This window comes from Helianthus annuus, chromosome 12, assembly GCF_002127325.2.
Source record: "Helianthus annuus cultivar XRQ/B chromosome 12, HanXRQr2.0-SUNRISE, whole genome shotgun sequence".
Taxonomy (NCBI): Eukaryota; Viridiplantae; Streptophyta; class Magnoliopsida; order Asterales; family Asteraceae; genus Helianthus; species Helianthus annuus.
Genome location: NC_035444.2, coordinates 134,634,360 through 134,706,448, shown reverse-complemented (window position 1 = coordinate 134,706,448; position 72,089 = coordinate 134,634,360). Strand labels below are relative to the sequence as shown.

General features: G+C 38.9%; 4 protein-coding genes and 1 long non-coding RNA gene across 7 annotated transcripts in view; 1 reads left to right on the top strand and 4 right to left on the bottom strand.

The window, feature by feature from the left end:
• LOC110893494 overlaps positions 1 to 2,243 on the bottom strand; it is a 4,419-nt gene extending 2,176 nt beyond the window's left edge. Inside the window, exons 1-3 of the mRNA XM_022140601.1 lie at positions 1,884 to 2,243; positions 915 to 1,617; positions 710 to 803 (exon numbers count right to left, since the gene is read on the bottom strand). Coding sequence (XP_021996293.1) covers positions 710 to 803; positions 915 to 1,617; positions 1,884 to 2,243 — 1,157 coding nt within the window. The remainder of the gene's footprint in view (positions 1 to 709; positions 804 to 914; positions 1,618 to 1,883) is intronic.
• Positions 2,244 to 27,375: 25,132 nt separating this feature from the next.
• LOC110895868 (50S ribosomal protein L18) lies at positions 27,376 to 36,440 on the bottom strand. The gene is made up of 2 exons (XM_022143237.1): positions 36,160 to 36,440; positions 27,376 to 27,914 (listed from the first exon to the last, which is right to left on the bottom strand). Exons 1-2 carry the CDS (start codon positions 36,256 to 36,258, stop codon positions 27,462 to 27,464), a joined length of 552 nt encoding a protein of 183 aa, XP_021998929.1. The 5' UTR covers positions 36,259 to 36,440; the 3' UTR covers positions 27,376 to 27,461.
• A 4,674-nt stretch (positions 36,441 to 41,114) lies between these two features.
• On the bottom strand, positions 41,115 to 47,762 carry LOC110895867 (potassium transporter 10). Of its 3 annotated transcripts, none has more exons than XM_022143236.2 (8): positions 47,216 to 47,762; positions 46,045 to 46,270; positions 44,895 to 45,140; positions 44,118 to 44,168; positions 43,751 to 44,011; positions 42,929 to 43,096; positions 42,221 to 42,475; positions 41,115 to 42,134 (listed from the first exon to the last, which is right to left on the bottom strand). In XM_022143236.2, exons 1-8 carry the CDS (start codon positions 47,327 to 47,329, stop codon positions 41,170 to 41,172), a joined length of 2,286 nt encoding a protein of 761 aa, XP_021998928.1. In that variant the 5' UTR covers positions 47,330 to 47,762; the 3' UTR covers positions 41,115 to 41,169. The 3 variants fall into 3 exon arrangements, with proteins under 3 accessions (XP_021998928.1, XP_035836899.1, XP_035836900.1); XM_035981006.1 differs by having other exon boundaries at positions 46,045 to 46,307; positions 47,216 to 47,347; XM_035981007.1 differs by lacking the exon at positions 47,216 to 47,762 and adding an exon at positions 45,370 to 45,427 and having other exon boundaries at positions 46,045 to 46,182.
• Positions 47,763 to 52,177: 4,415 nt separating this feature from the next.
• LOC118484897 lies at positions 52,178 to 53,403 on the top strand. Its single transcript, XR_004874948.1, has 2 exons — positions 52,178 to 52,260; positions 53,206 to 53,403. It is a non-coding gene; the product is annotated as an uncharacterized LOC118484897 (long non-coding RNA).
• Positions 53,404 to 62,323: 8,920 nt separating this feature from the next.
• On the bottom strand, positions 62,324 to 63,319 carry LOC110893495. Its single transcript, XM_022140602.1, has 2 exons — positions 62,857 to 63,319; positions 62,324 to 62,550 (listed from the first exon to the last, which is right to left on the bottom strand). The coding sequence occupies exons 1-2, from the start codon at positions 63,317 to 63,319 to the stop codon at positions 62,324 to 62,326; spliced, it is 690 nt and encodes a 229-aa protein (XP_021996294.1).
• Between the last annotated feature and the right edge of the window lie 8,770 nt (positions 63,320 to 72,089).

Sequence of the window (72,089 nt, the reverse complement as noted above, 5' to 3'; positions counted from 1 at the left end):
GAACGAGCATATTTTTATCTACTTTTTAACCTAAGTTTCATTAAAAACGGAGTAAGGTAAATAAAATAATATATGTAATTATTAATATTAACGGTCTCCTATATTAGCCAAGGTTTGTCAAGATATTTCACCTTTCACACAATCATCTTACTCGTTTAACAATATATGAAATATAAATTACATATTTCATACGTTTATAACCAGCACATTAAGATTCGGAGTATTACATTGGTCCTATGCGTCCATAGGATATTTGGGAGTTCATCGGCCTAGTCATGCCTGGCTGTTCCCAACCGTGCCTTTATGCATTCAACTAAACTTTTATTAATGCTCTCTACTTGGTCGTTCCCTTGCGGATGCGCCACTGAAGAGAAGACGTGTTCAATCTTTAGTTCTTTCAACCAGTTTTGGAAGTCATCGGCAGCGAAGTTGGTGCCGTTATCGGTTACGATGCACATTGGTAGACCGAAACGACAGATGATGTGTTCCCAGACAAAATTTCTTGTTATCATAGCGGTGGTATAGGCTAGCGGTTTTGCTTCTACCCATTTGGTGATGCAGTCTACGGCCACTATGATAAATTTCACCGCACCTGGTGCGTCTGGAAAGGGTCCCACCACGTCGATTGCCCATTTTTTGAAAGGCCACGCAGTGGTTATAGGGATCAGGTTGTTCTTTGGGCGCAATGTTTTCGGTGCATGTTGCTGACAATTGAAACACTTGCGCAATCTTGATCGCGTCCAGGTGCATGCCATGCCAGTAATACCCAATGTTCATGATTTTAGCCACTACCATGTGCGGGCCTGCATGTATGCCACATATTCCTTCATATATCTCTCTGAGAAGGTATGTGGCATCTTAGGGGTCAACGCATCGTAAGAGTGGTCCCAGGTATGATTTGCGGTATAAGATACCATCCCCCATTTGATAGTGACACACCTTGTACTGCAGTTTGCGTGCCTCTGCTTTATTCTCGGGGGTAATACCTGTTTGTAGGTATCTTATAATTGGCTTCATCCAAGACGTTGTACCGTATTGGATGACATTGACTTGGCGCAGGGGTACTGAAGGATTTTGCAGGATCTCAATACGTATTTCCTTTGCCAGGTGTTGGAAGCTGGTGGATGCGAGTTTTGAAAGTGCATCTGCGGGTTTGTTCTCACTCCTGTTGATATGGCCAATGTTGAAGGAGGTGAACTGTGATGTCAGTTGCTTTGCTTGTTCGAGATAGAGGATTATGATATCCCTTTTTACGGCGTAGTCTCCGCGGACTTGCCCCGCAACTAGTAATGAGTCGACGTGCGCTTCCAAATGTTGCATGCCGAGCTTGACTGCCAAGCAAAGCCCTACGAGTAAAGCCTCGTATTCTGCCTCGTTATTTGTACTTTTGAAATCGAGGCGGATGGCGTAAGTAAGCTCTTTGCCATTAGGGCTAACGAGTCGTAGACCTGCACCTGCGTCGTCCTCGTTGGACGCACCATCAGTATATAGTGCCCAGATGTTTGATGGGGACGGTGGAGGTGTAGGACTTTGTTCGTCTTCGCATTCTTGGATGCGATTCACTGGTACTTCCGCAGCGAAGTCAGCTAAAACTTGGCCTTTGATTGCCGGGCGCGACTTATAAATCAAGGTGTGTGCGCCGAGTTCAATGACCCATTGGCAAGTCTTCCAGAGATTTTAGGCTTGGAGAGGATTTGCCCGATCCTGTAGTTGGTTAACACGGTGATGACATGATCTGTAAAGTAACGGCGTAGCCGTCTAGATGCATGTACCAGTGCGAGTACCAACTTCTCCATGATGGAGTATCTCGTCTCTTGATCGTTGAGCATTTTGCTGACATAATAGATTGGTGTTTAGACCCCTTCTCTCTCCACTATGAGTACCGCGCCCACCGCGTTGTCCGCGGCGGACAGGTATAGGATGAGTGGTTCTTTTTTGCGTGGTGCGGTGAGAGTTGGTAGTTGAAGCAAACACTCTTTCATCTCCCGGAAAGCGCTCTCTGCCTCAGCAGTCCATTGAAACAGCTCCTTCTTTAGGCAGTTGCCCAAGGTACTGATAAAGGGATAAGATTTAGCCGCGTGGTTGGCTAAGAATCTGTTTAACGCGGCTAGCCGGTCGGCTAGTCGTTGCTTCTCCTTTTTTGTGGAAGGCGATGGCATGCGCTCGATCGCCTGGACCTTTTCCGGGTTGAACTTGAATCCATCTTTTGTGACGATGAATCCAAGAAACTTTCCTTCTTCCATTCCAAACGAGCATTTCCCTGGATTAAGCTTCATGTTAACGCTTCGCAGAGTTTGGAATGTTCTTTCAATATCTTGGAGCATGGTATCCTCCTCCATGCTCATCACGACTAGGTTATCCATGTAAATCTCGACACTCTTGCTGATGTGATCGCCAAAAGTGTCATTCATCAGTTTTTGATAGGTTGCACCCGCGTTGCGTAACCCAAACGGCATTTTTGTGTAGCAGTAATTTCAGGTAGGCATGCGGAATGCCGTTTTATCTTCATCCTCGATTGCCATCTGTACCTGGTGATAGCCTTTGTAACAATCGAGGAAACACTTCCATCAGAATGGCGCGAGATTGTCGACCTTTTCGTCGATCTCCGAAAGTGAGTAACAATCTTTGGGGCAGGCTTTGTTAAGGTCTTTGTAATCGACGCACATGCGCCAGCCCCCGGTTACTTTTTCTACCATGACTGGGTTGGACAACCAAGTCTGGTATTTGAATTCCCGCACGATGCCTGCGGAGAGCAGTTCTTTGACCTGCTCGTTCATCGCCTCGTTCTTTGCGAATCCAAGGTGGCGTTGGCCCTGGATCACGGGCTTGATACTCGGTAGGGTATTCAAGAAATGTTGCGCGACTTCACGTGGGACACCTGTCATATCGCTCTGGTGCTATTAGACAAGGTGTGACCCAATGTTACCGTCTATTCAGGGTACCTTGCATTAAGTAACCATTTCTCTGGTGCGGTGTTGGGGGTCAGCCTTGCCGTTTTGGCCGGACGTAGTTCGTCCGCCGACATTACCTCTCTGCGGGCGTAGATTATCGCGATCCCCGTCTCGATTGGAAAACCGATAGCAGAGTGGGGAACGAATGTTATCATGTTGAAATCGCCCTGCGATTCTCTTCCGAGAAGCACATCGTATCGGGAGGTATGGGGTAAAACCATGATGTTTACCTCCTCTACCCGCGTGTGTTTACCGTTGGTAAGGCGCACGGGGAATGTGGTTTGCCCCAGAGGGAAAACTGTTTCCCCCGCGAACTGGGCCAATGGGTAGTCCACCGGCTGCAATCGATCTTTATCTTCTTGATCGAATTGGTTGAAGCATTGCTCATAGATGATATCAGAGGTACTGCCCGAGTCGATAAATAGACGCTCGGTGCAGTAATGACCTAAGTAGCCGGTGATGACAACGGCGCGCCTGTCGCGCGGTCCGCCTTGGACTTTGAGGAAAACGACTTGTTCGTCATGCAAATCATCGTCCCATCTTCTTGCCGCTTTGCGCGGCTTTCCAGGGCCCCCATTGATCATATGGGTGGTTGCCACATACATGGTTTTTTTGCCAGTGGAGGTGCCCTCGTCGTTGGGGGTGATGCGCTTAGTTTGTTTTGGCGCGGCTAACAACAGGTGTTGTAGCTTCCCTTATTTTAGGGCTTGCTCAATCTCCAATCGGAGACTGATGCAATTATTGATAGACTAGCCCGAGTCTTTATGGTATTCACAGTAAAGGGTCAAATCTTGCCCCTTCTTAGACTTCATCGGTTGGGCCGGTCGCAAGAACTGCACGTCCGTGAGAAGGACGTCTCTTGGCGACTTTGTGAGCTCGGTACAATTGCGGTCCCGAGACTCCTTCTTGGATGCCCGCTAATCTCGCTAGGCATTAATGGTTGCCCGGGCGTTGGGCTGATACCCGCGCAGGGTGTTTGGTTTGGAATTATTGCCTCGATTCCATGTATCCCGGTTGCGCTTATTATTGTTGCGCTTGGGGTCTGGACGGGAGGATTGACTTTCCGTCTGGGGGTGAGCTTTGCCAGTGTGCGGTTTGAGAGACCGCGTGGTCTGGGCGTACGTCTTGACTGCCGCCATGACGTTGTCCCATTTTTCTGGCAAGCGCTCCTTACCCGAGATGGTCATAATCCTTTCGTCATGGTTGACCGCTCAGAGGAAATGATTGCGGGCCATCTGGTCCGCTACCCCGCCAATTTCGAGGCATTCTTTGTTGTAGCGGATGACGAAAGATTCCAAACTTTCGTTCCCTCCATGCCAGATGTTCATGACGTCCAATGAATCACGCTTGTGACGTCGTTGCTGGACAAAATGAGCAAGAAATTTTTCTTGCAATTGTTCGAATGAGGCCAGCGATCCTACTAGCAAAGAAGCAAACCAGGCCCTCGCTAATCCGGTGAGGGTATGGGGGAAAAATGGCACTAGCTGGCCTCGTCCCAACGACCGATGCATCCAGCCCCGGTAAAGACATTCATATGGTCATCAGGATCTGACGAACCATTGTATTTCCCAACCGTGAGCAGAAGTTTGCTCGTGGTGAGTGGGGCCAAGGCGATCTCCTGTATGAATTTGGAGTTTTCGGCGGCGGATCTTGGCCTGTACGGTTGGGCTGGATTGCGCTTTGCAGCGCGATCGTATATGGTGCGGGGTTGAGCAGGGGGATTCTAATTGTAATCCCCCGATCGGGTGTAACCCGACTGAGAGTCCCCGCAATAGGTGTGGTCGTCTGGGTCGGTTTCATCGTACCCCTCGTTATGGGGGTGCGGCCCCAGACGGCTATGTATACCGGACCCTCGGCGGGTAGTTAGGTGTCGCCGATATTCGCCATGTGGGCCCAGGTGGTCATGTACTGGTCCCCTAGCCCAGGACCCATATGTGGAGTCGTCCTCTTGTAGCGTATGGACGGTACAGTAGGAGGATCCACATGTATCGCGCCTATCCCGAGAAACAGGGTTTGTGGGTGCCCTGCCCTCGTATTGCAAGATACGAGCCGCAGGTGTGTATGGTGCGGGCGTGGGTCCTCCAGGTGTTTGTGCATCTGCGCAAGCTTTGTTGTAGGCTGCAGTGTGACATCTGGGCCTCCACGGCCATCAAACAAATACCAAATCAATGAAATATTGTGTTTCAATCTTGGGATTTGTATAAATATGTGTATCCTTTGCACATATCAATTCTTGTTCGATTTCGAGCTTTAAACCGCTTTTTGGAAAGTTATACGCGAACTGAGGCGTAAACGTAATCAATTTTACGCGAAAAACACTCCGTAATAGTTACATAGGCTTAACATACCTTAAATAACCTTTACATAACTTAGAAATAAGTTTTGGAGGGTTTGGTGTGTCGAAATCAAGTTTATTCGCTTATAGGGACTAATTTCGACAAACTGCGAAAGTCTGTTGATTCGTACCGTAACGAACCTTCCGGAATATGATCATAAGTTAAACATGCCCTAAATATCCTTTACATAGCATAGAAATAGGCTTTGAGGTGCTTTGATGCGCAAAAATAAACTTATTGATCAATAGGGACTAAAAGCGTCAAAAAGTGCATTAGTTTGCATTTTCACGCATATCTTACGTTCTGAATATATCCAGACATCCAAAAATTTATGTAATCATTAAAATATATTATCTTAGTGATTGGCATGATTAAATTCCATTCGTCGCTTAATTTGGATCGTTTTTGCGTTCGTTACGACTTCCGTCGTAATTAACCGAACAACGCAACCGTACGACCAAACGAACAGACATCCGAGATATTTTTGAGCACATTTCAAGTTCCCTATACTTTAACTTCATTTTAGAGCCTTGAAATAGGGTTAACGGGGCTTAAAAGTGCCAAAAAATCAAGTTTTACAAGTGTAGGGACCATTTTTGAAATTTCTGGCAGATACATTGAACTTGGTCCATTTTTGAGGTTTTGATGGTTTTACCCCAAGGTTTTTGTTAGTGCATATGTCTGTCGACTTTGTCTTGTATCGAGTCATGTAACTAGAACAGCAGGACATGTTGTACGAGAGAAACGGGAAACAGATCTGAACCAGTCACCCTTCACGAAGTGGCTGACCAAGTTCATGCTTTCTGGCCAGTTCGTGCGACCTGGGCTAGCTCGTGAGTTCTGGTTCATGGGGTCTGGCATTCCTATAAATAGGTGACTCTAGGTCTTCATTTGTAACTTTGTGATTCCGGAGACGAAGTGCTGCCGAAGTGTCGAACGATCTGTAAACACTATCAAATCAATACAATCGACAGTTAAAGTGATTCTACATGCAAATCTAGCCGCTATAACATCAATACGTCTGATTTCGCCTTTCGTATTGATCGAGAACTCTTCTGAACGACTCGTTTGATCGAATCTCGATCCTACAAGTGGTATCAGATCTCAGGAGGAAGAGTTCTAACCATTTCAGCTTGTTTTCACGGATAAAAACATCTTTCTACTCATTTTTCGACCATTTTTCATCAAATTTACCGAGATTCCACGGTTAAAATGACCTGATTTCGTGTTATAACTCGTAAAACATCATTTTAAACAATCCGTGAACAAAGCATGACCAAATTCAACCTAAAACTTGATAAAAATTGACAAAATCATGGCTTTTGGACTTACAATTCTCAAACGAGGTGGATATTCATCCAAACCGTTTAAATTTTGAACCAAATTGTTTGATTTCTGTCCAAACCGTTCGAAAATATTCAAGTCGCTTGAAAATATGTCCAGGTCGTTTGAAGTTTGATCCAGGTCGTTTAAAGTTTGATCCAGGTCGTTTGAAGTGATCAGGTCGTTTGAAGTTATACCCAGCTCGCACGGGTTGAATTTCAGGTCGTTTGGATTTTTACCAGGTCGTTTGAAAAGTTTCCAGCTCGTTTGAAATTGTCAAATGGTGTGATCCAGAACGCTTAAAAGTATCCAGCTCGTTTGGAGTGATTTCAGTTTGTACGGTTTGAGGATTTCCAGCTCGCGTGACATTCTAGACTGTTTGGAATCAATAGTTTATGAAATGTTTCGTACCACAACATGGACAACGAATTTTATAATGCATTTGCTACTGCCCCGGTTACTCCAGTTACAATTGTTGAAACTGTCGGTATCGAGAATGAAACGGGAACTTTCCAAAAGCCTCCAAAAGCTTATGTACATTGAGGACTTTAAAGGGTGGAAAGACCGTTTTGAAAACTGGGTGCAAGCGAACAATTTTGATGCATGGGTTTCTTTAGGGAAAGATTATACTCTACCGAAAGATGAACTTGGAAATGAAAAACAATTAAGTCAATTTTTACCAGATGAAAAATTAAAATACACAAGTGAAAAAATGATGATTAGCATTCTCCAACAAGCGGTAAAAGAAGATATTTTTGTTTTGCTTCAACATGAGGGAACTGCTAGATCAATTTGGAGAGCGTTGATTAAAAAGTTTAAGGGTAGTGCCGATATGATCAAAAATAAACGAGCATTACTAAAGAAATCGTTTGATATGTTTACAGCTTTTGAAGGTGAGACGACTAGAAAGATTATCGAGAGATATTGTCATCTAGTCATGGAGATGAAAAGATTGGACATCAAGAAAGAAGATGATGAATGGGTTGATAAATTAGCCGATGCGCTACCACATAAGGAATGGGGAACATATCTGTTGATTTTAAAGCATAACCGACAATTTGAAGATATGAATTTAAGTCGGTTTATCCAGAAGTTGAAAGAACATGAGTTATCAATTCGAAAAACTGCTACAATGAGAAGTCCGAGTGCTCAACAGGATGTTAGTCTGTACTACAAAGAAAACAAGATTGAGACTACTCCTAGTCCGAAGATTCAAACTGCATTCGGTGCTGAAAATTCTTCTGGAACAAATGCAAGCAATACAAATCAGAGTAGTGGATATTCTTCGTCTTATTCAAGTTTTGAACCAAATTTCTCGACACCGAGTTTTCAACAACAAAGTTCAACAAATTTTACCGGTCAAGTATTGCAATGCAATGTTGCATTACATATTCAAAATGGTCAAAATTTTTCTCCAGATATTGTGAAGCAACACATGGCATCTCTTGTCACTGTGTTAGAGTCGTATGAAAGCTTAGTTGCTGGACGAATTGGAAATCCGATGCTTACTAAAGAGGATTATGATCAGATTGATTCTGAAGAACTTGAGTTGATGGACATCAAGTGGTGTTTAGCTAGCGTTTTGAGAAGAGCAGAAAAGTTCAAACAGATCATCGGAAGAGATGATCTTCATGAAGCTGCAACATCTCAGCTAGGTTTTGACAAATCGAAGGTTACTTGTTTTCGTTGCCGAGAAAAAGGGCATTTTAAACGAGAGTGTACAAACAGAGAAGCAACCGGAAGACAAGATCCTTTCGGAAACAACGATTATCATAGAAAAGCAATTTATCATCAGGTTGTTCAACAACCACATCAACAACAATCTTCACACTCACGTACTATTCCGATTGAAGAATCAAAGGGTAAAGCTTTTTTTTGGTATGGTAGACCGAGAAGATGAAAGGATTCCGAAAGAATTCAATTGGGATGATTATGATCCTTCTAGACCTTCAGTTTCTAAAGCATTTGTTGCTCGAATCTTTGAAGATTCAACCTCGGAAGAAGAATCAATCAAATCTAAGAACAGTCCTAGAAGACAACCGATTTTTAAGTCTTCAGGAAGTAATGAAGACACTGATGATGAGGAAGAGTATATTAATAAAGCTAGAAAACAATTGGATCCTTATAGTTTTGATTTTTTTTTTTTTTTTGCAGATAAAATAGAGATATTGAAAGAGAAAAGAGCTGCTAGACTGAAGAGAGAAATGGAAGCAAGAAGGGTTGCTGAAGAAAAGACTGAAGTTAAGATAGAAGCTGATAAGGCAAAAATTGAAGAAAAACCGACAGAGAAGGTTGAGGTTGAAGAGAGTGAAGTGAAGATAGAATTTGAGAAAGAACCGATTGTAATTGAAAACGTGGTGGAGAAAATAGTTGAAAAAATTGTCGAAGTTGAAAAAATAGTTGAAGTTGAAAAAATTGTTGAAGTTAAAAAGATTGTAGAGGTTGAAAAACCTTGTGCAAAGTGTGTAGTACCTTGCAAAAATTGTGCTGAAAAAGATACAAAGTATGCTGAATTGGAGAAGCTCAAAGAGAACTTATTGCATAATGTGAGAAGCATAAAGGAATCATATGATCTCCTAAGCAGCAAAGTGAACTTGTAAAAAGGAGCTAGTGATGAGGATATCCAGATGAAGAATCTTCTAAAAGCAACAGTTCTTCAAAAGCAAACTGCAATCAACAAATATATCGAGATTATTGCTGGGCTGAAACAAGAATTGGGAGCGATGACGATTGGAACAGAAAGAGTGAATACTTTACTTCGAAGTTATCAAAGTTCAGAGTATGTTATTGATCGCATCTATTGTGACAACCGGTAATTAACGACTTATAATTACGCGATTAACAAACGTTTAAGGCAATAATAAGAAGTATTTAAGGCACAGATTAACTTAACTAGGCTTTTGAGATGACTAGGAACGCCCATCTAACTTTACAGTGCGCCTATGAGGATCTACGGGGAATCTGCTGAGCGTTAAACGATAACGAACTGATGCCGTACAAAATACTGCCAACGCCGACAAATACGAATTTATACGTATAATTTAAACCTATGGATTTTGTTTTGTGAAAACATCATGCTTTCGAACGACACAAAGCGTAAACGTCAACGAAAACGCGACTGCAGGAACGCACCGAAGAACGAACGTTGGTGATTGTATGAAACTGAAAATTTTAAATTTGAATATTCTATTTTGTTTATTTATATGATTATATTGGTATATATCAAATGGTTATAGATCAATTCCATCATATATTTTATCTATGAAGAGATTTAAGATGATAAACGAGTAGACTTATATATGTATTATTACACAACATTTGTGCGTAGATAAAATTTTATATATTTTGATTTGGCTTAATCAAAATTACGAGAGTTTTTCTTTACATCCGAGAAACAACAGTTCATAGAGCTATTTATATCTTAAATCCTTTACAGCGAATTCTATATAAATCTAAATACCATTTTGTTTGTATTAATTAAACACAAAAATTGTACCAGCCTTTGACTTTTACCAATACACCATACTTGCAAGAACTCTCTTAGAAATTGAATTGTATAGTCCAGTGGAAAAATATTGTTTTGTTTAAGTGATAACTTGCAACAGTAGATATTTAATTGTTTATTACTAAACAGAATACTAATTCCCATTTTTTTTATTTTTTTATTTTTTTTTTTTGCTTCTTAATTTTCGGCTACAAGCAACCCCAACCGAAAGTTTGTATTCAAACTTCAAACACTCACATGTTTTAATGCTAGATGTTTTATATTTTAATCCATAAGATTTTCCATGTACTTGGCCAACATGGAACCCTTATTTGCTCTCTGTCGGTAGTGACCAACAACAAAAGTGAAAAAATAAGTTAGCAACACTAGTAATTATTTTATCTACTTTTTCACTCCATCAACCATATCTTCTACTTGATAGTTATGTGCTCAACTCTTGTATCTTCCTACCAACTTTCAACACTCCCTTAACTTTTTGTCCTATTTCTTTGATCAACGAATGGGAGTAAGGAACAAAAGTCAAGCCACCATCTTTTAATTATTAAATCTATAATAACACACAACCTAAAGCTACATGTCTTTTAACTTCATAATATTGAGCACCATCATTTTATGACCTAAATGGGATCCCCATAACTAACAACCCATTCCCACCATACTTTACTTTTGACTTTGGAAATAAAACCACCATGTTCTAAATTCAAAAAAATAAATAAATAAATCAGGACCTAGACATCAAATAACTTTCACAAATTCAAAAACATCCCACCACCCCATACATACATCCCTCTCCTTCACTTCCTGTGGTAACTCCAAATCTTAAAACTTCAAGTGTAGAGTTTAACTCCAAGTGATTTCTCGTGCTTCAAGCTTTGGGTTTTAATAGTTCTTATCTTATTCCTTCTCCTTGCTTGCTTCTTGTAAGTAAAATTTAAAGAAACATTTTATTTTCATAGAATATGATGCTCAAGTCCACCCAAGTCTAGACTGTTGTGGTTACTCTTAAAAATATTATGTTTGATAAAAGCTAGTAAATAAAGATTAAATTTTGTCTAACATACTTTCAAAAAGTAAACATACACATGCATGAATTTTTTTTAAACGTTGTGTTGATTTCAAGTAATTATCATATTATGGTTTTTTTTAAATATTTTTTTTTATAACTTATAGTTCAAGATCTTGTGAAAGGATATGGTTTTAAGGATTAAAATATATGTATATACATAATAATATATACATACCTACTGATTTTTAGAGTGAGAAATACAAGGATTTTTCAAAAAGACATTTTGGTGAAACTTAAATATCACGAACTTTTGAGTATGGTCACATTTCAAGCTTATGGACCTAAATTACGACGTATAATTTTATAAACATATATATTAGGTTTGGAAAACAAGATTCATTACATTAGTGTGTTCATTTTGAATAAATATGATTAGGAGACAATTACTAAGCTTGATGGTTCGAATCATTGATTCTGTCAAACTATTTTATACAAGATTATGAGTAAACTAATAGAATAAATTATTTGGATTATTCATGATTAATCAACGAGATTTTGTCATGCATTATAAGTATATATTTATCAAGTATAGAAATATATATTTTGTCACCACATATCACTAATGGTTTGTCAAGTCAAACTATTTGGGATACATCAAGTATTCTGATGGAGAGTGTAAAACCCGAGCTTTAAAGTGTTTATCTTACGTATGTTATTCGGTTTTAAGTAGTTATATGTGTTGAATAAGTTAACTACGAGTATTGGTAATTTTACAGGATTATCGCTTAATTTGGTGAAGTTAGGGAGTTTAAAGAAATGCATACTGGGCCGACAACAAGAGTTTGATGAATGAATTTTCATAAAAAAAAAAGAATAAAACTCATCATCATCTAATATCACGTGGACTACTTAGGAGTTTTGGTGGCACCATTATTTTTGAAGCACAACAAAAGTCAACAACATTAATTAGGACATCACATGAATTAGAAGAGGTGGGCTTCATCAGTATATTGGCAGATCTTGGTGGGTGACAATATTGGAGAAACAAAGGCAGCCGACAATTGTTTTGGGGGCCCACGATTTAGAAGACACGCATACTTTTGGATTGGGCCGCCACACAAAAGGCAGGCATAATGTGGAGTACATGAATGATATTTTTGGTCTTTTTGGGATTCACGTGAGAGGCCAACATCCATGAAAGTGAGTGGATTTTTGGGGACTAATTAATACATATAAAAAATACAAGGGTGTGAAAAATATAATATTATGATGGCAACAACATTAAGGAGTCAGAGAACATCACGTGGAGACATAAGGAGAAAAAAAGGATTGTTATTAAAAAGAGAAAAAGAAAGTAAATTATTCTCATCGAATTGGGGGGACGGTTACGGGCATCGCATAAGAAACTGACGGTTACGAGAGGAGCGCCCGGGGGCTGTTCGGAACGCAATTCAAAGAGGAGAGCACAAGATTTTTTGATTGGTATTATTGCGAGACCTCATGAACATACGCGGCTAATCTCCTAAGGGTTTCACCCCGGTGTAGACTTTGTAAGAATTCTAGGGTTTCAATATTTTGTTTATGATTTAATTTGTGACTAGTTGTATTTAACCATTTGAAACTTATATCAATTGTCTTGCATTTGTATTGGATTCATGAATTGTCGAATGAGTTATTAAATTTGACTTTGTGAAATGAATATGTGCAATTATGCCTTGCTATAGGTTAGGATTTACATGCTCTTGGTAACGAAGTGTAGTGCGGTCCGTTGTCTATGACGTTGATAGCTCTTGACACCTAAGCCACGTAATACTAAATCCGTTAATAATCAAATGCAACTAAATTAAGTCTAACGTATAGAAACTCTAGGTCTTGCAGTTGTCGAACCGGGTGTGACCCTTGTTTCTAACTTGTTATTTTTACTCATTCTAATTAGTGGTTTCTAATAATTTTTCTAAACAAACTAAAAATAAAAATTAGCAAGATTCATAATTATTTTGCATATTTGTTTGTAAATAACTTTGGCTAATCGAACAACTAGTGTGATACTGACCACATGCTCTTCGTGGATACGATACCCGACTTACCCTAGCTACCTAGGTTTAATTGGGTTTTTGACTGATCGGGACGACACGGTCACGTCAAAATGGCGCCGTTGCCGGGGAGCTAGTGCGCTTAGTATTTCATTGCTTGTTCGATTTTAGTTTAGTTTTTTTTTTCTTGTATATTTTTTTTTGTGATTTTACTTTGGGTGGTCGAGCTTGTTTGTGCAGGTACATGTTTTGCAGGTACCATCTTTCAATATGAATTGGGTAGATGATGATTCGTGTGAGTGTTGTGGAAGCGGAGAGCACTATTTAGAGGATTGCTCTGTTTTCTACGAAAAAGTTCAAGCTAACAAGGAACGGGAAGACTACCTCAGCGGATTGTTTGATTATAGGAGGGCGGATCATAAAGATTTCAATGGTCCATCCTCACACTATCCATACGATAGACCACCACCACCACCAGATTACCAAGAATATTACTATTCGGAGATGGATTACCATTATGAGAAAGAGCAGGGTTACAACAACTATGAACCCGACTTGCCACATTTCCCGAGTTACCAGGAGGAGTATGATGACTATTATCATGACTCCCCTCAGCCGACATACGAGGAGCCTCAAGATTCGTTAAACTCTAAGCTTGAGATGATTATGGACATGATGATAGAAATGAAAAAGAAAGATGAGCTGAGAGACAAATCATTTGAGGCTTTGGTTATTCAGGTTGGTCAACTAACCGAGGAGATGGCCCAACTTAGGCGAGACCAAGAGGTTTTGGCTAATGGTACCCTGGTTGATGGTGATGTGGTGGAAGAGGTTATCGATCTTCCCGAGCAAGAAAATGAATGTTTGAACCGAGCGGAAGACATCCCACCGCGAGACGAGTCGGATCCGAAAGATGCCCACGTTCATATCCATCCTTATCCCATACTTATCACTCCAACCAACAAAGTTGGGGATGCGGGTTCGGGTATAAGGATTCGAAGGGTGGCGTTGCAAGACATAGGCCAGTTTAGTAAGAAGCGACCCCAAAGTTGTACAATATGCATGCCGAGCAAAATAAAAAGAGAATGGATCCGGCATGCCAAATACCGAGCGTATGTTGGAAACTCGGTAGGCAAATGTGCACTTCGACCACCATGAGAGGTAAATCAGGTATAATTGTTGTAGAGTTTGTATTATTATTTATTTTATTTTATTTTAGTAGTTAAATGAACGTTGTGGGTGTGTTCCCTATATAACCCTCACGAGACCTCTCGTCCTCCCGAGCTATCGGGGGGTTTAAAAGGGCTTGTTGCATAAGCTAAATGCAACCGTGATTCCTACGAAAGTGAGTTAGGTTTGTTGTTATTGTAAATTATTTTCCACACAAATAAAAGTGAATTAACGTATGACTTGGTAATATTTTCATAAAAGTGGTAGAACTAGGTAGCTAATAATTTTAATGGTTGTGAGAAGCATGCTTCTACACAAGGGTTGAGATTTGTAGGTACACCTTGTTTGTGAGACGACCACTTTGTTGAAGGATGAAGAGCACACGAGGAATGAGCTAAAAAAATCAGGTGCATACGTTTCTTTTTACTTTTGATTTTTAGTTAGCAAATAAGTGGATTGTAAATTGTATATTATTTTCCGGGGTGAAATTTTGGGGAGGTTAGCCGTGTCACATCCCTTTCGCATTTAAAAAAAAAAAACTCTAGTTCTTACACATTGAGGACAATGTTCACCTCAAGTGTGGGGATGGGGGAGTAGCAAAAGTTTTCGATTTTGACCCGTTCATTTAAACACTACACATTGAGGACAATGTTTACCTCAAGTGTGGGGATGGGGGAAAATTTCAAAAATTTTTCAAAAATGTCTTTGTTTGAAGCAATCTGAAAAGCACAAGTAACTAAGTCAACGAGGGATGGCACAACCCATTTGCTCTATTGTCATGGTCAAGTTCAAATAATTAGCATGACGAGTATTTAGCGGGTGGTTATTTGGGAATAATTTGCTTAAGAAACTAGCACATCATGCATATCACATACCATACCCTTTATATATGTGAGATTTTGAGCCACTTTTACATCATAGGATTACATATTCATGTTTCTTTGTTTGAGTGGACCATTAGTCATGTATTGTAGAACTTGCAACTTTTGATACGTTTGAGACCATAGACCGAATACAAGTACGAGAATGATTAAGGCATTAGGTGAACCTTTTCCTTTAAACCAATTATTTATCCTTACCCAAACAAATCCACTAGTCGCCCACTTTGAGCCTAAACCTTTCGTTTGACAACCCGTTTAGCCCATAACCGTTAAACCTTTTCTTTTAAACCCCTATGATGAAAATTCGATTGTAGGTCTATTTATTTGTATAGTTGTGCTTTACATTTTGTGAAAAAAAAATCAAAAATAAAAAAAATCAGAAAAGTTGAAAGAAAAAAGAGAAAAAATGTTGAGAAAAATACAAAAATATGAAGTTAGTAGTTGTTGAATAAAAGGCTAAAGTTGTTGCCTTGTAGTTGATGTTTATAGTTTAGTTTTGTTTAGAGTAGTCGTTTGTAATAAAAATTGAATTTTTCATCACCTTAGCCACTTAAAAAAAAATTATTCCAAACCCTTAACCTAGCCCCGTTACAACCCTCCAAAGACCTTATGACTTGTTCTTAGTATTCGTGTTCGGTGGTGGAGAATGATTGAGTTGCAAGCCTATGCGGGTACGTGTTCTAATCGGCTTTGAGCGTTTACTTTTTAAAGTGCTAATACATTATAAAAATTAGCCAATTTATAAACCGAGTGGAGAGAACATTGTGAGGGATGTGCGTGATTTGTTGGTTTCACGGGCGGGTTAATCTTGGATAACCATTCTATATGTGAATATTCACTTTACCATTAAATATGTTACAAATTGTAAAGAGTTTGAACTTTTGTATGACAATTGACCTTAACCTTAGTCTCGGGAATGGGATGTGTGTTTCTTGTTCGACCCACGTGAAAGTGAAAGACATATTTGCTTGAGGGCAAGCAAACGACAAGTGTGGGGATGTGATGGGGAGTGTAAAACCCGAGCTTTAAAGTGTTTATCTTACGTATGTTATTCGGTTTTAAGTAGTTATATGTGTTGAATAAGTTAACTACGAGTATTGGTAATTTTACAGGATTATCGCTTAATTTGGTGAAGTTAGGGAGTTTAAAGAAATGCATGATGGGCCGACAACAAGAGTTTGATGAATGAATTTTCATAAAAAAAAAAGAATAAAACTCATCATCATCTAATATCACGTGGACTACTTAGGAGTTTTGGTGGCACCATTATTTTTGAAGCACAACAAAAGTCAACAACATTAATTAGGACATCACATGAATTAGAAGAGGTGGGCTTCATCAGTATATTGGCAGATCTTGGTGGGTGACAATATTGGAGAAACAAAGGCAGCCGACAATTGTTTTGGGGGCCCACGATTTAGAAGACACGCATACTTTTGGATTGGGCCGCCACACAAAAGGCAGGCATAATGTGGAGTACATGAATGATATTTTTGGTCTTTTTGGGATTCACGTGAGAGGCCAACATCCATGAAAGTGAGTGGATTTTTGGGGACTAATTAATACATATAAAAAATACAAGGGTGTGAAAAATATAATATTATGATGGCAACAACATTAAGGAGTCAGAGAACATCACGTGGAGACATAAGGAGAAAAAAAGGATTGTTATTAAAAAGAGAAAAAGAAAGTAAATTATTCTCATCGAATTGGGGGGACGGTTACGGGCATCGCATAAGAAACTGACGGTTACGAGAGGAGCGCCCGGGGGCTGTTCGGAACGCAATTCAAAGAGGAGAGCACAAGATTTTTTGATTGGTATTATTGCGAGACCTCATGAACATACGCGGCTAATCTCCTAAGGGTTTCACCCCGGTGTAGACTTTGTAAGAATTCTAGGGTTTCAATATTTTGTTTATGATTTAATTTGTGACTAGTTGTATTTAACCATTTGAAACTTATATCAATTGTCTTGCATTTGTATTGGATTCATGAATTGTCGAATGAGTTATTAAATTTGACTTTGTGAAATGAATATGTGCAATTATGCCTTGCTATAGGTTAGGATTTACATGCTCTTGGTAACGAAGTGTAGTGCGGTCCGTTGTCTATGACGTTGATAGCTCTTGACACCTAAGCCACGTAATACTAAATCCGTTAATAATCAAATGCAACTAAATTAAGTCTAACGTATAGAAACTCTAGGTCTTGCAGTTGTCGAACCGGGTGTGACCCTTGTTTCTAACTTGTTATTTTTACTCATTCTAATTAGTGGTTTCTAATAATTTTTCTAAACAAACTAAAAATAAAAATTAGCAAGATTCATAATTATTTTGCATATTTGTTTGTAAATAACTTTGGCTAATCGAACAACTAGTGTGATACTGACCACATGCTCTTCGTGGATACGATACCCGACTTACCCTAGCTACCTAGGTTTAATTGGGTTTTTGACTGATCGGGACGACACGGTCACGTCATATTCACGTTAAGTCTAGCTAGTTGGGTGAATTTGACACAAGACCAACTTGCACATTAAAAACATTGTATAGACCTTAAGATGTCCTTTATGCTTTAGGGCACGAGTAGGTCGGTGCACATAGACACGGACTTTGTCATTTCCTATTTGCTATTTGCTTGTCATTTGTTGTATTTGGAGCTTACGCTTGCTGACCAGGTGAGTTCATAACCCCCACTTTTTACTGTTTTACATTTTTTTTATAAATGTTTTCGGGGGTGGAAAGACATGCAAGTTTTTGCAAAAGCAAACACTATTTTGATGAACGAAAACACATATTTATAAACCATGTTGCAAATGAATTTCAACGAACTCGAAAGGTTTACGAAAGGTTTATACGAAACATACCGGTTTTACAAAACGTGCATGATTTTCATGACTAGTGACAGGAATGTCCTAGTTACTACAACGGAACTGGGTTGGTCTGCGTACGAACAACGAGACAATCCAATGGGTTTATGTCCCCCTTTTTCTTTTGAAATATATATTAATTAGGGTATGATTAAGCTATGGAATGAACTCTTGGATCACGTGTGAATAGGCGCTAACTTAGGCACCATTAATCCTTTTAAGGACCACGGAACAGGGGGTAGATCTATCGGGTACGGGCGAGCCCCACTCACGGTCCTTGTGCGGCCACTTAGAGTGCTTTTGTGTCCCTGCCGAAGTGAATCGACACTTAAATCGTCTACCGGGTTGAGTGCTTCCTATGTCGGCACACATATTAATATCTTAGCTACACATTAATGATCAACATGTTCATAGACGCATTACATACCTACTTATAAACTGAACTTTCAAATGTTTTTAAGATTCATTTGATGTAAACTTACAAATACATGGATTTACAAACTTTGGTAACGTTTTTCAAATTATACCTAAGTAAGAGGACGCGCTGATCCTGCTTACAAAGGTGCGTTTGGGCTCGGCCCATTCTCTCTCGTGCAATGCACAAAGACTATTGTGGGCTAGACTCACAGTTTTTCATATATCATGCCAAGAAAATAATTTTACTGTATTTTCTCAACAACTTTGAAACCGGTTATCAAAAAGATTTATTTTAAATCTTTTCAAAACAAACTATGAACTCGCTCAACTTTATGTTGACTTTTTCGCATGTTCTTTCTCAGGTTGCATTTTTAAAACTAAGGAACGGTTGGAATAGGAGAACCCATGGAAATTCGAGTACCTAGCAGGCGTTCATTGTTTAGAAGTCTTAGCTTATTGCTTCCGCTGTGCAATGAAGATACCGGTCCAGTCACGCCAGCTCTGATATTTCGGGGTGTGACATCTATCCTACCGTTGCAGCTCATAAGTATGCAGAAGATGAAGAAAATTCTGGTAAGAAAACTGGTTTGAATTATAACAAAGTACCAAATCCAATGTGGGATGGCTATACCCCCCGACACTTTGAAAAGGTGGCTCAAGCACTCGGTCCGAATCTGAAATCCGAGTCTATCGATGGATTACCAGATGATATTGATGTCACCTTCACAGCGTCTGACACTGATCATGAGTCCGAGTTAATTAAGAAAGTGGTCGATCAGGTGTTGGATAAAGATGAAGAGTCAAAGTCAGAGCCTAAATCTGAAAATTCGAATTCATCCGAAAAAAGTTCGAGTTCACCGGTCAAAAGGGTTTACAATAATGATTTTCTGATATCACAAAATAATTTGAATGGCGAAACATTCAAAGTAGCATATACTTTGAATGATTCCGACAAATTATATTCTGATGAAGAATTTCCAATAAGAGGTGTTAAAACAGAAATGATTAACAAGGTTTTCAAATTAACAGAAATTAATATTTCTGAAATAAAAGATGTAAATCTTACTGAAAAACCTAAAAAATACACTTCAAGAGTTCAACAAAGATTGAACAAGAAAATAGGTTACAGTTCTGGTTCTAGTTATCGAAAGAAACCAAACCATAACAGTAATTTCAAAAAGAAAGGATTAGGTTTTATTCCACCAGAAATTCATAAAAATGAGAAAATTTATAAACCAAAAACTAAATTTGTTTCAGAAGCAAGTTCAGAAGAAGAGAAGGAGAAACATTTCTGGAAACAGTCAAACAAGGAGTTTCTCGCCGAAAAACAAAAGAATGTGTTGAAGGAATCTGAACAGAGAGTTGAAAGAATAACTTGTTTCAGATGTCTAGAGGTTGGACATATTGCTTGGAATTGCTCAAAGCCCACCAACACAAAACAGGGAGTTTCTTCTAACTCTAAATTGAAAGAGAAATGTGTTGATAAAAAAGAACAACAAACAGAGAAATTTAAGGAGTTCAAAAATTCAACTTTCGAAGTTGGTAAAAGTTCGGAACATTTTTACAAAAGAAGAGCAAATCTTAACAAACATAAATGAGTGGTTAAGAAATCAGAAGTTAGTTCTGGCAATGAATTTGACTCATCAAAGTCAGAGGAGCCACCTGTTGTGCTAAATGATGAGAATTCCGTTCCAACAATGGATGATGAAAATTTTCCACCATTGTCAAACGGAAACTTGAAATCAAAAATTGGTAAGATTGAGATTTCAGATCAATTCTTCTCTGATAAGAAAGAATTTGATGCTGAAAAAGCATTTAGTGGTAAAGTGCTACATATTTTTGGTAAGATGGCTGATGGGAAGGTGAAGGGAGTGAAAAAATTTTATGAATCGAAAATTGTTAAACCAAATGATGATGGTTCACCCATGATTGATCAGGCATGGGTGAGATTCTTTAAAAAATAAAATCCTGACTTACCGGAGCTCCCAAGTTGGTAATCGTGGAGCATGAATCGGCATCATTCTTGAAAAATGTTTTTGTGAAAAACCTTCAAGTGATAGTTTTTACAAGTGGTTGAAAGAACAAAGTGATGAATGAATCCCCATGATGTGTGAAATCAACAAAACTAATTTTCCAGAAAAACCATTTTGATTAAAACAAATTTAAGTGTTTTGAAATCATAATGGGAAAATAGTTTGTTGTCAGGGGGAGTTCTAATTGTTTAAGCCAAGAGAATGGAGAATTGAAGCAATTCACATTAGTTTGTCATTTTATTTGTACAGTTTATTGCTTTTACTTTCAAATTTTCCCGGAAAATAAAAAATTGAAACATATTTTTGATTTTAGGGGGAGTAAAAAATTAAAATTTTGAAAATTTAAAAAATACAAACACATTGAAAAATCAAAAATGAGTTTTGTTGTGAAAAAGAGGAAATGATAGTACATCAGTAGACAATCATAGCATGCTAAAGAATTGGAAAGTTAAATATGTGATAAACGGTCTCACTGATGATATGGTAGTAGGTTTTTACACATTCAGTAGATTGATTTTGAGATATAAACCTAAATATTAATAGCTTTCTTATCTCGTGGGGAACATCTCTCGAATATATGGGTAACTCCCGAAATCTTGTTTGAGAAATTGCCTGATTCTGAGATACTAGGTCTTTATACTGTTTGATATCTGGGGTGTTATACCTGGTCTTCTGATATTGCGGAAGCAATGGCCTAGACTTCGTATAATACTTTACGCGCTTTAAAAAGCTTACCCTCTGCATAAAAATTGAAAAATATCGAAAAATATGAATCAATTGGAGTTGAAGAAAAGATTCCCAAGAGGGAACACACCTAAAGTCGAGCCTTCATCTCTTTGACTGAATGGAAGTTCATACATGAGCTCTCAAGGTCTCGCACTAACCCAGAGAACAGATATCAAATTGGTATACTCACCTGTAAGACTGAATCTAGAGAATTTTGATACGGGAGTATATTCTGAGGTGGGACACGCGAATAAGTTAGGTGCTTAAAACACTAATTCTCGTATCTCGAAACAATTGAACTTTGTGTGAATATTTAAATGGATCAGTATACTGACAATCTAAGTGAATCGTTTAGAACTTAAAGTCTAAAAAGGTCAACTGTGCTAGCGATTTGTCATAAACTGATATGATCCTCTTACACAAACTCACAAAAAGATGTCTGTATATAGTTTATTTCCCAAAATCCAAAAAGATTTTCAGTGTGTTTTAACATAAAATTTTGAAAAATCAAAAAGATTTTATTTCATCTTATTTTCGACAACTGATGTTGAAAACCTGTTTTTCAAAATTCCGAGTGCTAAACATGATGAACAACAGTGGATTGGGAGAGTGTGTTTGAAATGAAAAATGAAGTTAAAATTTGAGAAATGCTATAAGATAATTCTACAAGTAATGTTTTGAGGCTGATTTTACTGTTAGTTAATCAAGGTCATTAATTTGAACTTGATAATAACTATTGTTGACGGCGAATGATATCTACAAGTGGTTTCTAAATTTGTTAAATTTTAACAGTTGTGAAATTTACTTTTGGGTAGAGAATTGTGCAGGTTACCAGGTTCCTGATCCTGTTGCTATGGAGAGCCAGGAGATGTTTCTGAACCTGTGAAAGCTGTAAAACTAGATCCCCGTGTCTAATCCTGAGCAGAGTTTGAGCCAGGACACGATCTTAGAACGAGTGCTATGTCAGATTGCGATGCCGGAACAACTTAAGGGGGAGTCTGTTAGCAAAGGGGAGTCTGTTGATTGGAAGATTTCAGATTGCTGATGAGTTTAAAGAATCAAGAGATCTGATCAAGAGAGATTGAAGGATAAAGATTGAAGGATGCTTACAGAGAAAGATAATTTGGAAAGAGCGAGAAGACCGACCAAGACTGAAGACTCAGTACACTGAAGACTCGTCAACATCCAAGGGGGAGTTTGTTAGTGCATATGTCTGTTGACTTCGTCTTGTATCGAGTCATGTAACTAGAATAGATAGACCAGGACATGTTGTACGAGAGAAACGGGAAACAGACCTGAACCAGCCACCCCTCACGAAGTGGCTGACCAAGTTCATGCTTTCTGGCCAGTTCATGCGACCTGGGCCAGCTCGTGAGGTCTGGTTCATGGGGTCTGGCATTCCTATAAATAGGTGAGTCTAGGTCTTCATTTGTAACTTTGTGATTCCGGAGACGAAGTGCTGCTAAAGTGTCGAACGATCTATAAACACTATCAAATCAATACAATCGACAGTTAAAGTGATTCTACGTGCAAATCTAGCTGTTATAACATCAATACGTCTGATTTTGCCTTTCGTATTGATCGAGAACTCTTCTGAACGACTCGTTTAATCGAATCCCGATCCTACAGTTTTGCACTCTATGGGCTGGAATTTGATGGTTTTAAGTATTCCCATGGTTTTAAAAACCATATGCCCAAGTGGAGGGCCAAGATCAAGGCACGAAATGCGAGAAACGATCCTAACGGTTCTCCGAAATCTATAAATACCCAAGCTCCCATTCCATTTTCCTCACACTTTGATCTAATTTTATGCTCTAAGTTGAAGCTTTATGCTTCATACCTGAGTATTTAGATCAAGTTCTTCCTAGCTTGGACCCGTTGTAAGTTTCTTTCGTGCTTTTATGCGTTTTTAAGCGTAAAAGTCAAAATTCTGCTTTGACCAGCCTTTGGTCAACACAAAGTTCGTTTGAACTTCACAACGTGAGCGTAATCACGATGGTTATAGTCCCTAGTGACTATACCTACTGATTACCACGTTGATTAGGTGTAGTGACGAGTCATAGTTTCGGCCAAAATACGTGCCTATGCATATTTTGTAATCAAACTATTCTTGGGTATCAAAACCGTTTGTTTTGATATCAAACTTGTTTCCTAACTTCGTTAAACATGTCTTAACATGTTTAACTCGTCACTTTAGGTTTAGTGCTTATATAGGGTCGTAAGATAAGCGGTCTAAACAACCGCTTAGACTTTCGAACCCGACCCGTTTGGTCGATCATTAGGATCCGATCAAACATGTTTTGTGACCATAGTTGTATAGGGAATAACCTTCCGAGGTTATACCTTATGGTCACTACGTTTAGTTAGTTGTATGATAGGTAATTTATATGCCTTAGGAAAATGACCAAAATGCCCTTTTTACGCATAAATTCATTTTAAGCATATGTAACCTAAATTTTCACATCTAAACTGATTAGGTAACATTATTAGACATATTAAGGCATATAATACTTGTCATAGGACTAGTTAGGCGGTCCAAACGTGTTTTACACGAACGACGCGTTAAAGTAGCGTAAGCTACCTAAACGAGTCGTAATGGGTCATAAGCACTTAGGTTAGGTTAGTATGTAGGCTTTGTTAAACCATATCATATGAGTTCCAATACTCATTTGGTTTACGAAACCTCATCCTATCCGATCTTCTGACTTAGGTCTGGTTTATTAACATAGTAACTTATATTAGGTGCTGATTGATTCCGTGCTCCCTCTAGCTTTGCTTGGTTGTTGTTCAAGACTTCTAAGCATTCTCAAGTGAGTACATAGTTCCCCTATTTTACTGTTTTCAATTGTTTTGGGGTGATTCATATGTGTTAAATGATTTCGATGTTTTAACGATGGTTTCGAAAATGATTAAAATGGTTTATATTAAATTAATAACGATTTCGATAAAGTGAACAAACTTGTTGGTTGTAGTTACATAACGAATAACATTCATTAGTTTTGGCCGAACCGACCAGTATTAGGTTATGGTACCATAGGATCTGACAAATCCCGTTATCAGACTGCACCCATGGTTATGTGTGGGTTAGGTGGGTAACGACTGAATCTGTGATTGTTAATTTACCCTTTGGTGGTTTATTAATGCGAGTTTCGAGATAGTTGAGTCACGAAGGTTTGGATGTTATTAGCGAGACGACCAGAAGTAGTTTTCACAATTAAAACGAGAATGATTTAAACGACTGAAGCGATTTTAACGAGTTAAACGATTTGGGTAAACGATTGGTTTTTGGTTAGTGTTTAGATAACGGGACGGGTGTAATGTAATGAAAACATGGTAGATACGCCGCTGGTACTTCTTATATATAAGTGTTTTCATCATATTACATACCGTGGCGTTATTTAGTTCACTTGGGTAAACGATTTTGAAACGATGTCACACAACGATGTTTTCTGAATAATATAAACCATACGAGTTTTATTAACAAGTTTTTACGAGATGTTTTACAATTTGATTTAATTAAATAAATGTTTTGGGTTAAGAATCATGGCTACGAGATTTTATAAATTATAACCAACTTGATTTGAGTTGGTTAATTATGTCGCAATACTATACTTTTCAAAACAGCGTTTTTAATTAAGTATTGCAACATGTAAACTAGCCATGAATCCGACACTCTCATAAACCTATGTGCTCGCCAGCATTTCTTTGCTGACTTTGTTTTTTACATATGTTTCAGGTGTTGTTGAATGATGTTGATTGCTAGGATGCATGCCCACATAGGACTGGACGAGGCCTTAGTGACTTAATAACAATGATAGACTATGTTTAACTTGTTTGTTTAGATTTCAAGATGATGTAAATGTTTAATGTTTAATAAAACGAAACGTCAAATTTCCGTGTGTTTTGAAACAATGATTCTGTTACAACACTCCCCGACGATTCTGTCGCGATTTGTTGTTTTACGCGGTCAGGGTGTGACATGCAGCGAGGGCAACCTGTTGTTAGAAATACCAGGTATGGAGATCCATACCTGGGGGCAATACAGAGGCGTACTGTGAAAAGTCTGGAATGAACATGGGGGGAGCGCCCCCTGTGCGGATGTGCCAACGTGGCCAATTTGTTGGAGTGGGGGAGTAGTCCCCGTAGGTCCTAAGTTTGCGGGGTTGAGATTTTCCCCGGTAGCATTATGCTAACGATCAGGCATGATCTTCAAGAAAGAGAGAGATGGAAACAGGTGCTAAGAGTAGCGGTGGGCGCCAATGATGAAACAGTGGTCAACCAAGGGAGGTTAATTCACTGGTCTCGTCAAGTAGGGTTAATCCCTTCTTTCCGATGATCGGTGGCTGGATCGTCCGCTGATCTGTCTCCTGCACAAGGAAAACACACCGTGACTCGTAACAAGGAGGATGGGGTGGGTGGTGCTCCTTGTTACCACTCTCCGGCGTGAAAATCAGTAATTTGCTTGAGAGAAAAGTGTGTGATAGTAGTAAGAGTGAGAGAGTTTGATAAGCGATACCTCAAACCTGGTCCGGGATGGGTATTTATAGTCGAGGAGTGAAGGAGGGTAATTGAGTGGCGAGACTGACAACGCGCAGCCCCTTGCAGGTGTGTCAGACTTGTCGGTCACGGAGGTGATGCCACGTCCCACTGTGGTTGTGAGTCTGTACACCAGTTTCGTTTACGTATGGGCTGACAGATGACTGTCGTCGGCAGTGTTGTAGAGATCGCTAGGCGCTAGTCGAGCGGTGGAATACTGACTAGGGATTAATCGGGATTAATCGGATCGGAATTTTTATATATATTTTTTTAATTTATACATACACACGTAATATAATACTTAAAAATAGTTTAAAATTCAAACAACTAAGTTTAAAACATAGGAAATCAAGTATTTAAACATTCAATACACACATTAATATTAATATAATACTTAAAAATAGTTCAAAATTCAGACAATGAAGTTTAATACATAGCAATTTAAGTATTTAAACATTCAAACATTAACATATCAATCATGACCTCATGGAATATGTTTTAATGGGTTAGAAACATGTTTTTTTTTTTTTTGCTAGATTGGAACTAAACAACTTGGACCATGTATTTAATGGTTAAAACATTTGTTTGGGTCAGATTTAAACTAAAAAAGTGTGGGCCGACTAGAAACGATTTGGCCGACTTGGGCCGATTTAGGCTGCCTTGCACCGACTTGGACCGACTACCGACTAATGGTCCGACTAGCTCAAAATTAATCAGCCAATGGCCGACTAGCGCCTAGGCGCCGATTAATACTGATTTTAGCGCCTAGGCGCCGATTAATACCGATTTTTACAACACTGGTCGTCAGTGCCACTTGTTGTTTTGGTCACCTGAGTCAAGGTGACAGTCCCACTTGCGTCATCAATAGAATGCGGTGCTAGGCCACATCGCTATCTGTGGTGACCGCGGTCGTTTCCGCGTCCCTTGGTTTGACGAAGATGTTTATGGGATACGGTGCTGAGCCGCGTCGCCATTCGCGGTAACTGTTGTTACCTTATCTCTTGTCGTGACGAAAATGTTTATAGAATGCGGTGCCAAGCCGCATCGCCATGTGCAACATCTGTTTTCATACACAAGGTAAGTCTTCTCATCACTTGACCGATTGGATTCGGTACCAGTGTTCGCGTGTGCCCGCACGAACGCAGATAAGTTCTTGCCTGTGAGAGTATTTGATAAGGGTGATGATCACTCACGACTACTTCGGTGCGAGATTTGGGACCATACCCCTTCAAGCATCCTTCTATAAAGATATAAACATTTATATTATATTTGCGAGTAGTGATTCTATTAAGAAATATAGCAGCCAGTGAAGACGACTCTTGTTTGTAGAACAAGAAGTGGAGGTGGATTCGTTACCTCCTTTTGTTCATGTGATAACATAGCTCTTTATCTATTCATTTTTTATCGTCGTACAACTGCAAAGGTCTCTAGATACTAATATTTTGTCTAACAAACAATTATTTTGTACAAAGATTAATCGAAATAAACATCTTCATCTATCTAACCATAACTATTTTCTTGTTTGACATGACTGGCTAGCCATCTTGGGTCAATTTATATTTGTAGATAACATGAACATGCACCAGATCGAATCGAAAGATACCAAACTTGAACACAATTTATGTATCCAATCACTGAGATGAAACATAACAATTCATAATCTTTTAAACATGACTTAATCAAGATAAATTTTAACATCAATACCATTATCAATAAGTGATTGAACAACTGCTCTGATTTTACCTTCAAATTTATCCCTTTCCCTTGGTGTATACGAGGCTGTGTACACATCAGCTTCTCGAGCGCGATCAGACAATATCCTACCAATCGCCAAACAAGCAGGGATATCGGACCTGGATTTAAGTGCTGCTTTGATGTCTTTTGAGTTGGTGCCAGCAACTGCGACTTGTTTGCTTGTTACCCTGTGAGTAAGTGAAGCTGAAACAAACCGTTTTGAGATGAAAACATCCAGTGTAAACGGCTCCATGTAAGCTATCGTACGCTGTTTGAATGATATATGCTTGTTTGGATTCTTCGATTTCTTTTCTTTTTGGTAGGTATATGGACGGCTATTATCATCGTCCAAAAAATCCTCTACTCCGAAGAAGCTTCGAGGTACAAAACAGGCCTGTAATTCACAATCATTTAAAGCTTTAATGTAGTTTCGAGAGTTGCCAAGATGCACTTATCAACACCTATTTGGGTTAGGTTTTATATTTAACGGGTTGAGTCCTCAAAAATAAATTTTTATGTGTAAAACCTCCTAATCATTTTGTTAAAAAAAAATATATATCTTTATAGAAAAGATGCTGGTTTTAAAAAGTGCAAGGCGCTAGGGTCCCGAAGCTGAGGTGAGAGGCAAAGGCGCAGGCATCACATACGCGAGGCACAAGGTATTTATATAATATTCTATCATCATATATCCAAAATTTAGATATAAACAAATTGTATATACGATTTAATAATAAATAGCCTCTATATACAACCTAAAAAGTTAAATGCACAAATCTGACCATGTACAAAGGCGTGTGTCAAGCACTCAACTGGTCAAGCAAATTTGACCTGACACCATTGGAAGCAAATGTCTTTCTCTCCTTAGTGCACCTCAGGTGGGCTTTTTTAAACCAAGGATGTGATACTAAATTCATAATCATATTGGACATATAATCAAATATTGTGGAGAAACAGCCAACCCAATCCAAAAGAATATGTTGTTCCAAATGTTTTGTTGCACTAACAGCAATGCTAATCCTTTCTAACAAAAAGAAATCACCAAGTATGTTGTGTACTCAAATTAACACAACAAAGAGATAATCAATTGAGAAGTAACTACTGTGATTCGATTGTTTCAATTGAAAGATTACAATGAGAAATCAAACAATAACAAAGAAGGAGATGGAAAACAGATTTCAGAAGACTAGAACCAACTTCTAACAATATTCATTCATGCCCTGTTCCATACTCTCGTTGTGCTTCCACATAATCGTTTAGTTTATTGGGCCAATGGACTGGGCTGGTTGGGTCGTCTCTGGGCCAGGTCCGGTTCATAACATTACCCCCCTCTTTCAAATACACCTTGTCCTCAGGTGTAAAGAATTGGATTAAACTAGTAAAAGCTGCCCAAGTAGTTACCAGCTTTGCAATCATTCGGGAACGTACAAGTGTGAAATAGTTGAGACGAGTGAACATAGGAGCCCATTTCCGCGGTTGAATTTGAAATAAGGCAATGAAAGAGTAGTCAAAAGTGTAATAAGCAAGCTCTAATGGCATATGTCCATAAAGGGCTGCAATTAGTGGTATTGCCCGAACCAATTGTGCGATGTGGAGAATCATTGGTCATGCTATATCCAAGAAGTTGTAGGGTTGTAACAGTGAGGCAGATTGCCACCCAGGATTACGTTCAAAAGCCATGTAAATTGGCAGTCAGACGATAAAATTTTGTATGCTGCGGAATAGGTAGCAAGCTCACATCATTGATGAAGGAACATTTGCAGACCGAGACTATCACCTTCAGCAGGCACAACCCAAAATGAGACATCCAATGCCGTATCATATCTTGCAGTTAAGTCATCCACAAACGAAAACACCGTGCACACGTGTGTACTATGCTACCAGTGGTGTGGAAACACGTTACTTCTGTAGGAGCAATGCCACATAATATAGGTAGAAGAGAAGTATGGGGTGTAGTTGTGTTAGCATTAAGAAGTAAACTATCAAGATAGCTTTCAGCAATGTCTATATCAAAAACATTTTTCAATAAATCTATATACGGATTGCATAGGCTGAATTAGATAAATCTACCTCCCCATGTGCAAACCTCCATTCAGATAACTCAAGAACATATGTGAAATGGTGGAATATGAACTCGACATGTTGACACCCTTTTGGGACTGGTCACCAAGAATATATTCGTTTGCATAATGCTGAGTTTTCCTCAAACCTTGAGCTGGATAAAGAGTTATGTGCGTTCCCAATGCCATTAAAATAACCATAGGTGCACACGTGTAACTGCTGCCATTAAAAGTAGGCACATCCATCAATAGGTATAGAACTCTTTCGAATATTAATTGGTCAATTCCAAGAGATTCCAAATCAGATATCACAACTGTGAAAGCTTGACTACCAAAGTGTCTAGAAGACAAATGATTACCAGGACTAGGATTAGGTAGGTATATTATGTGTCAAACGCGTATCCTTAGCTGCAACAAAAAGGTAATGGTTTGGTTTAAAAGACCTAACAGGTATCCCAAAGGATTGTAGACGTATCTCAGCAATTATAAACTTGATCTTGATATCTCTAGAGCCTCCATTAACGTATTTTGGCATCATGTTTGGAGAACCAGAACTCCATGACAATAAGGCAACATGTGGTATATTATTGATATTAGCATCACAATAGAGGACATGGCTGTTTGGGGTTACAACACTATCAAGGCACAAATTTGAAATACCATAAGTAAGTAGAAAAGGACTACCACCAGGATCAATATAGTATGATGTACTCACGAACGTAATAGCTGAACCATGATCGTCTACAACACCAAAGCTTGCAGATGCAAATACTCTTTGGAGATGTGTGCTATTATGCGATCGTATCCCATACACAGTAGGGGTGACAACAATCGAGAATCCACACTCAAAAACGCAGCAGAAGGTTCAGTTTTTACCAGACCCGTAAAATCAAAACTCATGTTGGTTGAGGTGTCACCAACCAGTGATGCAGATATTTTATCTGGACCAGGGGAGGGTAGGAAAGCCTTTCGTGGTTGCTTTGTAACACATGATTTTGCCTTGTACCTCTTTTCTAGACCCCTTTTGTTTTGTCCATCTCCAGTTGTAATATGAACAGGATCACACAGTTTTGATTTACCATTGTACACACATTGCATATTGTCAGCAAAAACAATATCAACACCCACAACATAAAATAACGGCTCATCATGTCACCTTCACCTTGATGTGCATGAATACTGTTATACCATGGCATATAAAACAGTGCAAGTAACCATGGTGTTTTTTGTGATCTACTGATGAAATATCAGCTTTCAACCAGTTGTATTGGTCAGAATTCACATCATAAACTTGATTGCTTAACTTGGAATCTAAAGTGATTTGATATGCATCTGGTAATTCATGCATGAGTTCTCGAGCTAGTGGATTAATTATATTTATACCTGGTGTCCATGCAAATGAGTGAATAACTCGTGATGCAGTCACAACCATTTGGGTAGATATGGGTTGAATTACCATTGAATCCATACGGAGCCACCTAACTTTATGATGTGTGATCACAAAAGAGGCAACAACATCACAATCGTTGGTATCGACCATATCCTTCGTTGTCGAATCATTTGCCAAGACTACATCATCTAAAATATCCATTTGAGCATCCTTTACTTCAAGTGACTCATTAGCATCATCTTGTGAGTCAGTTTGCGGAGAACCCAATGGACCATCAACTACCACATCATGAATTCTAGTCGTTGCGTATTCAATTCCACCACAACACCAACCTGGTTTCCATTCAAAATTGTGAACACACTACTAAATTTCCCTGATCTCATCGTTTGGATTCCCAAACAATGCCAAGTAGATGTGTTGATGGGAGTGTGATTTGGTTGTGGTGAATCCGATGAGCTAGTAGGATAATGTGGACTAGATTTAACATCTTGAAGCACAAAATTGGAATCTAATAGATCCGGTTCAGTGTCAGTTACTTCGAATGATTCGTGAACAGCAACCATTGAGTCAGTATGAACTTTTAATACCTCATCATCCATGGTTTCATGATCAACGCTGAAAATTTCATGTTTAACATGATCATGCATTTCATCAAACACCTGGAGAGCATTCCTTGAATAACCAAATCGATGCATAAGAGACTATGAAATCTGAGCATTCCGTGAATTGATAAAAGCTTAACCACATTGCTGCCTCATCATAGAAATAATTAAGCACATAAGGAAATCATTCGGTGTTATGAATCTTATAGTACGTGAAATACCTTTCAGCATATGCGAGCCATTTATTTGGATGTGCACCGGTGAATCAAGGTAAAAGTGGTGCCGGACTATGTTGTCAAAAGCGCGCGCCTAGGCGCTCGGGCGCAGCGAGGCGCAGGTTTAGCGCCTGGTGGCAGCCTAGGCGCAGATATGGGCTTTTATGGTAAAAAACGCTGGTCAGGCGCGCGCCCGGATCTAGGCGCAACGAGTAAAAAGCGCTGGCTTTTGTTGTATGTATCAGGCACATTTTCTTTTTTGTGTTATTTTTTAAAGTTTTTACAGCTGTAATCCACTCCTTTTTTAACCACTGGATAAAGACTTCTTATCCTTTTAAGTTTTAACCCTAATCCCCTAATCAGCCACAACAACCTCGATCTTTTCTGAAAAATTAAAAACCCCCCAAATGCTCTCTTCTTCTCCAAGAAGCCAAGTTCGTCTGGAGCATTTAATCTGGTGAGTTGTTTTCGATTTTTGTATCTTTTTAACATTTAATGTTGCTTCTAGTTCGCTTTTCATTGTAGTTGACAGTAAATGGTGTTAAATTATTCTGAGTTCTGACTGCAGTTATTTTTTTGACCGAACTTGACTTGTAGTTGTAGCTGGCGCTGCATTTAATTTCCCACTATAATTGACATAAATTGCTGATGATTTTTACTGCACTGTTACTTTTTTCTTCTGTGTAATTGTTCCAGCAGTCTATTCTCACACAATTGCATAGTAAATTAGTAATTACATTTTATAACTAATCTATTTTACTCGCTTAGTTTAAACTGGTCATGTGATATTCAATTTTGTAACTACACTTGGTAGTTTTTAAACTGTTCATGTGATATTCAATTCAAAACAGTTAATCACTTTAGGCCCTTGATCATCTTTTGATATTTCGTTGTTGTTTTCCTACAGAATATGACTTCTGATGCACCTAGCATCATCACAATTAAGAAAAGATCCCGGGTGGAAGTATAACTTTAATAAAGACAAAAATGACCCAAATTGTGTCACTTGCGTATTCTGCAACTTCTCTACCAAAGGAGGAATTTATCGAGCTAAACAACATCAAATTGGAAGTTATAGAAATGCAAAAGCATGTACCAAGTGTCCTACAAATGTTAGAGATGAATTGAAAGCGTACGTGGAAAGTCAAAAGGCAAAGAAGAATGTTATAGCTGATGGTTTCGATGACTTAGATTTTGTTGAGGATGAAGAGGATAATGAGGTAATCGAGATATCGAATGTTCAAAAGAAGAGGAGTGGAATTAATATTGGTGGGGGAAACAAAAAGATGAAGTCAAACACAAAAGGGCCGATTGATATGCATGTAACAAGAAGTAAAGGAAACTCAACAAGTTTGAGACAAACAAGCATAAATGATGCTTGTGACAAAGAACTCCGAGGAAGAACAATTCAAACAATAGCTGCGTTTTTTTACCAAGCGGGAATAGCATTCAATGTCGCTAAGTTAGATGTTTTCAGAGAGATGATCGCGGCTATCGGAAACTATGGGCCAAATCTCAAGCCGCCTTTACAAAGTTTGCATAAGCAAAAGTCGGCTTTGAGAACCATGTTTAATAGTGATAAATGGATGGAAAGTAAATGGGCAAAACAACCTAAAGGAAGGCGGGCTAAGGATGTTGTTCAAACATATGCTTTTTGGACCAATGTGACTTTCACTCTTAAAGTTATGGGTCCTATTGTACGCGTACTTCGCCTTGTTGACAATGAGAAAAAACCCGCGATGGGTTATCTTTATGAGGGTATGGAAAGAGCTAAGATAACAATTGCAAAGGCTTTAGGCGAAGATAACGCTGATTACCAAGTGGTGTCGGCTATTATTGACAAAAGATGGGATTGTCAACTCCACCATCCATTGCATGCTACAGGTTACTACTTTAACCCGGAGTTCTATTGCTATAGGCCTGAAATTGAGAAAGATCAAGAGGTGACGGATGGGATGATCAAGTGTGTACAAAGACTTGTTCCTTCAAAGGACAAACAAGACTTAATCATGAAGGAGATGGTGAAATGGGTAAACCAAGAGGGCCGTTTTGCTTTAGATATTGCAAAGCGAGCACATTGCACAATAGCTCCTGGTAAGTTAACTTACTTTGAATTTTTTATCTTGTTTTTTAGGTATACTACATTAATACTTGCTAAGTTTTACATTTGTAGCTCAATGGTGGAATTTGTATGGGAAAGAAGTCCCAAATATCCAACAATTAGCTATGAAAGTGCTTAGTCTAACATGTAGTTCATCCGGATGTGAAAGGAACTGGAGCACATTTGAGCAAATAATTTATCTTTCAAAGTTTGATGATAATATGAAGTTTATTTATGCTTTAATAATTTAAAATATATTATTTTAAATAATAGATCCATTCCAAGAAAAGGAACCGATTAGAACACAAGAAGTTGCAAGATCTTGTGTTTGTCAAGTACAACAAGACACTCAAGAACCGTCGTGATAAAGAGGTTGTGTATGATCCAATATCTTTAGATAACATTGATGATTGTAATGAGTGGATGACTCGAAGGATGGAAGAAGAACGGGTTTTTGAGGATGAAGACTTGACATGGGAAGTTGTAGGAGATGCGAGTGGGGCTGGAGAGGTAAGGGCAACAAGATCATCACAACCATCATCTTCAAGAGCTTTAGTGGATGAAGATTCTGAAAAAGACGACCTTGATGAATCCGAAGCTGAATATGCAATTGATGTTGATGGAAGTTCTGATGATCAGTTTGATGATGGTCTTGATGATTGATGATGAACTATAAGTTAAAATGGTTTAGACTTAGTGACCGCAAACGTTTGTATAAGTCCTAGACTCCTAGTAACTTTTGGTATAACTTTTGGTTAGTGATCGCAAACGTTTGTATAAGTCCTAGACTCCTAGTAACTTTTGGTCTAACTTTTGGTATCACTACGTGTGTATAAGCCCTAAACTTTTGCTACTAACTATTAGCCACACGATCTTAAATGGCATATATAATAGTTTTTTTTTATTTTATATGTGGAATCTTATTTATTTTCAAAGCATACATATTTTTTTGTATTTTTTTTATCTATGTGAGCTTTTCTTAAAAAAGCCCACGCTTTTTTGCGCCTTGCGCCTAGGCTCCGGGCGAGGCCGATGCGCCTCGCCTGCGCCTTGCGTCTTTGACAACATAGGTGCCGGATCGTACATACTTAATTCCGGAGCAGATAATACATCATCTGGTAAGTCGCTAAGCTCAATTGAAGGTGGAATCGGAAAATGAGCCAGTTGATTGTAGATCTCCTCAAGCAGAGCATGGCGTTCAATTAGGGTAAGCGATTGATTCAATTGCAATTCGTCATCCAAAGCTATCTGTGCTAAGGAGCAATGAAAGCACCAATGTTGTGTACTCAAATTAACACAACGAAGAGATAATCAATTGAGAAGTAACTACTGTGATTCGATTGTTTCAATTAAAAGATTACAATGAGAAATCAAACAATAACAAAGAAGGAGATGGGAAACAGATTTCAGAAGAGAGAGATGAGAAGACTAGAACCAACTTCTAACAATATTCATTCATGCCTTGTTCCATACTCTCGTTGTGCTTATATCACCTCTTTCCACATAATCGTTTAGTTTATTGGGCCAATGGACTGGGCTGGTTGGGTCGTCTCTGGGCCAGGTCCGGTTCATAACAAAGTACCTGACCACTGTGAATATGTCTGGCAAACAAAACTCGGTCTTTGCACCGCCATGGATAAACGACACAGGACATACGCGTTCAACATGACTCACCAACCCCAAATCAAATTAGGATATCTAGTGAATGCTAAGAACAAGCAACAAGTTGGCTTAGTTTTTGTTTAACTGTATTGAAGTAAACAGATAAACAAGGGCAAATGGCACCAAGTAGCAACCAACCTCTTCATTTTTGACCATTTGGGAAACCAATCATTTCTTATCCATATTAGCAATTAACTTTTACTCTTTTACCAGTTTTAGAAAAAAAAAAACGTTAAAATTTTCGGTGTTCACTTTTACCAGGATTTTTTTAATGGGGTCCACTTTTTTCGGTGTTCGATTTTTCACAAACAAACGTTAAAATTTTCGGGTAGTCGTTTGGGTCGGGTCGGACGAGGAACATAGTAAAATACAATACCATAACAAAATTATATAATCATTACCCATGGAAGGTTTTCCAAATCAATTTTAAAGATTAGGCATCAAAGTTTCTTTTCAATGATTCTTACATAGTTTTCCCTAAATTTCAAGTTTTTAGATAATAAGCCACAAATTCTAAAATCAAATTCAAGCATCCAAAGATTCATAGTGTGTAATGCCTTAAACAACTAGCCAAGTAACAAAACTAAAAGAAAAAAGAATTATAGTTCTTACCTGTGTGGAGAGAGAGGAACGCAGCAGACGGCCGGCGGGTTGTGGACGGGCGAAGAGGGCGGAGAGGGCGGCGGACAGGCGGAAGAAGGCGGCGGACATGCGGAATAGCGGAGGAAGGCGGCAGAAGGGTTGTGGACAATGGTGAGTGGACGGTCGATGAACTTTTTGAAGGAAGAAGGAGCGACTTTTGTTTTTGCGTACGTTTTGAAAGTGTAAAACTTTGCCTCTGTATGTTTTTGAAAGGGTGTAAAAAACCCTAGTTAAAAAATAGTTTAAAAAAACAGGTTTAACAAGGATCAAACCCAGGACGTTTCGTTTGTAAATACGGGGTTTCACCATTACATCACGTACACGATTATTGTAAATGTGTCTAAATAATTTATTTTATGGGGTCCATAGAAAATTTAATATACCGGTTTACTATTTTCTTAAAAAAGATTAAGGTCCGGGAATCCCGACCCGCTCAATGTGGGTCCGCCCCTGAATGGGGGTGGTGGTCCATTCGCAAAGACAAGACCTTTAGAAACACCTAAGTTGGGAAGGGGAAGATCTTGGTTTCAAGTCGTATAGACGACAGGAGATTAAAAAATTAGTCGTTCAAAAAAATCAGCAAAACATGCATTAATGCAAGCAATTATTAATTTAAGAAGTCTGATCAGCTATTTCTAGGGTTGTAAACGAACCGAACGAACACGAACACGAACAAGGCCATGTTCGTGTTCGTTCGTTAATGAAATTAACATGTTCGCGAACTGTTCACGAACACATACCGAACATAAGTTTATGTTCATGTTCGTTCATTAAGTAAATTTAGTTGTTCACGAACAGTTCGTAAACACTGGTCTCGAACACAAACGAACGCAAACAAATAAAAAAGAACGCAAACGAACATTTAACTTGAAAATAAAAAAAAATAAAAATATTATTATCCTTAAACATTGGATATAAGTAGTTAAATACAACCATCAAATGATAAATCAAAACACAAGAAGTCTAATACAACACCAAACAATGAATCAACTTTAACTAACTTAGACATAATTATCCCCAAAAATGTCTTAGCATGTCCAAATTTTAGCTAACTTAGAAAAAATATGGTTTCAAGTTTTCAATATGTTTAGGTAAAAGGTTTATTATTTATTATTTATTATTTTTTAATATAATCAAACGAACACGGACGAACGTAACCGAACGTATTACCGAACGTTCACGAACGCAGTCGAACGATCGAGACCTATGTTCGTGTTCGTTCGCTAAGCTAACCGAACGGAATTTTTTGTTCGTATTCGTTCGTTAAGCTAATCGAACGAACATAAACGAACTTCCCGCCGAACGGTTCACGAACTATTCGCTGAATGTTCGGTTACAGCCCTAGCTATTTCGATTTGAGAGGGAGGGTGCACTCGTGGTCGCCCAAATTTAAAGCTGCCCAAAACCAAACCAGACTTTAGACACACAAGGTAGTTAGACCTAAATTTTCATGTTATCTGGAATTGGCGAATCATTTGAGAGGGATGGTGCACTCGTGGTCACCCAAATTTAAAGCTGCCCTAAACCAAACCAAACTATAAGCACGCAAGGTAGTTAGACCTAAATTTTCATGTTATCTGGAATTGGCGAATCTCCTTAAGAATATTAAAGAAAACATTAAAAATTGAAGATCTGAGATAGTTCAGCAAGAAGAAAAAAAATTTCAGAAGGTTTCTAAAGCGATTGAAGACCTTGAAAAACTGGCAGAATCTATAAGTTTAAATTCGAGTGAAAGACACCTTCATGCCTCCTTGCGACTTAAGCTAAAAGAGATCGAGCATGGTAAAGCGGAAGACCTTCTCCAAAAGTCTCGATTGCGGTGGATTAAAGATGGAGATGAAAACGCCGCGTTCTTCCATAGGGTTATTAAAGCTAACGAGGCCAAAAGAAGTATAAATGGGCTGTTTTTTAATAATATTTGGGTGCAAGATCCGAACCAAATTAAAGATTTCATGAAGACCTGGTTCAAAAAACACTTTACTGAACCGATTAGACAGTGTCCAAAATTCAGCAATTTGGGTCTCCGTAGGTTGAATCAGGAGCAAATCTTGGATATTTCTGGTCAGTTTTCAAAAACGGAGATCAAGAGAGCGTTAAAAGACTGCGATGGGAGAAAAGCATCGGGACTAGACAGGTTTACAATGAAATTTTTGAAGACTTTTTGGGACCAGTTGAAACCGTTCATCCTAAGGCCACACGGGGCGGGTGCGTTATGGAATCCCATAACGCGTTGAACATCATCGTAGCACCGCCGCCGGTCTTTTGTTCACGCGTTATAACATTAACGCGTTACACAGATCACGCGTTAACATTTCAAAAATTCGACCGTTGGGCACGTGTATATGACCGTTGATGAACGGTAAATTCAATAAAAAAAATTAAACCATTTATCTATATATATCTACATTTTAAACCATTTTTCACACACCAAACTATATCTTTTTACCATTTTAAACCCATTTCACACAATTTTTATATCTTCTCAAATGGAATTCCCTACGGATTCGACGTTTCCGATGTCTAGCGATACCGATACCGAGTCGTCTTCCGACAACGACAAGCTAAACTTTTTTGTGTCGGTGTATAACGAGCTTGATGCCGAGTCGTCCCGCCCAAAGAAGAAGATGGTCGACCGTGATCGTATAAGTGCCAACGAAGTTTTGATGAACGATTATTTTGTGGAAAACCCGCTATACAATGCCAAAACGTTTAGAGATCGGTTTCGTTTACCCAAAGAATTATTTTTAAAGATTGTTGGAGACATCGAGGCAAGCGAGGAATGGTTTCAAGAAGGTTACGATGCGAGGGGCAAACCAAGTTTCACGCCGATACAAAAATGCACGTCCGCCATTCGCCAACTAGCGACAGGTAACCCACCCGATCAATATGATGAATACCTAGCTATGTCTGAAAGAACTTCACGTGAATGTTTGCAATTTTTTTGCAATGCGGTCATTAAGTTGTATGCTAACGAGTTTTTACGTAAACCGACGAGCCACGACATCTCACGTATTTACGCCGCACACGAGGCTAGATGGCATTTTCCCGGGATGCTCGGTAGCATCGATTGTACACATATCGAGTGGAAAAATTGTCCAAGAGAGTTGCGAGGGGCGTATGTGAGGGGAGACATCAAAAGACCAACCATCATACTAGAAGCGGTGGCGTCGAATGATTTATGGATTTGGCATTCGTATTTCGGTGTCCCAGGTTCAAACAACGACATCAATGTGTTGCACACGTCGCCGTTGTTCCAAAGCGTAACGGATGGTACCGCACCTTCCTCTCCTTTCTATGTTAACGGTCGGCATTACAGACGAGGCTTTTATCTTGTGGATGGTATCTACCCGTCTTGGTCTGTTTTTGTGAAAGCTCCCTCATTTCCCGTCGAGGCTAAAGAAAAGGCGTTCAAAAAATTGCAAGAATCGGCAAGAAAAGATGTTGAGAGGGCATTTGGTGTTTTAAAGGGTAGATGGGGTATACTACACCGACCGGTTCGTTCGATGACCAAGAAAGCAATACATAGCATAGTGTATGCATGTATCATATTGCACAATATGTGGATCAAACACGACGGACGTGCAATATCCCCGGATTGGGTACCGGATCCTCCTACACAAGTTCAAGTTCCACAAGATATCAATTTACAATTGCGTAACGAAGAAACTCACTTTCGGTTGAGATTCGATTTAATCGAACTAGTAGGTTCTCCACGTTTGGAGTTTCCGGATTCGGACGAGGAGTAGGTTTTTTTTTTTTTTTTTTTTAAATTGTATGTTTCTAGTATGTTAAATTCGAGTAGGTTTTTTTTTTTTTACAAATTGTATGTTTCTAGTATGTGAAATTGAAGTAGTATGTTTTAAAATTAATGAAATTTTTAATTTTAGTGTTTTATTGTTAATTTCTAATTTAAAATAAAAAATTAAAAAAATTGGGAGGGAGTGATAGAATTCCATCACTAGTGATTCCACCCCTCCTACATTTCTATCACTAGTGATGGAAATTTGATTGATGACATGACATTACTTGATTGGATAGTGGGAGTGATGGATTCTATCACTAGTGAACCACCCCTAGTCCCCTAAGGGTAACGGCTGAATTCTATTCGACAGGAATCATTTCTCATGGCTGTAATGCTTCTTTTGTGGCCCTTATATAAAAAAATCTCGACCCGCAAGGAGTTAAAGATTTTCGCCCAATATCGTTGGTGTGCTCGTTTATGGTGCAGTTTTTATAAAAAAATAATATCGTATGAAAGAGTTATTAACGTTTAAAAAACGGGGGGAATTGAAGGAGAGAGAACTAGAATACCTTTAAACAAACCCACACACCTTCTTTTTTTTGTTCAATTACACCCATTTAATCTTAGCCATTTATTTTAAATCTAATGGGCTATAATTACTACCTAACCTTCTTACCAAAAACAATTTAATATCCTGAACCTACATTTTCAAATCTTACAAATAAGTTACATTATACACCCACTCCCCTCACATCATACTCTCCACCGACATAGCAACTTTTTTTCCTCATTTCACCTTGTCTCACTCTAAAGAGAAATGATTTAACATTTTACAAATAAACTACATTCACAAGACTCAAATCTTACAAATAAGTTACATTAACTCATTTGTTGTTATCCGACCCCTAATTTTGACACTGAACTAAACAAACAAGATAATTTATCTCATTGTCACCTAAAAATATCAATATTAATTTTTAGTTCGAGCATTGAGATAGATATATTCTTTCTTATCTTATTAAAGAAGAGTATATAACAGCACAAAACCTGACTACCTTTTTTTTTTTTTTTTTTCTGTCAGGAATTACAACATTGGATTTTATTAGAGACCACGTGCAGATATTCTTCTTACTAAGCAAAGTTTATTCTGAAAAAATAAAACCAAAATTTCAGGCCTTAAAAATCAGCAGACAATAATAATAGACTTGCATTCCTAACAACACTTGACCTGGCTGAGTTTATACATAAAACACTTGACCAACATTCAAAAGGGTTTCATGAGGAACATTAAAGATTGCACTATGTTCCCTGCAAACCTTCCTCAAGAATGCATAAATGTAATCAATTGATATCCTCTTGTAAAACCTAGACCCCTTCCTAGCTGTCACCACCGTGTTCCCCATTATATGCACCACTCCCGCCCCCCTACAACTTATCACAAACTCCATTTCATCCACCTCCGTATGACTACTGCTCACCGCCACTATCGAATTCCCCACAGACGACAATGTATCGTTTTCATTTGCTGTGTGTTGCGCCGATCCATATATACTGTTGTAGTCTTCCGAATCTGAGCACCCTTCCATCATCGACTCCAGCCTTATGAACAAATACAGATTATCAAAAAGTTTTTTTTCGAATTCGTCGTCGTCTTTTTTATGAACATCTTTATAGCCGTATCTCGCCACGCATCTAAACATGTGATAATTCTTTGGCCCGATTCGTTTCACCAGGAATCTTTCATCTTCTGGGACCGTGTAAACCGGGAGATACTTAACACACACGAAAACCACCACTGAGTGGATGGCGGGTAAGTTGGTTATCAAATGCGAGAATATATGTGGGACCCCGCTTGCTAGCTCGGTGTACACGAGCCCGATCCCAGGAACACGGACTAGACCAAGACTAGGCCCGAGACCAAGAATCCATGCCATTGAGATCTTGCTATGCATTTCAAACTCGTATCTTTTGACTGTCCCGTAATGCCAGATGTACATGACGAGAAGAAACACCCCCGCGATCACAAGTGGGACCCACCCACCTTGGTTAAGCTTAAAAAGGACAGATGAAAAGTAGGTGCACTCGATAAGCAGAGATAACCCGCTAAAGATTAAAACCAGAATCCAGTGACAACGCCAAACGAGTAGCATTACAAAAGTCATGAGAAATGTTGTCACCACCATCACTACGACTACTGCGGTTCCTGTTACAGTCAAGCAAGATAAAATAAAATAAATAACTAACTTGCAATATCTGGTTAAACCAATTATGGTTCTGAGCTAAACATACCATAGGCGTTGCCAATTTGGCTTTGGTTTTTGAATCCAACGGTTACAGCAATGCAAAGAACCATAAGAATCCAATTGATATCTGGAACATATATCTGCCCGAGAAATTTCTTTGATGTATGAACAACTTTGACCCGAGGAAAACATCCGAGTGCATTTGCTTGCTTAATTATTGAAAATGTAGCCGATATAGTAGCTTGACTCGCAACAATAGCAGCTAAAGTTGCAACAATAAACATTGGCCAGTATATACGGTCTGCAAAAGTGAAAGTGCACTAATTTTAACGTTATTTTACTACTCTCGTGAAAATAATGTTAAAAGAGGGGGATGGTTAATCATGCATCATGTGGTGGCGTTGATAGCCGAAAGACAAGGGAGTACATGCACTAATTGGCCTTTGGCTTAATTGCCGAGTGTTATGTGTGCCTTATGTCCAAGGCTTGATACAAAACTACCATCGAGCCGGGGGTCTCACTGGAAGCAGCCTCTCTATTCCTACGGAGTAGAGGTAAGGCTGTCTACATCTTACCCTCCTCAGACCCTACCTTAGCTTTGCTATTGGTGGGAATTACTGAGTATGATGATGATGATGTTTTATAATCATATTTAATCGGTACTTGCATATATATATATATATATATTAGTATCAAAAATGGACCGGCAAAAAAGTTTTTGTGGGTCAACCCAACTCCCCACCGTGTAATTTACCTGGGATAGAGCGATAAAAGGCATCATACACATGTTCTTTGTTCTTCATGAGGTAGGCTGCTTGTCCACAGTAGGCCAGCAGAAGGCAAGGAAACACGACAACTGTAAATGCCAGCTGGATTGCTGAAACCGGAAAGTGGGCAAGGTCCGCAAAAAGTGCCTCGGTCCCTGCACAAGTTGACAGATCATGCATGCACGTTAGGGCTGCTTAATGGTTTGTGTTCGAGAGTTGAACCCGACGTGAACATGCAAATTTTAATGAACCTGAACACAACACGAACCTGAAAATCATGTAACACACATGAACCCGGAACATGACACGTGTATTCGCGTGTTGACACGAACACGACCTATTTAACCCGGAAAAAACTATTCAACTCTTTTTTGTATATCAAAACTTAAATATTCTAAACTTACATATTATTTTTTATTGTTTTGGAGAATTTCTTATTAAACTATGCCCTAATTTTTAACCTTTTTGTCATAAAAATTACTCGGTTTAATGTAGTACGTAAAACACACTTTAAAATATATAAAAAAGAAAAGGTTTAAACGGGTCAATCCTTAAACCTGTTGGGTTGACATGAAAACGGCCTGTTTCGTTAAACGTGTTCATGGGTTCGGCCCAAACCCATTTAGACTAAACCCAAAACTGTGAATTTCGTGTTGTGTCGGGAAGTTACGCCCCTAAAGGTTTAAATTGCACGTGTGGCATTCATTAGATATCTGTTCAAGTCCATTTTGAGTCATAATAGTGCATCAAAACATTTAAAAAAACCAACCTGATCAAATTTTGTCTTTCAAATAATATATTTTTCTTACCTGTGATGCTGAGCATGATCCCTCCTAGTGAAATCCAACCGTGTATTCCCCGCCTTTTAAAGTAATGGAATATATATAAGGGTGAAAAAGCCCGTAAAACCCCTTTATCATGTTTGCATATGTTAAAAATCCCGATCCCACCGATTAATAAAAACCAAAGCAACACGATTGGAGCAAAAAGCCACCCGACTTTATCTGGACCGTAATGTTGAAGGCTAAACAAACCGAGTAGAATGATAACAGCAACTAGTACTACAATATCTGCAACAAAGAAAAAAAAAGAACGAAAAAGTTTGATTTATTTAATGTAGAAAGAAAATAAAATTGCATATATGATAAATAAACAAAATATAGAGTTACCACTTACCATTACTCATCCCAGGATGGTTTATCTTGATACCACCAGAAGCTGAAAGAACTGGTAAAAACATATTTTTGATTAAAGATTTCATACTTAATGTAAAAACAAAAAGAAAACGGCTATACATGTTACTTTCAAGCATATATTAATGTCGAGTAAAACACGTGTTCACTGTTTTATTCTGAATGGGTCAATTCGGGTTATGTGTCTTCTCTAACGTGTTCTAATTTTGGAATCATATTTGACGCACTAAAAGTTTATAAAAAAGTTGAAAACTTTAAGAAAAAAAAAAGAACTTTGGGCCAACTCGACCCGTTTTGCCCACCAGACCATCTTTAAGACAAAACAATAGTGAATTAACTACTCCACCCTAATTAAAATGATGTTTATCTGAATGCTAACTAAGGTTGATCGTGCTATTAAAAAAATCTATATTTTAGCCGGAAAGTAGTTGTAGAGGATAAATCCAATTATCACGTGCATGGGCGAAGGATAGTGGGGGCGGCCGACCCCCCGAACTTTTCGCTCAGTAGTGGAGAGTATGTAGTTTTCGTATAGAAATTTTTGGGTATATACGTTTTCGACCCCCCCATTTTATAGAAAATTTTTGGGTAGATACATTTTCGACCCCCATGCTGGAAATCTCAAGCTTCGCCACTGATCACGCGGAATAGAAAATGAACAAATATAATAAAAGTGTAGCCAAGGTCCAAAACAAGTATTTTCTTATTGAGCATTTAACTAACATTAAATAAAGTAAATGAAGAATTTGACCAAAATTACCTGAAATAGCAGGAGTTAGAATTCCATCTCCAATCACCATGCAAGTACCGACAAGAACAAGTATAAGAAGTGCGTTCTTTTTAAATGCATGTGCTTCCAACCATCGTTTGGTTTTTGCAGCAAATGATTGTTTATAAATTGTGTTTCGACTATAAGTGGTCAGCTCTTCATCGGTTCTATGTTGATTAGGAATTGTATTAACTTTTGCATGACGACAGAGTAATGAGTAAAGAGCAAAAGTTCCACCTGCACCATAAATAACCAATTTAGTGGTGATGGCATCACTTTGCGGGTCATGAAACAAGTTGGAAACTTTTAATCTCCGTAGTTATGCAAGTATTTCCTATAATAAAGTACTAAAAAGTCCACCTAGACTTCATTCTAGAGTCCATGATCATAGGATCTACGAAATAAGAAACTACATTATATCCAAAAGACTTAAAAGGGATATGAACGATTAACACACTAAACTCACGTGGAATGCCTCAGGCTAAACAAAGAACGACATTTGGAAGTTGAGTCTATTTCACAGCCTGCAAAAAAGTACCACAGAAAGAGCTAATGAGAATAGACGTTTGATTGGAAATGAGATTACTGGATAACGTGATGAAGGCGTCTGTAAACTTGAGAATGAGACGAAAATAGATTTTAGAATCGTGTGAAATTTGTTGAAGGTGAGTCAGAGAGCTGGTCAAAAGTTGATACAATTGTAGAACTAAGATCATTTGGTTATGTTAACTGCGACCAATGACCGGTCAAGAATAAGGATGAGCTTGGTGCAACAAGGAATCGGCTTTCATTGATATCAAGGAGCGGGGCTTGTATGAACAAATGAAGTTCACAACACTTTGTTTTGGAAGAAATATGTTGGGATCCTATGCTTGTTTATGGAGCAAAAACATTTAATAACTAATAAGTAGGCTTGACTTTTGACCAGAGTCCGCGAGATTGGCCGGTTTAGATGATGCAAGATTTGATACTTTACACTTTTAATAGATCAACAAAATTCACCTACAGCCCGTAATCCTATTTATTTATAATATAGTTCTCCTCTATTTAAACAACTAAATATGAAAGATATCACCTCTATAATATAAAGAACGCAAATGATATTAATCAATAATAACCGAACATGGAGAAATGGAAGTACCTTGACCATTGTCATTTGCACGGCACACAATAAAAACATATTTAATAAGCGGGACAAGAGTAAGAGAATATATGATTAAGGAAAGTGCCCCCACAACATCCTCCGGATCATCGATTCCTTTCGGAAATGTATTGTAAAATACGTACAGCGGAGATGTTCCCAAATCTCCATACACAACACCAAGACTTTGAAAAGCAAGACGAAGAAGCAATATAACTGAAAATTTCTGCAATTAACAATAGCATGTCATCAAAAAATTATACCTGCATTAGTTAAACACAAAGTCAAAATTTAGTTACCATTTTTGTTTATTTTACCTACTAAACCTAAATTTCGCACGCGATCAAAGCAAAATCTATAAAAAAAACTCCATTATCATAAAATCTTCCCCAAAATTGCAACAATTTCCAGTAAAGAACTCCTACAAGAATCAAAAGGTTCCGCTAACATTAATTTTTTTTTTTTAGCTTAAACCATTTATTTGTACCTTGCATCCTACACAAAACGATGCAGATGATTTTGATTCGAGCCCACGCGATTCTTCTATTTTGTCATTCTTGAAGGTATCTAATACACAACTGACTTCTTCTAATCGATTAAAACTATCAGCATATTAACTCTCAAAACAATTACATTCAATTTAATAAATGAATCAATCTCAAAGTCATTGAGTTTAGACTTTAATTCCATGAAATGACATGAATTTGACAACAACAATAAGAAAGGATTAGCCTAAACCCTAACAAACTTGCTGATTACAAGAATAGAGACAATAGTAAACCCTAAACCTAGGTAATCAAAGGCACAAAGGGTTAGCATGTCGCCTAGGCCGCATTGCAAACCGCTTAAAAAGCAAGTGCCCAAGATAAGCAAAGCAAGACACACAACATAAACAAACCACTGCTAGCTGTTTTATGCTAGTTTCGGCCGATTGCAGACCATTTTTAGATGTTACATACCAGTTTTCGTTATTTCAAACCTGTTCATAACGCCTTAAACGACATGCACCTCAAGTCACAAAGGGTGAGCGTGTCACCTAGGTGCTTTAAAAGCGCGGTCGCTAGCTAGCTAGTTAAAGGCGATAGGCACACTCAAGGCACAAAGGGCTCACCCAGCCCACATTATAAACACACCTGTTGTATGTAACAAAGGATGAAAAGAAAAAGGGTACCTTTTCTCTGTACATGTTCTTGAGCCTACCAGCTTCTTCATCCATTGGCTGATCAATCTTCTGCTCCAAAGCCCATATCCCCCCTTCATTCTCAATCTCCTCAGTTATATCCATCTCCAGATTCAACCACCAACAACACACAACTTAAAAAAACAGTGAACTCAAATTGAAGTCACCAATCCCAATTAACTAAACTCACAATTTATCAAAAAAAAAAAACCCACAAAATTTAAATCAAACCCACATAATGGATCAAAAGTTTTGGATTGAAGAAACCGACATGGCAAAACTCAAGTTTATCACTTTATCTGAAGTGGGGTCGGTCAGTCAGTCAGCAGTTGAATTGAATAATCGTTAATTCAACACCTTCCAGAAGAATTGAATTTGGTCTCATTTGGGTTTTGAATTTACAGTGAATGTAACAAAGGACGAAGATGAAGAAGGAATGGTGGTGTTTTCGTAATTTAAATAATAAGTCACCAAACTTCTGATGTATTCTGTGTTGAGAGAGAGAAGTATCAACCGAGAGACTTGTGATGGGGTCGCATGTTATTCTCGAAAGGGAAATGAGATTGTCATGACCAGTCCAATTATGATTAATGATATCTTTGCATTAATTATTTTTTACATTTATTTTTAATTTAATATTAGTGTGATTATTACAACTCATTTCTCATTTTCTCCTCGTCTTTTAGTCCAATTGAAACTTATAAATTTCAAGGGCATGAATCATGATTACGCAAATCGGGAGAAAGCCGTCAAATCCCTTGTGCTTTATATGGGAATTTCTGAACAGACATGGATTCAAGAATTTTTTTTAACGGGTTCTTTTTTATAGATTTTCACTAATTCTTATTATTTTTTTTTAAATCATATAAAATTTCCATTATTTTTTTCGTTTTTTTCCAAACTAAAGGGGTTCCCGGAAACCCCCACAACACCACTGGATTCGCCACTGGCAACATAACTTAATATAATTCATGAGTTTTAAACGGGCATGTAGAGTGACCTGTTTCATCCATTTGTTTTTATTTATATATTAATTTGTGTATTTTGTCATGATTAGTTATTTTATACCAGAATATAAAAGTTAAAAAACAATTAGCATAATATTTTATAACTTATACATAATGTTTATATAGGATTAAGATTCATTGCAAACTTTATGCTATCTAAAACCAGTCTCGTGCCGTGTATAAATAGTGAAAATGATCTTGAACGTTAATTGAATCAATGGCTAAGATTAATTACACATCATCCTTAACGATAACTATATTATTTAATGAGATCAGATTTGTGAGTATTTTAGTCATTTTCATTGAATGCTAATTCCACAAACTTTTTAAAACGAAAATAACTTTTATATAGTTTATTATTTTTTTAAATAAACTATATTATAAAATCAAGTATTATTTTATTATTAACATTAGTATAGTATTGCTATATTTAAAAAATAATATTTATAAAAAAACTTACAAAAAAGTGCTATAACAAAGCTAGTTATGTAATTATAAAGTGTTGTTATGAAAAATGTATTGTGCTAGTTTTTAAGTCTTTATATATGTTAATATTTTACATGTCCTTGTTATGTGCTGCTATTGTTTTCGTTTTTGCTCATTTCGAGACCCTATTTGAAGATGAACTTGTTATGTGATGATCATGTAATTGGAATGTGTTGTTATTAATCTACAAAATTAAAAAAAAAAACATGAAATTAGGGATTTTCATGGAGTATAATAAAACTACAAAAATACCCTTGTTAGTACTTTAAAGTTATGTCATTTGCCCCACAACTATTGCTTCCTACCATTTTTATACTATATATGATTTGTATACGATCTTAAGGCTTGATTTATATACCTTATAGTTTTAGTTATAAATTTATAATAATAATAATATAGTATAAAAAAATTGAAAAATTCAATTACAAAATCAAGTAAAACGGATCGCTGATGCGTGGTCGAAAACCGGTGCCTAATCGTATTTAAGTTTGCGTTTTTACATAAACTTGAGCTTCGAATTGCCTACTTTGATATGATTTGTGTTTTTGCAGGTTAACAAAGTTTAAGAAGCATTTTGGAAGCTTTACGGAGCATCGAGACGGAAAACGGATCAACCGAGAGCGAGACATAAGAAAAACAGAAAACAAGGTTTAGAGGGCTCGTCGGCGACGCCCACCATAAATGCCCGTCGGCTGGTTTGAGTCGTAGGCAGTAGTTTAGGCCGTCTGGAGTTTTTTGACTATCCAGGGGTCGTCGGCGACGCCTTTCCCTGATGCCAAACGGGAATTCTTCAATTTTGATGTTTGGGGATGGGTTATATCCATGTTTTTGGGGGGTTTTTCGAGGAGTTACGTATTATTTGAGTTGGAAACACCATCTTGGAGCCAAGAACACCCCTACCTTCATCATTCTTCCATACGAATCATCCGAATCATCACCTTCAATCCTAATCCTAATCCACCACCATCACCATCATCATCACCCAATCCATTATCCCTTCACTTCAATCATCCACTACAAACCCTAACCATCATCATCATCATTCATCAAAGCTTCAAGATGTTCAATTTCAAGCGTCAATCATCCGGTGATAAAGTTCTGTCTACCATGAGCGGCTAATTGTCGTGTGTTTGAATTGAATTTGTGAATTGTCGAATGAGTTATGAAATTTGACTTTGCGAAATGAATTTGTGCACTTATGCCTTATCAATTGGTAGGATTTACATGTTCTTGGTAACGAAGTGCATTGTGATCCATCATCTAAGACATTGATAGCTCTTGGCACCTAAGTCACGCGACACTAAATTTGTTAACCATATATGCAATTGAGTTAAATCTAAAACGTGTAGAAACCCTAGGTCTTCAATTACCGAATCGGGTGTGAACCTTGTTCTCCAATTATTGTTTACATCAATCAATCAAGTTTTTATGTAATCACAAGTATTATAGTATCATAGTTTTCGTAGTTAATCATTTTAATATTAAACTTGTCGGTTTAATCCGACACTCTTTGTAACACCCCAAAAATATTAGAAATTAATATTTATTTACATATGGTATATATGTTGGTTTTAACCGAAGAATTATGTAACTAGGATTTACTAACCTACTTAATAATTATTAACAATAAGGAAACTTGAAGTAAATTGGCCCAATTATAAACCTTTAAATGTTGAGGGACTAAAAATGGGCAATTGGAATAAAGTTTTATATAAAACAAACAATAAACAAAACACACACACAAGTGTGTGTGTGTCTGGTCGATTTCATCGGGAGCCAAGGAGAAGCTCTTGCAAAAACCCTAAACTCCTAAAATTGATCAAAATCAAGAGAAATCAAGCATAGAGATTTGGGGCTTTAACTAAATTCATGATCACCTAGCTTAGGGGATCACAAGGTATGTCAAATTTTGTCATTTGGTGATATCTTAAATTCTTGGTGAACACTCATAATCAAAATTCTTGATTGAATGTTGGATGTATGAGTGATATTGTGCTGAATCCATATTTAGGAACAAACACTAGTTGAAAACTTGATGAATTAGTGTTAAAAACTAGGAATTTGATGAACACTCATATATGTGTTAAGTGGGTTTTTTTATACAATGTGATGAACACATGAATTTGAATGTTAGATTATGAAAAACTAATGTTTTGATGCAAGTTGTTAATATTGTTCATGAATGCTAAACATAAGGGCTAAACTTGATGAGTTAAAACTTGGTTAAAAGTTAATCATGAACTAGATAAAAGATGTATAAAAATCATGCCCGCAAGGTGTTTGTTAAAATGCCTAAACAAATGCTAATATGTCGAAAATTTCGAATGAAATGCGTAATTGAATAATATGGCAAATTATGTGTGATATGTAATGATATGAGTTCTAAACAAGTTGTTGATGGAAATCTATAGGCAAAGCGGGTGAATCTTCAAGCGACCAAGTTGGATCAGACGCGCGCTTGAAGGATAAGCTATAAGGTACGCGACTTGTTGTTTCGTTACATTTAATGTAGACAAACTTAGTCTTAGATATGTTTAACGTTGATATAGCAAAAATGTATGTGTTTGGTAAGTCATCGAAGTGATGAATTCACTCGACAACCAAACGGGTCAAAATAGATAGTTAGAATATGTTGACATTGTTGTAGCGAAAATGTATGTGTTTGGTAGGTCATTGAAGTGATGGAATTCACTCGACAACCAAACGGGTCAAAAATGGATAGCTAGAAGAATAGCGATTTTAAGTGACTCGAATGTCACGCAACAAATCGGTAAATTAATGCGTAAGCCAAGAAACGGACACGCCAAAATTTGAGTGATGAACCTTGGAATGGGTCAAAACTTAGAAAACTTGATTTTATTAAAATTTGATAGATAAACGTATGCTTGAAATGAAGATATCAAGCATGATAGAAACGCGTACGCAAGCCATGTGATGGAAGCGAAATATGTTAGACTTATAAACCTGGAATGGGTAAAATTGGCAAAGGATAAATCCTTGTCTTAAAATATGTGCAATGGTGTTATAGTGAAACGGGTCGAATAATTATATAAGTGATTTATAAGCCGTTAGCTTATAAATTGTTGCAAACCCGAGTATTAGTCATTTAGGCGTATGCATTACGGTTGTACAGAAATGAAAATCGTGTAAAACGGATGTGTATATTGAAAGTTATGCTAATTATAAGTTGGAAGTTGGATAAAATACATAGCTGGGCAAATGCAGCTCCAAGAAAGGACCTTACTATCGAAATTGGGGTTTAGCGTCATGCGACGGGAAGGAGATGTCATCGTCGCGTCCCGCGACGTTTGTCGCGGCCCGCGACAGAGTCTCCCTTCCCGGTCGCGCCCCGCGAGAAGGTCAAAAGTTGTCAAAAATTTTATATTTTGATTGTTTTGTTTAAGGAACTTGTTTAGACATGTTTCAAAGCCTTCATAACTAATGTTTATGTTGGTTTTAACTATAGGAGAATGAAGTAAGTCTCTCGGATGAGGATCAAGAGTTGCACAAGAACCGAACACAATTATGGTGATCTATAATGAGGTTACAACCTCCATACATGACTTCTATGAGACTTCTGATATTATTGGACTGATAATACCTTAATACTATAACTAATAAACTTAACAGAAAATGCGAGCTTAACTGATTAATAGTTAAAACGTTCAAAACGAGACTCTGTTCGACAACAGTCCCATTCGCACAGATGGCACATCCGCACGAATGGCACATCCGTCCCAAACAGCCTTTTACGAACTATTCGTATTTCCATTACTGACATTTTGATTTCATGTTTCTTGTCACTGACAGTCAGAATACACTTCTGTTTATTTTACTTACTATTTTCCTAATAATACTAAGTACTTAAATTCTGTAACCTTAATTCCTCCAACTCCGACTCACACCTTTGTTCACCCTGTAGGGTAACCTCGATGTTCCTGTACTAAACCAATCACCCCTTTGCTCGCGGGGTAGAATAACCTCGGTGTTCCTGTACTACGTTCGTCTACTCCTGCTAAAACTCGCTCACTAGGATTCTATCGAAGAATTAGCAAAACTATGAGTATACTCAAAACCCCTTTTTTCTTTTACACAATTTGGGGTGCAACATGCTATCCTATCAACTTACACTTAAACTTTTATTCCTAATGCACAAGCAATCCTAATACATGCATGCAGTTATACTTGATGCTTTAATTTGGGTTTGTACGTTTTGTGTTGAACTTGTCATTAAATTCGTACGAGCCTACCCTTGACATGTATAGCGCTATAGGAGTAACGCACCGCCTGTGAACGTTGGGTCATGTTAAGTCTTTTTGCGTTAAACTTTGGGTTGACTACTTTGTTCACATTCCATTTTATTTTTTATCTTGTTAAGTTAGCTTGCCATGAGGATTCGTTTAAACTTATTTAACTATGCTATGTATGAAAAACTTGTATGCTCGCCAATGCCTTATGTGTTGATCTATACTTTATAACATGTTGCAGGATGATGCTGATGATTAACTGGGCGTAGTGACGAGGCCTTAGATACACATTTAGAAATCATAGATTTAAACTTGTTATATCAATTTTGTAATACGCTTTGTTGTACTTTGTTTTGTTGTACTTGAAACTTGATGTATTTGAAATTCCTATTGTAACCCAACTTTTGAAATGAAATGAAATCAGTTTATGTTAATTTTATTGTCACTTTTAGTGTTGTGTGCAATGAGCAATCTATCTTCATCTCACTCGGATATTTCCGCCATCGGTTGGGGTGTGACATAAACCTATATAGAATTCTAGCCTATTTTTTAAAGAATGGTTTGGTTTTTTTATCTAGTAACTACGAAGGCAACTAACAAAGAAAGCAAAAGAGAAAGATGATGAGAAAAACTCACACACAAAAACTGCTGAAGAACACGAGCATCATCCTGATATGAGCCAAGGTATATATATTTTTATATCACTTTATACGCACTTTTTGTTGCCTTTTGCTAAAGAAATATTCAACATAGGCTTAAATTGGTTTATATTGAATTTTCCGGAAAAAACTAACTTCGATTTATAACCGTTTGCTACTTACTTCGATTTGTAATCGTTTTGTACTCCGAGATTCTATATAAATAAAGGGTTATGTTATACTAAATACATTTCTCATCACACAGCACCACTGCACGCTTAAACGCTTTATATTCGCAAACGCTCAACGCTAACGCAACATGAATCACAGAGAATTATGCTACTTTACTTATCGAGTGTGTTTGTTTATTCGGTAACCACTCTCGCCTTTGCACTCGCTTATCGCAACACAAACTTGAAAACGCGAATTTATTTATATTGTTTATGCTAATTGTGTGTTTGTTTGTTTAAATATGTTATATGTGGTTGTTATACGCTCAAACGCAAACTTTGGCAACCCGATTATCACATCGAAACGCAACACAACGCAATACACTTTATCTCGCTAAAATACTTAAAGTACTTACACTAACTAATGTAACAAAACGCATTAAACGAGCATCCTACACGCGAAACGGAGCTTTCCCCCACCAAACTGGCACCTTCGAACGAAGCCAGTAGCTTCGTATGAAGGCAGCAGGTTCGAACCAAGTGACCAGCCTCCCTCTATAAATACTCCCTCACTTCTCCATTTCACTCATTGCTGCCATTTCATACTGAAACGCTGCCGAATTGTTGTCCGATTGTTTTCAAGTAAGATTTATCATTTTTACATGATTACACAACGTTTTCCACTACGATTTTCCACAACATTTACTTCGATTTCATCTAAACTTCAGGGTTTTCACTTAAAACTTCACCTTTTTACTTAAAACTTCATCTTAACTTCTATATTTCATGACAAATCTTCATCTTTTTCATCAAATCTTCTTCATCTACCACTGATCTACACTTGAACGAGAGATTTGGGTTTAGCCTTGGCTTCCCAAGTTGTAGATCTGAAGATCTCATACTCACCAAGTGTTAGATCTAAGTGAAAACACCTTTTAGACTTGATTTTCACACTAAAACGGACCTAAAATGACACATATTTCGTTCACTGGATAGTGGAACGAGGTGGTGTCGAAACCGTCTTGAATAGGAATCGAAAATACATCCGATTCAAATGAAGACACAGCTCCGAACGCCAAGAATAGCCACGAATGCGAGCTGGACTGTTCAGTGCGAAGCCCGGCTTCGTACGAAGGCACACATGGCTTCGTACGTAGGCACTGCCTTCATACGAAGGCACTGGTTTCACACATCACAGCCCGATTCTCATCCGTGACTCAGACAAAGACCTCTTCGACTCTAAGTTTAATCAGTAGCTTAAAGTTGGAGGGATGAACACTCGATTTTCCGAAGACAGACGCGAAGCACACTCGATTTTGGAGAACGGAAGCCACACCTGTGCGAAGACCCACCTTCGTACGAAGGAACAGCTTCGTACGAAGCCTCTGTTTTCCCACCAACACTCCGATTTTTGACCGTTTCAGCACTTTGGAGGACATACGCTTCTGTTCCCGTACGCAGGCTGATCCGGCGCTCCCTTCAATCCACTTCAGAACGTGTTTACTTGATAGACACGCACTGTGAGTATACTCGAACCCTTTTTCGCTTAACACACTTTTGGGTGTTACATACGTTCTCTGTCAAAAACACAACACTTAAACGCTTTACAAACGCTAGCCGCACTCGCATGTTATATGTGATTAGTTGAATACTTGTTGCTTTGTTATACAGTGATGACTTGCCTTCCGTCTTTAGCAATGATTGTACTATAGTTTGGACTCAGCACCTGTTTAGTCAAGGGTTGCTAAGGATCACACACTTTACTTCACTTATTCGCCTCGGTGAACTTGTGTCGCGCATACTCTACTCGCAGTCATGTGGATAGCTAGTATCATTGTGATAGTTACTTGTTTCACCCGTTACGTGTTTCATGCTGGTTATGCGTAAACGCTTTTTATACTATACTTATGCTAAACTTGTGTACTCACCTGTACATTATTGTACTGACTTTATTTTAACGTATGTGACAGGTTGATGATTATCGTACGCTGCAAACGGATAGGAAGTCTAGAAACCCACAATAAAATTTAGGTTGTCGGACTTGTTTTTGTTTGAGAGATGTGAACTGCGTTATGACTCTTTGTTGAAATATTTGTTTATTAGTATGGGATAATGAACCTTTTAAATATTGTCATTAAATTAGTCGTTATGGATTCTCTTGAGCAATCTGGTTCGTCTAGTGCCGCGCCCCGATGATTCCCCCATCGGTTGGGGTGTGACAGATTGGTATCAGAGCCATAACTATAAGGAATTAGGTCGAGTCGTGTGGAACTGACCTAATCTATAGTCTAAGTACTAAAACATACCCTTCCTACGAACCCACTTGGGGCTTCGTACGAACCCACTTGGGGCTTCGTACGAACCCACTTGGGGCTTCGTACGAACCCACTTGGGGCTTCGTACGAACCCACATGTTGTTGTACTCTTGTTCGAACCTACATTATCGCACCTTCGTACGAACCCACTCGTTATACTTTGGTTCGAACCCATGTTACCCCTTCGTACGAACTCACTAGCTTCGTACGAAGGCAACCTGTCCTAAGGTTTAAATGTTTAATTGCCTTTCCTAAGGCTAACACAACGCACACGTTTGAAGATACTTGTGTAACACTAATGAGTGATTGTGTCGAGAATAGGTGTGAAAACCAAGAACTCTCGATAAGATCACTCATCCCGCATATTTTACTCTCAGCACGAGAAACTTTGGTTGAGCTAGGAGTGATATCCATATCTCGACGGAAATCTCCATCTCTATCTCGTGGTTTTACCACAGTTAGGAGCGAAGTTGTTAAGTTAGGGGTGAAACCCGCATCTTAATAACTTGTTCCACTCCCTACTTTGATTTTCAAAAATCTCACCAAAGTCTCAACTATTCCGATGAGCCGAGTCACGTAGTAACTGGAAGGATGAATGTCGTTCACCGCATTGCAATGAGAGCATAGTCTATTAGGCCATTGCGTGTACTCGAGTTGTTGTGAATAGTTGAATCACTTTGGGCAGTCGATGTTTAACACCCAAGACACTCCATCTATTTATAGCCTGCAATCGCCGATTTTTACGCGTCATCGATTTTAGTGTGTTAATGTGTTTTAAAGTTACGCTTTATGGTTCCGATTATCGCTTTCCGCTATCCAAAACACGCACAACCCGCACAGCTCTCACAATCTAAAATGCTAACTAATCGCGAACGAACTAAGAAGCCTCATACACTAAACTACTCGCCTATGATACGCTATATCACTCACACACGCTATGCTACGATACGCGCTACGCTTATTTGAAAAGAAAGTGAATACGTGCAAAATATGTGTTTATGTGAATTGTGTGAATTATGTGCTCATATGTGCCTATGTGTATACGTGCAAATACATGATTATGTGAATTATATGTATACGTGAATATGTGCCTACGTGTTCCTGAGCTTTATGTGAAAATAATAATAATAGATATGTTGTATGAAATGTTAAACTTTTCAACGAAACCCAATATAATTGAATCTCATCTAATCCCTTGAGATGACATCTGCCACAGGACTCACGCTTGACAATGTCGTCCTTTGGATCCCACACTCGTCGAACTGTTCAGAGGAACAATGCTGACAAACGCATCGCCTCTCTCATGGCCAAGGAAATGGCCAAGGTGATACCTCAAATCATTAGTGAAATCAATGCTGCCAGTAGTACTTCTTCTATTGATTCCAAGAAAGACTCGCCTAAAGCTCCATTCAGCTTCAAGCAGTTCAAAGCCTGTGGTCCTGCAAACTTTACTGGTGAAGATGGACCCAGTGCAATGTTTCAGTGGTTCGATGCGATCAAAGTTACTTTCCGTCAAAGCGGATGTCCTGAGAATCTCCTCACTGTGAACGCCACTGGAGTCTTTCAGTTAAGGGCACTTGATTGGTGGACCGCCATGCGCAACAGGCGCGGAAATGATGCAGCTTAAGGTCTCATATGGGAGGAGCTCAGGGAGCTCATGATGAAGGAATTCTGTCCTCCCCATGAAGTCCAGAAGCTGGAGAATGAATTCTGGAACATCAAGCAAGATGGAGGTGATAACTCTGGTCTCACCGCCCGATTCAAGCAGTTGAGCATCATCTGTCCAAGTCAGGTGGACACACCCGAGAAAGCTATCAAAAGTACATTCGCGCTCTCCCCAACTGTGTCTCTGATTTTGTTCAAGCAGCGAAACCTGCAACTTTCGAGGAAACCAATCAACTCCCAGCTGAGATCAACGACAAGCGAGTCTTAGCTGGAGTTTTCAAAACCTCGACCAAGAGTCTCAACTAGGTTACTGCAGCTCCAAGCACCGACTCTGCTCCATGTTAAGCTCCAAAGTCTAGCCGCCAAAGCCGTAAGTGAAGGAACAACAACAAGAACTGCACGGTAGTCGCAGCGCCGCCCAACACACAGACTCGACAGGTTGCTATACCCAACGCACTGCCTGCTAAGCGTACATATACTTGTACCCACCCTCTGTGCCCTACCTGTATTATCATCATCCAACCGGGGCCAACTGCCGTTTCTGTATCAATTGCAATCTCTATGGGCACTTCACAGCTCACTGCCGCTCAGGCCCTCGTCAGCAAGCTCTTCAAGCTCTGCCAGCACCGCCAGCTCAACCTCTTGCTCCTCAAGTCAACCAGGCTCTTCCAACACAAGCTGCTAATGCACATGTCTGCTACACTTGTGGTGACCCAAACCACTTTGCAATTGTCTGCCCACACCGTGTTGTGAAACAAGAGCCACCACAGCAACAACAACAACAACAACAGCAGCAACCACAGCAACATCAGCAGCAGCCCGCGGAAGAACTTTCAACATCAATGTCCGCTAGGCTCAGACTGACAACAATGTTGTCAATGGTACGTTCCTTGTCAATGGTATTTATGCTTCTTGCTTGTTTGATACTGGAGCCGATAACTGTTTTGTATCGTTTGAATTCAAAAAACTTCTAAAACGTAAACGCGCTAACCCCCCAACGACCTTCGACGTAGAAGTTGCCACCGAAAGAACCATTACCATTAGTTCCATTCTCCGTGATTGTAATCTTGAACTCAACAATCACGTCTTTCCGATCGATCTCATCCCTATGCAACTTGGTACTTTCGACGTCATAGTAGGCATGGATTTTCTTCGTGAGAATCGTGCCGAAGTTGTTTGTTTCGAAAAGATGATTCGTTTCTCTCTACGGTGATCAATTATGTACCTACGGTGAAGTACTCTCGAAAGAAGTGAAGCTTAAGTCGTGTATTCATGCGAGTAAGTACTTACGAAAGGAGTACACCGCTTTTGTCACACCCCAACCGATGGCGGAATCATCGGCGCGCGACACTAGGCGAATTAGATTGCTCAATAGAATCCATAACAACTATTTTGTGACAATATTTTTAATACGTTTAATATCCCATACTATCAAACAAATAATCCACAAATAGTCATAACAGATATCAATATCTCTCAAATAAAAACAGACCCGACAACCTAGAGTACGTGAAACCTTTAAGAGTACGTCACCGATCTCGTGGCACGAGTTTCCCTTTCTTTCCAAATCGGATAACCCCATTCCAAGGTGAAACCTTTAAGAGTACGTGATCACCAACTTCGAACTCTAGGGGCTTGCGGCGTTTATCGGCTTAGCTCTTTTGACAACTCCGAGCTTTCAAGAGGTTGTCCCTTATTTGGAGAATCTTGTCAGTCATTTCTAGTATTAACTCAGGACCGGTGATTTGTGCGTCACCGATCTCGTGTCACATAATAGGCGATCGACATTTTCTACCATATAATGCCTCAAAGGGTTCCATTTGAGTACTTGCATGATAACTGTTATTGTATGAGAATTCTACTAAAGGTAAATGTGAATCCCAATTACCACCAAAATCTATAACGCACAAACGAAGCATGTCTTCAAGGGTGCGAATCGTGCGCTCAGTCTGACCGTCGGTCTGGGGATGGAATGCGGTACTAAGATTAAGAGTCGTACCGAGAGCGGACTGAAAGTCTCCCAGAGACGTGAGGTGAACGACCATCGCGGTCAGAGATGATGTCACGAGGCGTCCCGTGTCGACAAATGACTTCGTCGGTATAGATTCGTGCTAATCGTTCAACCTTAAAGTCTTATCGTATTAGGATGAAGTGGGCAGATTTCGTAAGACAATCAACGATAACCCAAATGCTATCGTGACCAGAAGGCGTTCGAGGGAGTTTCGTAATAAAGTCCATACCGATACTTTCCCATTTCCACATCAGGATTTCGGGTTGTTCAAGTAAGCCGGAGAGTCGCTGATGTTCGACCTTAACCTTCGAGCAAGTTAGGCATTTTGAAACGTACAAAGCGATATCCTTTTTCATGCCCGACCACCAATACCTAGAACGGAGGTCCTGGTACATCTTGTCGGCACCGGGGTGAATGGAATATCGGGATTTGTGGGCTTTAGTCAGCAATATCTCCCGAAGGTTATTGCGACTAGGAATCCAGATGCGGTCGAGATAGTGATAAATACCGTTCGATTTAGTCACTAGCTGAGTTTCAGCACCACACTTCATTTCCTCTTTCAAGGTATTCTCAATGAAGCATGCATGTTGGGCATCGCGAATTAGGGCTTTGAGATCATTCTGGGCTTGAGCGTTACGAACACTATATACATATCTTTGTCGACTGAGGGCATCGGTTACAACGTTAGCCTTGCCTGGATGGTAGTGTATCTCGCAATCATAGTCGTTGAGAAGTTCAACCCATCTGCGTTGGCGCATGTTCAGTTCTTTCTGGTTCAAGATATGTTGTAGGATCTTATGGTCGGTGAAGACCGTACACTTTGTACCATAAAGACAGTGTCGCCATATCTTCAACGCAAAAACAACTGTATCGAGTTCGAGATCATGGGCAATTTAGTTCTTCTCGTGGACCTGGAGTTGTCGAGACGCATACGTGATAACCTTGTCTTGTTGCATAAGAACACAACCAAGTCCTAGGTTAGAGGCATCGCAGTCAACAAAGAAATCGTCGTTTCCATCGGGAAGAGTGAGGACAGGAGTGGTGCAAAGCATACGCTTGAGTGTTTGAAAGGGTTCCTCCTGTTTGGAACCCCAAACAAAAGGTTTGTCCTTCTGAGTTAGGGAGGTGAGAGGTACGGCGATTTTTGAAAAGTCAGCAATAAATCGACGGTAATAGCTCGCCAATCCAAGGAATGAACGGATTTCAGATGGAGACTTTGGCGTAATCCAACTCTTAACTGCTTCAATATTCGCGGGGTCGACGTGAATTCCTTGATTGTTAAGGATGTGACTGAAGAATTGAACCTCCTCGAGCCAAAATTCACACTTGGAGAACTTGGCGTAGAGGCGATTTCCTTGAAGAAGTTCGAGAACTAAATGAAGATGTTGCGCATGTTTGGCTCTCGACTTCGAGCTGATAAGGATATCATTGATAAACACAATAACGAAACGATCCAAAAAGGGTTTGCACACACGGTTCATCAAGTCCATGAAGGCCGCGGGTGCATTTGTGAGACCGAAAGGCATGACAACAAATTCGTAGGACCATAACGAGTACGAAAAGCGGTTTTCGGAATGTCTTGCTCTTGTATACGCAAATGATGATGACCAGAACGCAAATCGATCTTCGAGAAACACGTAGTGCCTTGAATTTGATCAAATAAGTCGTCGATTTGGGGTAGCGGGTAGCGGTTCTTGATAGTAAGCTTGTTGAGTTCCCTATAATCGATGCACATTCGAAACAATCCATCCTTCTTTTTCACGAAAAGGACAGGTGCGCCCCATGGTGATGTGCTAGGGTGTACAAAGCCTTTATCAAGCAATTCCTAGAGTTGGTTGGACAGCTCGCGCATTTCAGATGGAGCAAGGCGATAGGGAGCTTTTGCAACAGGTGTAGCACCAGGAATAAGATCAATACGAAAATCGATATCTCGAGTAGGAGGTAAACTAGGTAAATCGTCAGGAAAAACGTTAGGAAAATCACAAACCAAGGGAACGTCTTTCACAGTTTTCTCCTTCTTCACTGGTACTACGATATGGGCTAGAAAAGCAGTGTACTCCTTGCGTAAGTACTTGCTCGCTTGAATACACGACATGAGCTTCAAATCATTTGAGAGTACTTCACCGTAGACACATAGCTGATCACCGTTTGAAAGAGAGAAACGAATCATCTTTTCGAAACAAACAACTTCGACACGATTCTCACGAAGAAAATCCATTCCTACTATGACGTCAAAGCTACCTAGTTGCATAGGTATGAGATCGATCGGAAAGATGTGATTGTTGAGTTCGAGAGTACAATCACGAAGAATAGAACTGACGATAACGGTTCTTCCGGTGGAAACTTCTACGTCGAACATCGTTGGGAGGTTAGCGCGTTTATGTTTTAGAAGCTTTTTGAATTCAAATGATACAAAACAGTTATCGGCTCCAGTATCAAACAAGCATGAAGCATAAATACCGTTAACAAGGAACATACCATTTACAACATTGTTGTCAGTCTGAGCCTGGCGGACATTGATGTTGAAGGTTCTTCCGCGGGCTGCTTGCTGTGGCTGCTGCTACTGTTGTGGTTGCTGTTGTGGTGGTGGTTGCTGCTGCGGTTCTTGCTTCACAACACAGTGCGGGCAGACGTTAGCAAAATGATTTGGGTCACCGCACGTGTAGCAAGCACGTGCATTAGCAACCTGTGCAGAAGCTGCTGGGTTAACCTGAGGAGCGAGAGGTTGAGCTGGCGGTGCTGGAGGAGCTGGAGGAGCTTGCCGACGGGGGCTTGAGCGGCAGTGAGCTGTAAAGTTCCCATAGAGATTGCAGTTTACATAGAACCGGCAGTTCACTCCTACTGGGTGATGATAAATGCAAGTAGGACACAGTGGGTGAGTACCAGTATACGCACGCTTAGCAGGCGGTGCGTTGGTAGTAGCAACTTGACGATTCTGGTTGTTGGGCGGTGCTGTGACTACCGCGTTGTTCTTGCTCGATTTCCTTCGCTTGCGATTCTGACGACTGGGCTTTCAAGCTTGAGATGCTGTAGGGTCGGTTCTGGGAGTTGTAGTAACCTGATTGAGACTTTTGGATGAGGTTTTGAAAGCACCAGCCAAGACTCGCTTGTCGTTGATCTCAGCTGCAAGCTGATAAGTTTCCTCAATCATTTCAGGTCTCACAGCTTGGATAAAATCAGCTAAACAATCAGGAGGAGCTTGAATATATTTCTTGATAGTCTTATCAGGTGTGTCCCCCTGGCTTGGACAAATAATGCTCAACTGTTTGAAACGAGCGGTGAGACCCGCGTTATCACCTCCATCTTGCTTGATGTTCCAGAATTCATTCTCTAGCTTCTTGACTTCGTGGGGAGGACAAAATTCCTTCATCATGAGCTCCCTGAGCTCCTCCCATGTGAGACCATAAGCTGCATCATTTCCACGCCTGTTACGTTCGGCGGTCCACCAATCAAGTGCCCTTGACTGAAAGACTCCAGTGGCGTTAACAATGCGGAGATTTTCAGGACATCCGCTTTGACGAAAGGTAACTTCGATCGCATCAAACCATTGAAACATTGCACTGGGTCCATCTTCCCCAGTAAAGTTTGTAGGACCACATGCTTTGAACTGTTTAAAGCTGAATGAAGCTTTCGGAGAGTCATTCTTAGAATCCACCGAAGATGTGCTGCTGGTAGCATTGATTCAATGACGATCTGGGGGATCACCTTGGCCACGAGAGAGGCGATTCGTTTATCAGCATTGTTCCTCTGAACAGTTCGGCGAGTATGAGAGCCAAAGGAAGACATTGTCAAGTGTGAGTTCTGCAGCAGATACAACATACTTTATTATTATCATTATCATTCAGGTAAAGCTCAGGAACACGTAAGCACATATTCACGTATACACATAATTTACGTAAGCACGTATACACATAAGCATGCATGAGCACATAATTCACTTAAACACATATTTTGCACGTATTTACCTACATATTTTGCACGTATTCACCTTCATATTTTGCGCGTATGCACCTACATTTCAAGGACGCGTAGCACGTGCGAGAGTTGCGAGAGATAGCGAGTAGCATAGCGAAGAGTACGAGATTCATTAGTGTGTTTACAGTTAGTTAGCGTTTTAGGTTACGATAGTTGTGCGAGTTGTGCGCGTTTTGTAAGGTGGAAAGTGATAAATCAAAACCAGTAAGCTTAGAGTTTAACTCTCACAACCTAAAACACATAAACATAATAAAATCGATGATGCGTAAAATTGGCGATTGCAGGCTAGTAAATAAATAGAGTGTCCTGGGTGTTAGACATCGACTACCCTAAGTGATTCAACCATTCACAACAAGTTTGAGTACACGCTTTGGCCTAATAGACTATGCTCTCACTGTAACACAGTGAACGACATGCATCCTTTCAGTTACTACGTGACTCGGCTCATTGGAACAGTTGAGACTTTGGTGAGATCTTTGAAAATCAAAGTAGGGAGTGGAACGTGTTATTAAGATGCGGGTTTCACCCCTAACTTAACAACTTCGCTCTGAGTTGTGGTTGAAACAACCACGAGATATAAAGGGAGATTCCTGTTGAGATATGGATATCACTCCTAACTCAACGGGAGTTCTCATGCTGAGAGTAATACGCGGGGTGATTGATCTTATCAAGAGTTCTTGGTTTTCACACCTAATCTCAACACAATCACTCGGTGGTGTTATACGAGTATCGTCCAACGTGTGCGTTGTGTTAGCCTTAGGAAAGGCAAAATAGATTTTCAACCTTAGGAAAGGTTCTTCGTATGAAGCTATTGAGTTCATACGAAGGTGCATTGTTTTGAGTTCATTCGAAGGTACAACATTCACATTCGAACAAGAGATACAACAATATGTGGGTTCATACGAAGCCCCAAGTGGATTCGTACGAAGGGTCTGTTTTGGGGTACTTAGACTATAGACTAGGTCTGTTCTACATGACTCAACCTAATTCCCTATAGTTATGGCTCTGATAACAATCTGTCACACCCCAACCGATGGCGGAATCATCGGGGCACGACACTAGGCGAATCAGATTGCTCAAGAGAATCCATAACAACTATTTTGTGACAATATTTTTAATACGTTTAATATCTCATACTATCAAACAAATAATATACAAATAGTCATAACAGATATCAAAATCTCTCAAACAAAAATAGATCTGACAACTAGATTTTATTTGGTGAGTTTCTAGAATTCCTATCCATTTGCAGCACATAATCCATCAACCTGTCACATACGTTAAAATAAAGTCAATACAATAATGTAAAGGTGAGTACACAAGTTTGCATACGTATAGTATAAAAAGCGTTTACGCATAACCAGCATGTAACACGTAAGGGGTGAATCAAGTAACTATCAACAATGATACATCCAAACCACATGACTGCGAGTAGAGTATGCACGACACATGTCCACCGAAGCGAACACGTGAAGTAATTACGTGATCCTTAGCAACCCTTGAACAAACAGGTGCTGAGTCCAAACTATGGTACTATCGTTGCTAAAGGCGGTCGGGCAAGTAATCACTGTATATAGCATAGCAACAAGCATTCAACTAATCACGTATAGTATGCGGGAGCGGTTAGCGTTTATAAAAGTGTTAAGCGTTGTGTGTTGTGTTTATGATAGAGATGTATGTAACACCCAAAAGTGCGTTAAGCGAAAAGGGTTCGAGTATACTCGTAGTGTGTGTCTAACAAATAAACACGGTCTGAGAATGGATTGAAGGGAGCGCCAGATTAACCTGCGTACGGGGACAGAATGCGTAAGTCTTCCAAAGTGCTGAAACGGTCGAAATCGAAGTGTTGGTGGGAAACAGAACCTTCATACGAAGCTGTGCCTTCGTACGAAGGCGTGCCTTCATACGAAGGTGGGGTCTTCGTACACGTGTGGCTTCCATTGTCCAAAATCGAGTGTCTTCGCGTCGGTCTTCGGAAAATCGAGTGTTCATCCCTCCAACCTTAAGCTACTGATTAAACTTAGAGTCGAAGGGGTCTTTATCTGAGTCACGGATGAGAATCGGGCTGTTATGTGTGAAGTCAGGGCCTTCGTACAAAGCCATGTACCTTCGTACGAAGGTAGTGCCTTCGTACGAAGCTGGGCTTCGCGTAGAACAGTCCAGTTCACAAACTTAAAGTTGAACGATTAGCACGAATCTATACCGACGAAGTCATTTGTCGACACGGGACGCCTCGTGACATCATCTCTGACCGCGATGGTAGTTTTACCTCACGTCTCTGGGAGACATTTCAATCCGCTCTCGGTCTCAATCTCAGTATCGCATTTCATCCCTAGACTGACATACAGACTGAGCGCACGATCCGCACCCTCGAAGACATGCTTCGTTCGTGCGTTATAGATTTTGGTTGGGATTCACATTTACATTTAGTAGAATTCGCGTACAATAACAGTTATCACGCTAGTATTTAAATGGAACCCTTTGAGGCATTATATGGTAGAAAATGTCGATCGCCTATTGTATGTGTAGGATCGATATACGACCTGAATGAGTCGTTCAGAGTCAAATATAAGTCAATAGAGAGGCGGAAACACTCTATTAACTGAGAATCGGTGATAGAATGGAGTAGAAACAGAGAAATACGTTTAAAACAGGTTTTCCATTGATTTTCAATGATAATACACGGTGAGAAACTGACAGCACTTCATTACAGCTTTCTCCAATTCGTACCAAATGAAAAACCAACACCTCCTATTTATAGGAGATTGATTTCGCACGAAATGGTAGGATCCATTTCGTACGAAATGGCAAAGCTTCATTTCGTATGAAATGGCCAAACACCCATTTCGTGCGAAATGACTTACATACACACATAACTTTACATTTTGACACTTTTAACCCTATTACAAGCTACCACATGACCTAGACTGTTGACGTAGGCGATAGACATCGTGCACCAACAAACTCCCCCTTGGATATTGCCGGAGTCTTCAGTCAGGTTGTCTTCATCACTTTCTTCACAGGGACTTAAACTTTTCCTCCCTTTGCTTAGGCTTCTTCAGTAACGCTTCCCAAGCTTTTCATTCGCTTCAACCGCTCGTTTTTCCTCCTCAGCCATCCTCTGCACAACAGTATCTCTTAACATATTGTCTTTTTCTTCACGTGCCTTTCTTTCTTTCTCAGCTTTCAAAGCTTCTTCTTTCTCAATCTTTCTCCACTTAGTTGACCATGCATTCTCAGAGTTAATTCCTTTCTGAAAGCAGATAGTTACAACCTTCTGAAACTGCATTGCCTGCTCTTTGTCGTCAGCTTTGAACCCAATCTTGTTAATAAACAAACATTCTATATCTTTCGCTGAGCAATTTACCAACCACAATGGATCATACACATAGATATGTCTAACTTCATTTCCCACTCTGTATGTGATCACAGCTTCACTTGACAAGCAACTGTAAACCCAACACAAAAAACCTTTATGGAAATCTTGCTCCATTTTCGGCACGGGAATGTTCTTTATCACTCTGGTCTTCTTTATCTGTAAGATTGTCTCTTCAACACCTGTTTCTGGATCCACTCTCTTCAATTTCTTCAGTTGATGTGGCTTCTAGTGTTTAAAGTCTTTGAAAGCTTCAAATTTCATCAGACCCCAAATTGGCATATCATGTTCTCTGACAGGATAATTCAATGTTCTGACTTTTGGAAGTTCTTCAACGTCCCACCATGGTAAAGACATGATATCCTGAATATACGCAAAATACTGAACACCATACTCTCTTCTGATCGCATACGCGTTCACCTGTGGCAAGAACCCCCAACTGATAATGTCATCAAGTGAAACTTCTCTGTCTCTCTTGTAAAACTTCAGCGGTCTCTTGAATTTTCTTTCAGTGTCTTTTCTAAACCACTTCTTGCGTTCTTCGCGCCGTTCATCTTTCGACGTTTCATCAAAATTTTTGTTCTTTAAACATTCTTCAACTTTCTTTCTCAACTCATCTATGTTCGCTTGACTGAAGAATTCAACAAGCGTTGGAAAGTTTGAAGTATCAACATCCACAGACTGCTCTTCATCACTGCAATCTTCAACTTCAACCCTGTCATAATTATCAGCTTCTTCCACGTACTTATACTGATAATCGGGCTGCTGATTGATATCAAACTGATTTAACTCCTCTTCAAAATCAAACTTGAAGTTAATATCTTCAATATGCGTCATCTCTATGATCTCATCCATCGTATAAGTATGCCTGATTTCACCTTCTTCTACATCAGGTTCAAGACGCAGAATCAATTTTTCACTTTCATCAACATTCTGATCATAAACATGCTCCCCCTCATCTTCAGCATTCTCAGGCTCTTCATTAGCATCGTCATGAAGATAATCATCAACATTTTCTTCAGTAGATGTTTCAGTAACTTTGATGCCTGAAGTACCTTGATCGTCATCATCATTCCCATCATCGTCATCATGACTACTTGCAGAAAACACATCATCTGCATCATCTTTCTTAACTACATCATCATCTTCTTCTTCATCATATTCCTCATCATCTTCTTCATCTTCATTTACAACATCATCAACTTCGACATCTTCTTCAAATATACCAGAAACTGAAGATATAGGAAGAGGATTTTGAATAGGTGATTCAAAAGTTATTGATGGAACGATCGCTCTTTCAGTGACTTCACTAACACCTTCAACTTGAGCACCTTTACCCTTGTTCTTCATTTCTGCTTCAATTGCAGCCTTACGACGTGCTCTAACTTCTTCAACCTCGATCTCTTCAAACCTCTGTTCAACAGACTTCCCAATCAAATTCTCTAACACTTTGTTTATCATATACATCTCATGCTCTTTCTTTGCATTGGTAGCCTCTAACTCTTTGTTCTTTAGTTTGAAGTACTCATTTTGTTCGTCTCTTCTAGCTTTTTCTTCTTCCAACTCAGTAATTCTAACTTTGAGAATATCAATCTCAGCTTGATCCGCTTCAACTCTTTACAACAAAGACGAGTTTTCAGCTTCAACATTCTTGTCACGCTTTTCAAGCTTCTTTTCACGATCTACCAACTTTTTATTTTCAACTAACACTTCTTCAACCTACTGTTGCAGCTTCTTCACAAGCTCATCGTTTACAAAACTAAAGTCTCCAATGTCTTCAAGACCAATATTCACTGGAACATGAGGAAAATATTTGAAACCAGAAGATCCAGGAGTGGTTTGAACTTGTGGTTGTGTAGATGGTGGTGTTTGAAAGATATGTGATGAAGTGATAACAGGTTGTTCTTGAATTGGTGATTGATGTGGTGATGTAGGTTGTTTTGGTGGTGATGGAATAGGATCAAATTGTTGTGGTAGTGGTGATTGATTTAGTGGTGATTGATGTGGTGAAAGATGTTGTTGTGGTTCAGGTGGTGGTGAAGGTGGTTTACTTGGTTCCTGGATTGGTTTATTCTTCAGCAAGATTTTCAACCTTCGAGCTGTAGGAGTTTTAGTCTGTTTTGTTGCATTTGACTTCTTTCTACCCTCAGACGGTGGCGTTGAACCTCTTGAACATGTTCTAGAGATGGAATATACAAATCATCATCTTTTTCCTCTCTCCTTTCTCTCTTTAACTGTTTTTCTTCTTCTATATCATCCTGAATTCTTTTCAAACGTTCAGTTTCATCAATCTCTGATTCAGATGAGCTTGATGAACTTTTCTCTTCATTGTCACCTTCTTCACCAGCTGCCTTTTCAGTTGCAAAACTTTCTTTAAGAGCTTTAAATAGCTGTGCAGACTCAGGAGATAAACGACCCTGATCTCTTTCAGTATTAGCATCAGCTTCAGTTTCATCTTCCTAGTTCATCGACCAGGATTGTCTCAACACTTTTCTTTTGACGTTTCTTCTTTGGTTGTGAAGATGAACCCTCTTCTGCTTGTACTTTCGGAGTTCTCTTGCCTCCTCTTTTCTTCTTTTCTTTTTCTTCTTTCAAGAACCACTCACTTCTTGTGTTTTTGAATTCTGCTAACTGTTTAAGTTCATCAGCTGCACTTTTTTCCTTCATCTCTTCATCATTCCTCCACTTAAGTTGATCAACTGGATCTAGATCAACGTAGTTTTTACTCTTGATAAAACCAAAGAATTCTGTCTTTGTTGTTGATTCTGGATGATTTTTGTGATACCTGGCTAATACCTTCAAAGTTTCATTATCCATATGATACAATGCCAACAAATCATTATTTTCATCTTTCTCTAGATCTGGATAGGCATGATCAAGTATCATCTGTACAAATCTTGGATAAATCCATGTTTTGCTTTTTGATGTAATATTCTCCTTCATGTAATGAAAAATGATTCTCGAAAAATTATACTTCTTGTTCAACACAAGTGCAGTCACCATGTTCATCTGATAATCTCGCATCACGTCATAACCACCCTTCCTGTGGCTCAGTGCATGAACAATTGAATGAATGAAAAACTTGTAAGGCTTTGAAAAATTTGCTTTCAAATAGTTAGCACTGTTCAGCGGACCACTGTAACCCATCCTTAGCATACATCCCTTGACCATCTTCTCTGGAAACTTCGTTGGAGAATTCTCATCATCGGGAAAATTCAACACTTCGCGGACGAGTTGTTCAGTAATGATAATCTCTTTATCTTTACCATTCAAGCTAACAATTGAGGTTATCGCTTTGCTTTCTTCGTCATACTTTGCATTCTTCCAGAAACTTTCAATATGAGATTGAAAAACATTATGTTGATTTGTCAGTGCCTTCTGGATTGGTAACCGCTTCATGAACTCTAGAATCTCTTTGAATACCGCTATTTTTGGAAGCTTTTCATCGTAAACACAACAGATGTTGTGTAATGGATCAAACTGAACATTCGAAGCCTTTCCCATGATCTAAGTTGTGTAAACCAACTTAAATATGGATTACGAGCAACAAACAGGCAAGATTCAGACAAGAAACGATGAATTTGGTGTTTTCGCGTGAAATCGCCTTTGACAGTGATTTTGAAGCGAAATGATGAAACTGAATGATTCATGCGAAATGCGGCCCCTATTTATAGACATGTTCATTTCATGCGAAATGAACATCTGAGACATTTTAACATTTTCAAGCGAAATCAAGTTTGAAGCGAAATGGCCATTTCGTACGAAATGGTCATTTCGTTTGAAATCTCAAATTTTTCAAAATTTTCAAATTTTTTAACTTTTTGATAATTTTTGACTTTTTACCATCACACCAGTTAGCCAAGTCCAAGTTAATGACCCTGGTCAACTGTTTAGCCTGCCAAGTCCAAGTTAATGACATTGGCTGACCAATTTATGAAGTTTGCTGACTTTTTGAAACAGATTTAAGTTCAAATTAATGAACTTTTAAACTTTTTAAGCAATTACGAACACCTTTTCACAAACTTTTGCTTATCCAACCCTCATGATCAGCATATAAGACTTTGATCATCTGATCCCCAACGTCCGTTGTCGAAAATAAGATGAAATTCAAATCTTTTTGGATTTTATAAAATTTTGCTAAACAAACATGAAATCTTTTTGGATTTTGATAAACAATAAACTGTACACACAATATTTTTGGTGAGCGTGTTAGGGGATCATATCAGCTGCTGACAAGATACAAGTACCGTTAAGCTTTGATTTCATACTCAGCATTAAACAATTCACAGTGATTGCCGATATACTGATCCACTTAAATTTTCACACAAATTTCAATCTGTTCAGGATACGAATTTAGTGTTTTAATGGCTTAACTTATACGCGTGTACCACCTCAGAATATACTCCCGTATCCAGACCACTATATTCAGTCTTACAGGTTAGTGCACACAAATGATATCTGTAATGGGTGAATGCGAGGCCATGAGAGCTCAGGCTAGAACTTCCGTTCAATCAGAGAGATGATGGCTCGACTTTCGGTGGGTTCCCTTTGGGAATCTTCTTTACAACAGCACATGATTAGCATTTTTCAATGTTTCATCATTTTTTATGCTGAGGGGAGGCTTTATGAATAAAGCATAAGACTTTGATCATCTGATCCCCAACGTCCGTTGTCGAAAATAAGATGAAATTCAAATCTTTTTGGATTTTATAAAATTTTGCTAAACAAACATGAAATCTTTTTGGATTTTGATAAACAATAAACTGTACACACAATATTTTTGGTGAGCGTGTTAGGGGATCATATCAGCTGCTGACAAGATACAAGTACCGTTAAGCTTTGATTTCATACTCAGCATTAAACAATTCACAGTGATTGCCGATATACTGATCCACTTAAATTTTCACACAAATTTCAATCTGTTCAGGATACGAATTTAGTGTTTTAATGGCTTAACTTATACGCGTGTACCACC

Coding starts and splice junctions, on each gene's coding strand:
- LOC110893495 (XM_022140602.1), bottom strand. CDS start 63,319: ATGTTTCAATGGTTTGATGCGATCGAAGTTACCTTTCGTCAAAGCGGA. Junction 62,551..62,856: donor CGACAAGCGAGTCTTGGCTG/GTGCTTTCAAAA, acceptor GGAACTTTACAG/CTCACTGCCGCTCAAGCCCC.
- LOC110895868 (XM_022143237.1), bottom strand. CDS start 36,258: ATGTCCGCCGCCTTCTTCCGCCTGTCCGCCGCCCTCTCCGCCCTCTTC. Junction 27,915..36,159: donor GTTCCTCTCTCTCCACACAG/GTAAGAACTATA, acceptor TGTGAATTACAG/GCCTGTTTTGTACCTCGAAG.
- LOC110895867 (XM_022143236.2), bottom strand. CDS start 47,329: ATGGATATAACTGAGGAGATTGAGAATGAAGGGGGGATATGGGCTTTG. Junction 45,141..46,044: donor TGCAAATGACAATGGTCAAG/GTACTTCCATTT, acceptor TTTATGGTGCAG/GTGGAACTTTTGCTCTTTAC. Junction 44,012..44,117: donor CCATCCTGGGATGAGTAATG/GTAAGTGGTAAC, acceptor TCTTTGTTGCAG/ATATTGTAGTACTAGTTGCT.